At 37.4% G+C, this 72,089-nt stretch overlaps 1 protein-coding gene across 1 annotated transcript; it reads right to left on the reverse strand.

Moving 5' to 3' along the window:
- Positions 1-23,007: 23,007 nt before the first annotated feature.
- LOC110379595 (uncharacterized) lies at positions 23,008-52,489 on the reverse strand. Its single transcript, XM_064039250.1, has 7 exons — positions 51,778-52,489; positions 29,193-29,571; positions 27,326-27,498; positions 26,647-27,230; positions 24,952-26,485; positions 24,730-24,841; positions 23,008-24,400 (listed from the first exon to the last, which is right to left on the reverse strand). The coding sequence occupies exons 1-7, from the start codon at positions 52,487-52,489 to the stop codon at positions 24,274-24,276; spliced, it is 3,621 nt and encodes a 1,206-aa protein (XP_063895320.1). The 3' UTR covers positions 23,008-24,273.
- Between the last annotated feature and the right edge of the window lie 19,600 nt (positions 52,490-72,089).

Raw genomic sequence — 72,089 nt, forward strand, 5'->3', positions numbered from 1 at the left:
TTAACAAGCAATTTGAAATCACCGTAAATTAAGTTATGCCATAAAAGTGTAATAATTTGCCGTTTTGTCTATAATATCCAATTACCAGCTGAAACAATGATGTGTGAAAATGATATGGGTTTGTTTTTCACTCGATTGCAATTAAAATTAATTTAGTAGGGTTGTGCCGTGAGTTAATTTATAGCGGGACCTTTCTGTGAACTTGTTACACTGTTAGTAAGTATGTAATGCAACTTTTAAAAAGTAGACAATACTAAAATAAATAGGTTAGTAACTATTTAAGTTCACAAACAATAGATGTTCAGTGAATAGGTAAGAGTGATTGTTGTAGTTCTGAGTATAGAAAATACCAGGCCCAAGTAGTTGACTAGACCAAAAGCAAACACAGTCGTTTGCCTTGCAGCTACATAACATAACACTTGCTAAGTACCCAAACTACAAAAGACAAAACCCAAGCAACTTGCATACGCAATGTAGAACCGAAGTAACCGCCGCACCACCGCCGGCACTAAAAATGAATTTTAATGGTCACTTAGAGCGGGATAATGAAGACAGCTCGCCCGATCGCCCGCGGCCGACTCTCCCCCGACATTCTATGTTTGAAGTTATTTCACGAAGGGACGTTTTTAAGGTAGTTCGGAGGCCGCCTGAGTAAACGTCGTCCCTGTCACTGATATGTGACGCTGTTATTCTTCGCTCCTTTGTTTTATAGAACAAGTTTATTGAGGTATTTGTGTTTCATGCATAATAAGTGCGAAGGCGGGACGTGACGGCCGGGAGCTGTGAGACCGCATCTACTCCAAGGGTATCATTGCAAATATACGAGAAATGTCTAAATTGCGAGATAAGGGACGCGAAGGCAACACTCACGTCGATGCTTTATGAAGCTCCATGTTTATAAAGGGCAAATTAACAATGAACAATACAATTCTTCCTTTCTTTTCCTTATTAATACAGCACAGGACTTAAAATAAATAGAAAAAACAGAGAATTCGAGTATGTATTCCGTAAATGGTAGTGAAAAGATTTTTATTTATAAACATCTAAAACAAAGTCAACATCTGTAAGCACGTTACATCAAAACAGCCTTTTTGCAAGTGATTCCACGAAACAATCTGTAAGGAGATTTGAACAAACATAATGCTATCAATCTTTTATAAGTTCCCAATACTCAATCTGTATGTTATATGTGGTGAAAGGAATGTTATGTTGTACTTTTTTAATTTAATTAATTATCGTTCTTATTTACTTTGGTAAACTAAGTAGTCTTTTCACGGTTGTATTTTCGAATCTTGCCCTGGGAATACCAAGTGTAACTATCAACTGTCATAACATAAGATAACCGAACAAAAACTAGAAACAGCGTGACGTGGCGTCACGTCAAGCACTCAGCTCTGTCGATAACAAGAGTTGGATGATAAATTCGCGTGAACTGTCGCGGCGTGACACGCGACCCGCGTCACTCCATTGTGTCATATTGACGCGCATTCACGTCGCCACTGAAGGGTTACGCTATTTCTGGATGTTCGATTTTTGGGGATCGTGTGCTATGATTTTTAAGCGACCGCGATGAAAGGCGACGCAGATGTTACGTGCACACATTTTAGGTTCAACTTTTAATAGAATTCTTGCGTTTAAATCACAGATCGGCCCTTTCGTGACAAAACTCTGAAGTAAATATGTAAATATTAAATATGTGTTAGAAATATTTAAGCAACATTGTCCTCCATTTGAACTCTGTGTGTTTTTCACGCCCCTTCTAGAAATATTTTTATTTGTGGTACATAGTTTTAAAACTGAATAAAAATAACCACTATTCTTCGTTGTAACTTCGTCTGAAAATGGAACAATACTTGCTTTTGAGTAATGACATTTCTTAATGTTAGTTTTACGAAATAATTTATGCGGGCCATTTGGGTGATAAATCAGAGAGGTCGTGTCTCATGTTCTGTAAGTTGTTGCTTATATCTACTAATCTTTTCATAAATAAACAGTTTTCGTTTTATAAATCTACATAATGAAATTCTTGTAAATTCAATGAAATCTATACTAACATGAATGAAACGTAGTGGTACGAACTGTAAATAGCCGTCTACAGTTTAGAGCGAAACGTTTTACAGAGAAACTTTGCGTACATTAAAATTCAAGAAGTACCAGGAGAGTAGCAGAAAGCAGAGCGTCGAGAGAAATAAAAGTGATTGGAGCGTCGGGCGCACAGGTGGCCGCGATTTGAATTTTTAACGGCGACCGCCAGCCGCCATTACCGCGCCCCACCAGCCACCGCTAAATACTTCAAACTCTAATTGAATAAACGTGTCGTGAATTCAGTATAATCGCCGAACGCCACCGATGAGACGGACGACGCTTCGTAATCCGATTGTCCGAGTTTTAAATTTATTTAGATTGGCGAAAGGATTTCCGAATATCCGAACCCCCACCACCCGTCGTCTAACAAGGCCCTTGTTTCACCAACTTTGCTTGAATATCAAAATATCAAATAACTCTTCCCCGTTACGTCTGTGTAATTACTTCGGTGTATTTTATATTAGCTACAGCGACAGAGAAATTAACATTTTAATAATTCACTTGTTACGGTTTGTTCATAATTTAGATTGGGATTCGCTTTCAGATTTCTGCATTGTGAGAAACTCGATTAGAAGCGACTGAGACAATTATCCTGATTTACTTATGTTTGTTTATTTAGCGTATTTTTAAATAAGTTTTAGAAGTCGACAAAACTAAATACTCATCGGTATCAACCACAAGTTGAAACATCAACTGAACTACAATCCACTAGCATAGGAACAAGCTAAATCTACAAAGCGCTACAAAAGTTACTTAATTATATCCATCGTGAGTGAGACGTTTCCTCGAGCGGCTCCATTTTTCAAAACTTATCTCTGTGGTTCCCGGCGCGTCTCGTCATCCGCAAAGCGACTAGATCTACATAATTGCAAAGATACGGCTCCACATCGTTCGTCCGATGTCGGTATTTGTATTCAAATCTGTGACCAAACCGCTGTTAACCGCGCGAACGGCGGCGGTCTCCCGTGCCCCGCCATTACCGTAATCTCGAAGACTGAGTTAATGGTACACCCCTCCCCCCCCCCGCCTCGACGCGACCCGACAGCGTCCCGCATTCGTCCTCGCTGATGTAAGACGACAATTTTAATGAGACACCTACCATGACTGTCGTACACTTTAGGAATGCTACCGTACTTACGAGATATGTATCTCCAAACTAAATCACCCTACATACTTGTACTACTTACCTTAATTCTGTTTTCTTAAACAAATCGCCTACGGTTCAGTCTTGTTATTTACAAAAGTTTCTTTCTATATATTTGTTTACGGCTTTTTGTAATACCTATAACAAAATACATTATTCATCAAAGAAACATCTTTATGTAAAAATGTCAAATGAAAGTCAATCAGATTTATTCTTTAAAAACAATATTAGAAAAACAGACAGAGGATTCAAGCCTTGAAATATTAAACACACGCGTAGGCGGCTTCAGAGATATAAGAAAACGTTCGCAACACATTTTCTTGTGTGTTGAAAATATTTGGTGAAATAAAGCTGTGTATTTGAATATCTGGTGGCCGGAGTGCGGCGTGTGGAGGTCTGTGCGAGTGGTCGATCGTTAAGCCGGTGCCGTAATGCTTGTTCGATAAAACGACGGCGCGCTGCAAAGCGATGAAATGCTGGCGACGTCAAAAGGACCCGCCGCTGCACTGATAGCTAAGCTTTTACGCTGAATTACTGAAATTTTCTTTATAGATGCTAGAATATTTGGTGCAGTCATCTAATTTTAAAGCAAATATTCTCTCTTCTTTGAGACGGGTATCTACATCGTTGCTGAATTTATTTGTAAACGATATAATATTTTGTTCTTTCTGCATGATGTAATATCTCTGCCTGTACGTTTTTTACAGTTAAACAATAAATCTGAAAAGGGTACAATTTCTGTTCAAACTGTTCAAAGTACCCACTGAGAAAATGAAAATGGCGGATAAAATAAAACTTAAATACAAAGTAGAAGGGAGAAATATAATAAAAATTCAACTGGCTAAAAGTGATTTGGGGTGAATCCGCTCGGCATCTGGCAATAAAATTAACTCCCGATATAATATCATTTGCTTAGAGGAAACAAAATAAAAGAAAGGAACTCATCGGCGCGCAAAGAGGGCGCGCTAGGTCTCACGGACCGCGCCCGAGGCACGAGCGGTAGCGGGCGCCGGGAGCGGTTCATTGATATAAATGCATAGATTTTAATCACTTTTGACCTTCGTCCATGAACTATCGGAAGTTTTCAAAGGTAACCTTAATACAAACCTTCTACTTGATACATAACACCTCATAAAGTGACGCAACCACTTGTAATACATGCTTTTTGCATTGTTCTGTGCCCGCTTATTGTTTTTATTTGACACCACTCGATAAAGCCGAAACACAAGGCAAGGGTGAAATAACGAGCTTACAGCTAAACAAAGGGAGGAGCGGGTTTTTTGCGGACACTCCGTCCCTCCCCCCGACCCCCTCACCCCCGCCCTGGCCCCTCTCAGACGCTGGGCAGATGCTTAGCGTGCCTCACTCGTCTTACAGACTTTATTGACGATTAATTATAAGCAGAGCCGCTGTATGTGTCTATACTGTACGTAAGTTTTTAATTGGTCTGATGCTGGGTTGCTTTTATTTTATTTATAGATAGATGTGTAATAAAAATGTTGGTGCGAAATAACTCCATTTTGCTGTTGCTCGGTAAGTGAGTTTATATGGTGCTTTGCTCATAAACCATTCCAAAAAGTAATATTGTGAAGATATTGCTAAACGTTGACATTGTAATTTAATTTAGCTTTCCACGAAAGTATTTATTGAAGCAAAGACTTTTGCAAAAATATGACAATGAAATTCCAATGCAGGGGATGTCTTTAAGATAAAATTCTTTAAACAATATTCTCAGCGTCCTCTACAACGTTGTTCTATGTATTTCAAAGCGAACACTGAATTTGTTGTGTATTATCATCACACTGTACCTACATACAATAAATAAACATTAAGTTTTGATTCGTTTGAAAATTAACAAATTCTAAATTTTTAACATTTTATCAGCTACTAGATTTTGGCTGCAACTTCCTCCAACCCTGCGTAAAAAGTAACTTTTTTTTCCATTCTAGAATTCTAGAATGGAAAAAAGAGAGAGTTCTAGAGTTCTAGAATCAGTTCAGCAGTTTTTGCGTGGAAGCCTTATAAATTAACACACTCACTTTTGCATTTACAATAATTAGTAAAGATAAATAACATAGTGTACATTCTATTTATATTTTATTTTCAAGCTCGTTTTGCAATCAGGCTTCTACTCAGCAGTATGTAATGCACTTATAAGGTCTAAGCTCACTAATGCTGCACCAGTACAATAGGGTATGAGCTCACTAATGCTGCACTCGTTGTAACAGAGCTAACGAAGTTTACGTTACGAATAACGAGAGCAAGAACGAGGTTAGTGTGCAATCGGAACAAACAGTTGGTCATAATACTCCTATGTACTGGACACAAAGTAAAAAGGTTGCTAAGAACAACTACTTATATAAATACAAGACAGAGAAGACCTGCTTATTTTGTTCAAGCTCCAGCCCTTGGTTTCACCGGTGTCCTGGGGGAACAATTTTCCTAATAAAAGTATCCTTTGTTTTAAATTGGACTCTGATCTTTACCAAACAGCTCGTTTCTTTTAGCCGTTAAAGTGTGATTGAGGAGCAAACTACCCAAAATCCAAATATCTAAACCTACAAATTTTTGTTTTACGTATGTATGGATTTTTCTTTGACTTTTGTGGTCGTAAATAACATACCTACATAGTTATATGCAATAATAGTAGTTGATAGTTCTTCTGTGCAGTTAAATCTAGTGTGAGTTGACTTATTCAGTTATTTGACACGAGGCCGCACGACGATAGTTAATTAACCCTCTACTAACTAGAGGAAGCGCGCCGCGGGTACACGGCGCCCAAAAGCGAGGATATTGTTCAAGAATTTGTGCCTCGCTTTCTTTTTTTCATACAAAAGGCAGGATAAACTGAAATTTAAAAACGAGTTGCTTTTTATTCCACAGTTAATTAGCACGCTTTGGTTGAAATGTTTTAGTTAACGTTATTTAAGTACATTATTATATATTCAATGTGCTAGAGCTTACGCATGATTTTAGATCTAGGTGGAGTCTATTACCTAATTATAGATACAAAAATTAGTGTTTTATTCCACGCTAAAGATACTATCAAATTTTCTAACACCATAAAATATGAACTTTTCAATCTCATCCAATTGATTCTTACAACTATGGATATTCTAAATCCGCGTCGCCTATCACCATGAGCATACACCCCAAGTTCGCGATCAGTCCGTGCAGAAGTCACGGCGTCTGTTTGTGTTCAGCAGTTCAAACGTAGACCCACTTCCAGCTTCCGAGCATGTATGTCGACCGGCTGGAGTTCTGTAATTAATATACTTTCTGATATGCCTCGTATGACTTAATAAAGCATTTGGTTTCTGAGAAATCTGCTTCAGAAAATAAGCGTTCTTAAGTAGGGTTTCCTTATGATATCTAAAATCAAAACAGATGAGGTTTTTGTATTAGTTAAATAAAGTTTTTATAATAATACTTGATCAAAAAAATCATAATGATAACTTTACAATTACAACCACCATCTTCTTCTTATCGATTGAGCTGCAGGTTTAATCACCTAACAAGCCCTAGTGTCAAAGTTTTATCGACCATCAATATCCATTAACGAGGACGAACCTAAAATGAATTTTGACAGATTTTCAAAGTGAACTGTGACACTGGAGTCCACCGCCTCTTCACGGAGCTAATTATCGCTGAATTACAGCAGGCTGCGAGTTAATTGTCTCGTTTACTTACATAATTGTCTTGTGTAAGCCTTGTCTTTGAAGTCAAAATCCTGAAAATTAGGATAAGCCGACTTCAAGCTTTGAACACGCTTAGCTACAGATCATTATGTTACTATGCGACTGCAAAGCTGATTATGATGTTAATAATATAAGCGATAGTTTATGTCTTATACACAGATAATACTGAATAAAAACAGGAATCGTAAAATCAACAAATATCATAATCGTCACAAGAAAAATCAGTTGAGTCAGATGAAACAACATAATACCATACAAAAATATCTAGTCACCGCTAAGGTCTTAACTTTCACTCGACATAACGTCCAATGAATAAAACATACAAACTGACGCGAGCTGAAAGATACCCTCAGGTAAGTTAGTGACGCGCCGTCGTTCTCAATAGCCGCGAGGTCTATAAAGAAGGTCTTATGTCCTCGTTAACGTACATAAGCTAGACCCATATACGTAACGGTGACGCTAGACTTCATTGAAAAGATTTTGGTCCTGTAGTAGGAATAGTGGTCAAGGTAAATGAGAACTTTGTTCATCGATAATTGATAAAAGTCAATTTCAAGGAATTTCGTTACTGCGAGTATCAAGAAAGGTTTCATCGACAACATTGCAAGCATTGAAAGCAATATTCCAGACTCTTATCAATCACTCTGAGGGCATCAATATACCATTTCGGAAAAAGATCAGAATATCAAATTGCACAGACAATTTGTAGATTCTCGATAAATCTCAAAAGTTAGGCAACACTCGCAATCTTCGGAAGGGATCCCTATCCTAAGAAGTCGTTTCCCCTTCCATGGTGGGTGAATTGCAGTTGATCACCGTCCCCTGTCACGTCGGCCGCCATAAAGTCAGGAGGCTCGGCAGTAACGACACTATAACTGAGGTCGTTGATGGCGAGCGCGGGTGAAGTGCTCATAGCTCACATCTGCCACCCATCGCCATCTTCACTCTTACCGACTGAATCGTTCAACCTCTATAGGTGCCTCGAACCTCTGACCCGTGAATATAAACGCTATAGCCATTGTGATGATGTAACACCTAATTTATACAGTGCCGTCCCATTTGACTCACTCCAGACGATAATAAAATGCTAAGCTAATTCGACGCCTAATGTCAAGGTTAATGAGTTTAAACAGATGGAGATGATCTCGTATTTTAATGCATAGCTAATGATTCAAACCATTATTTGTTTTTGTGTCCTACTTTATTTTCAGCAACATTAGTTTTACCTATTCTTCTTCTTAGTAGACTTATGAAAATATTTATATACCTAAAACCATCAAACATATTTTTATAGACTATAAACGAGTAAATAAATAACTGCTATAAAGGGTACATCAGTCACAATTTAAACCCCATCAACAACTGGACCATAAACACTGCGATCTCAGTAACACGTCAGATATATCGCCGTCCAAGTTATCGTCATAATAATACATTTCTATGAGAGTGCAATAACATAAAGCGGAGTAAGTCGCCCCACTCGACTCCCGCTACGAAAACAATCAGCGGCGAGTGTGTAAATCACGCGACACATTAAGTTTACACGCGCCGGGAGATCGCGCCAATCCCATTCAAATGGAACCCCACACTCAATAGTTTTCACTCTAATGCTATTTCGAGGATATAAAAAAAGCGTGTAAGATCTTCATGATTCGTGTAGGTGTTTGGAATCCTGCCAAATCCTCGAGATAAACAGCCTGAACAAGCGAACACTCAAAGGAAATGTTTTGTTCGGTGAGACCGCCCGTCTCCACACCGGCTCGCTCTTAATTCGATTATAAATAGTTTTTGACCTTGTTGCTAAAGTTGGATCCAATATATTTGCCGTAACTAAGTTACGTGAACTGTTTTCACGAAGTTTCATTCAAATTTATTTAGTGTCAAACGGAATTATTGTTAAATTGCTCAGGCATGGCGTGCGAACACTTCATCGCAGAGAGAATTCCTACTTTACGAAATTCATTTTGTGTACAGAAATTGAATTGCAATTTCCCGTGTATTTGTTGAATCTATTTTATATTCTATCGCTCCACAAAGAGTTTGTGGGAGTTTATTCTGAAGCGTGTGAGCCTTTGTAACTGTAATGTGATCAAGTTGAATTATCTTTACGAATATATTATCTAAAAGAGCATCAAGATCTCAAACTAAATTATTATTAAATATGTAGTTAATGTATTTTTACATACATTTTTATCAAGAACGTACCAGAAAATCTTTTAAACTACATGGTGTTATATTTAAAAAAGCCTGTTTTAAATATAAATATTTCATGAAAATAATAATCAATCTCGGCAATCCTGACCTATCCCAACGTAAACACTTAAAGCTGAACCCTAACACTTTTAAGAGTTGACACTGATACCCTCAGATTTATGAGTGGAGTTCCCTCCTGCAGTACTGCGCCCTCTCGAGAGGGCCCCTAACGATGTTAAGGAAATCGTCAGTTACACAGACTCCGCCATTGATACCAACAGCGTCTACACTATAATAAAGTTAGCAGTTTTATGTGAATTATGAATTGTCGTGATTATACTTAGCAACTTCTCACAAACATTCCACCGAGAGTTCGCGTTTATGTTGACGACATAATCATATTACAAACTAGTAATAGTTTGTGGATTGCTTGTATGATTATATTTAGTACTCGAATCAATACTCAATCGCTTTTGCAGAACCTATTAATGTCAAATATTTCACGTAAATATATTTCAGTTGTGTTACGAACACAATTTTGCGGTTAATAGCTATGTCAGACGTCATCGACACAGACAGAGGTTATTATCAAATGCTTTTAGATTTTGATTAATTTAGAGATTAGCCAGTACCTACACATGTGTACAATTTAAGGCTAAATGAAGTTGGGCAAATGTTGTTATGAGAGGCGGCGCCGCGGGGCACAGTGTAGGCCGGTGCGGGCGCTACATGTCGCCCAATTAACTGGGGTCGGCTTTTTGTTAATTACCGCCGTTTGTTGTGTGAAAGCCGATGGGATGTTCAAGATATTATAATTAAGGATAAGATGGTAAGATTGTGGGGATTTTGTAAAGATCTTTTCATATTTTCCAGTTGCTAGAACATTAACAGTAATTCGTATTTATTTCTCGAAAATCTCTCGGAGGTTTCTATAACCTCGGCACGTTTAATCCCAAACTAAGCTTGGTACAACGAAATATATACTGTGGTTTTAATTTTTTATTCGTCGTTTACCTGGATCTAAGCCGCGGGAACGCGCGTAATGCCGCCGCGGTAATCACTTGATCTTTACCGCGCGGATGGCTAAAAACTGTATTATGCTGTTTAAGTACTTTGGATCAACATTTTTTTGTATCTAATATTTATGAGACAAAAAGTAATGAGACAATTCTTATTCTGTCAAAACAATTATTTAAGGAAATGTAAACCAAAGCATCCATCAATGATCTGAATTACCTTAATATAAGGAATACTGGGCTTTCAGCTTATTTATTGCCGTCAAGTGTATGCCTTTATTATATTTAAATCTTAGCAGAGACATAAAATAACATGTAATGTTCTGTTATTCCACGTTTCTCGTAATATTGTTGCTAAATAAATTGCGTCTGCTGAAAGCTGAGCTATTAATATTTCGTATTCAGAATTGTATATTTACTACAATTTAATGTTAGCATTCTCTCTACAAGTAAACCGTTTGCTTAGTCATAATAACATCTTGTCTACTGTACTATAATGAGTATACAACAAATAATAAAGAAGAGTTCGTGGCTAAGTCAAAGAAACAAGTGAACGCCTAGTCTTATATCTTTGGCAACTGTAACGGGTAGTCAGAAACTAGAAAGTCTGAAACCAGTCTTATTAAGAGCCTTACTAACATTAAAAATAAAAATGTCTAAGAGAAAAAAATAATGATATACGCTTGATAAGCATTGCGTGACAAGAAAAACTAGCTAGGTTTAATCCTAGAACAACAAAGAATATCGCAATAGACGTCATTTCCCACGACCTAAATAAAAAAAAAATCCAAGATTATCTGTTTTACCCGAACAGCTAACATTATCTTCATTAAAATAACTTCAAAAGCCTTGGAGTCTGCAGTGGCTTTGTATGAGCCGTGCTCGGTAATCAACGACGTCATATTAATTAAGAGAATTCTACCTCCGAGCAATGCTGTCGACCTGGTACATTGAAACGGAATTTCTTACTGCTTTTCGTTACAGAAATTATAATATAATTGATAGTATATATCTATAAGCCATACCTTTTACTTGAAACAAAGATAGTTGACATACTTTTCATGCTAATTGTATTTTTATTAATTCACTATTTATCATAATTTCAATCAATAAATGGCAAAACATCCTTCTCTAAATCGGGCACAAATATTTATAAAAGTCCCTTAGCTATTTCATCAAGATAATTTATTTGATTCGCATTCGGACGCGATCTAACTCAGCGTCTCTAATCAGGATGCAGGTCTCGTACTAATGCCCCTTAGGATTACTGCAGCCCTGGTACAATACACCGAGATAACTTTATTATTGACATTGATTGCACTGCCAACATTACGTGCTGTTTACTATAAGAAAAGGTAAAGGAAGATACGTTGCATTAGTCTTAATTATTAATTACCTACCTACTTTTGAAATATCTTGACGTGCTATACTGTAGTTGCCCTAGAATTCATAAAAACTTAATAAAATTAACTTAAATCTAAAATAAATTCAATCAAACATAGCCAAGAAAATCTCTTAACAAATATCTGACCTACAGCTCTGAGCATTACCGCCTGACCCCAACTAACCCGTTCAACAATAGTAATAAACAACAATAAAAATTAACAACAAGAATAAAATCTCACAAATTAAAACATTTCAAGTAACAAAGTGCTGCAGGGAACAATAAAAAGCGAGCCGCATTAACAGTAGAGAAAACAATTGAAAGCTAAAAAACGGTCGAGTGCGTGGCTGGAGCGCTGCCAGCAAGCGCTCAGCGGTTTTAAGAAACATACCCCAGTATTGAGAATAAATGCTCCTTTGTATGTATCGCAGGAAAGCGCTTTACAGCTACAGCTACGCGTGTACCGTTTTAAATCGTGAGCTAGATTTGTTTATTGCGTTTTCTTAGAACTTTCACGTTGTTGTTTTTAAAGTGAGCACGCCAATTTTCAGTGAGCCTTAGCCAGGACTGCCGTATTTTATTGGGTTTCCAGACTACCATAATGTTTTTGTTCCAAGAACAAGAAAGTAACATTAATCAGGCACTTTTATCTACACTCTAGACACCGTCATGTTACCAATGACTATCTTAATGCGAATGAAACCCATTCTAGCTCCAATACTAGGCCGTATTACGTTTTGTAAACAATTTGAACAAGTTTATGTACTATTAAAATAATTGAATGAACTCTACAACCCATTGCTTTCATATGACTCGGCGCTGCGTTGCACAGAATCAGTGCGATGTAGTAAAATGCAGTATTTAGCGCGGTGCATTCCGACTTAACCGTCGTGATCTAATTGCAGCCGCTCGCCGCCCTAATGAAACGGTGTAATATTAAAATCGAGCTCCACTCAGCTAAATGTAAGCACAAATTACGACTTCCCCAGGGCTAGCTATCCATTGTTCAATATCGAAATATTATGGAATATGGACTCTGTAATTTATTGTAGGCTAAATGGAATGGGAGATGAATATTCTGAAGTTATTCATTTTCGTTTCACACTACTCTGGAAAAGTGAAATAAAACAATTTTTTTCGCACCGACCGCTTTGTATCTTAACAGCAATGCAATATAAAATACAATGCATAATGTTATGTGGTGGATTACAACTTAATATGACACAATGTATAATTTTGATGGCTACCATAAAGAATAGTAAAGATTAATATTTCTTCTTCAAGTTGTAAAACATTCATCATGATTAGAATAGAATAATTCACAAAGCGCTAGTAGAGATGTTATGAGTCGCGACCCTAGTTCCCGCGTCCCACATTCCCGTGACGTCACGCTCGCCGCTGAGTGCCGCTGAATATTTTATAAGAACGCCTTACATGAACATTTTACAGCGCGTTTAAAAACATTTGTATTTCAAATCGGCGCTGGCTTTTATTTAAAAAGATTTATGTTCGCGTTTTGCATAACAAAGACGTCGGTGGGTATTCACTTAATACAAGGTAAGATTTTACTATCAGAATATAAGTCTACATCTTGAAAAGTGTACTATTTTTAGAATAACCTTTTCAAACATGAGTAATTACAATAGGTGTTTTATCAGACAGCCCAAAATGAATTAGTGTACCTAAGCCCAATTATCGACGCGCCGTAAACTAGTTAGTGAGAAACTAGACGGAGCTACGTATTGGAAGAAAAAACTAACAAGGAACATTACCAGGTCCAATTACTGGGCAGATTCTTTTCCAACAATAGTGGCAGCCGCAAGCAGTACTCGCTATACCTATACCGAATCACCTATTGAAACACTCCCTTTGTAACACACTAAGACTAGGGCAGCCGCACAATACGCGCCGAGAATCGATAAAAACTCCGACTTCTCGATACCGATTGTTAGACGTGACGGCCAGAAAATACTTTTTTTTATATATTTTTTCCCGTTATGTATGCAAACTGCGCGTATTTTGTGTGCTTTATATACGAACCCGTGTCAGTTTGAACGGCTTTTCGCATCGCTTGTGAAAAATCGATGAATGTTTGAAGATAATGTGCTTATATTTAAGGAAATCGTAATTTAGCCAAGTCCCAAACATTGTTTGTTTCCAATTTCCTCAAAGTTCAGTTGGTAAGTACTTTAAAGACATTTCGATGTAAGCAGCGAGACAAAGGTAAATAATAAAACGTCGTCAGTTGACACGTAACTGTAGGCAGGTAGCACATCTCGCTAAGTGTGTCGGGCGCGCACATTCGCGCAATCTGTCAGCTGAATACTTTATGTCAACGGATATGGCGCGCGCCAGCACCGCGCTCCGGCGAGCTCTTACACACACACGACACAACTCCAACAAATTTGTAAATCCGCACAACGAGGGTATTACTATCAGGTAAGAACATTCTGTAGATAACAAGCTATGGGATTCAGACCGCAATCATTTGCCATCGTTTGAAAAGTCGAAAATGTTCACCCGCGACCTTTGGATTCACGGTCCGCCGGTGTAACCAAGATTATGTAAATTTTTGGTTCTCTCCGCTATTGTAGACCCTAATCTTAGTCCCCGAGGGCGGGGGTGCGAGGGCAACCCTCCCGCCGGAGGGAGAGCGTTCAATAGTAATTCTATAAATCAATCGGTTCGAACAATTTTTGTTTTGTTTGCGACACTGTTGGTCTGTCGAGTTTCGTGAGGTTATGAGTTATCGTTCTCAATACAGGTGTAGTTTAGACAGTTCTGAAATATCGTACGACCTAAAACCTTCACGAAAGAAGTATTCTATCCATAAATCGTATAAGAATTAAATAAAGGACGTTATAACAATGGGTCTTTGTTTTAATTTACAATTAGCTAGCTGCACGGTGCTTCGCTGTTATGAAATGGGAATTACGAGTATAATGAAGTCATGTTTAGCAATAATTAGCACAGCGTTATTTCTGCGCGGATTGTATCGCCGCTCTCCGCAACTCGTTTAACAAGCTCATACGCTTCATAATGATGCATTAAACCCGCCTAACCCTCCTAAAGCATGCATGTTGCGTTTATTGATTTTTTACTCAAAATTCAGATTCGTTTGCCGAACTAGAGTGGTGAGAAAAGTTATCGCTTTGTGAATTCTAACGGCTCAAATAAAATGTCGAATTGTACTTGAAAATGGGGAGTTCGCTTTAAAGGCGTTTCAACCCGTCGTACACGGGGTGCTGAAACTATACAATACTCTGCAATTTGATGTGTTTAATAAATGCGTGTAATCTTACAGTTTTATGTCAATTTGACGGCTGATCTTTATCGGTATGATTTCAATAATTATATCTGTCGTAGTAGTTTGCATTATCTCCCAGAAAAAATTGCTATAACTACGTCTAAAAAATAAACACTTTAATCTAGGAAAATATCGTCCAGAGTAATGACATTACGTACAAAAACTGCTTCATCTAAACAAAACAACAAAGCGACGGCTTTTATGATTTGTCAGATAGTTAATTCCATCATTTTTATGTTCGGGTACAGAATACGAGCCGGTGTTACGGAAATTTCATCAAGATTTCGCCAAGTTAACTCAATAGGTACCCTTGCGGAGGTCAATTCTGTAATGGGATTAAACGTTGACCCACATTCGCTCTTAATAAGGGACCTAGAGTTGAGTAACACGATTTTTAGGGACGAGCCTGCTCAGAATGTGGAAATTTTGCCAAAATCTATGGTAAATTAATTTGTATTCACTGTCCATTAAATTATTATAGCTACGTCCCTTTTTATATTTAAGTAATATAAAAAACAAGTGTAGATTACGTGATTAGTCTACCACCGACTCGACCCACTGTTCACTATTGTAATAGAAACAAAATTTAAATTTATTCACCTACTGCCAAATTTTGACAATTAACTTAAAAAGCATCTCAAGCATCAAAGGCAACCCCACACGTGTTTGAGGATCCAATTCTTCCAAAGACTACCAATTGTCTCATTTCCATTTGTGAATAATTTCGGTCGGACGGTCCCCTCTGATAGACCCTCTCACATGGCCACCCCAGTGAGCGAGCGAGTCGACACGCGCCGTCCCTTACTGCGAGTTACACAAATCTTCGAGTAGTTAGTGCGGAGTAGTGCCGACTCGACCCACTTACGCCAAACTTATTGTCACACAACTTTTATGCGGGATTTGAATTTGTTGTACTTTATCGCTGCCTTCGCTTTACTTGTGCTTCGATAACAGCCTCACTGATCCTATGTCGTTTATTATTTTGTTAACTTTTACGTAATTGTTAAATCTTTCTGAGTCTTCTTTAGTTTGTTGTTGTTCAGCTTTAAGTCTTGAATAAGTTGAATCATAGGCGAATACTCGATTATATTCTTATTACCACATTAGTTATTAAGTAATTATAACATACACAGTAATAAGTAAATAATTAGAACATCAGTTTATACTGATGTCCTATTGTCAGCTTCCAAACTACACAAAAAAGTAACAGGTACCGCTCAAGGTGGAAAGGCAATTATGATTTCTTTCTATAATATTCAAGGCTTTCTTTCGATGTTTAGCTTCAATAAACGATAAAAGAGTCTGGCTGTACCCACTGAACAAAAGGTAAAATAATTACATAGGTTTGTCAGAAATAATAACCCGACAAGCTATTTCTGAGAACAACTTAAGCCAAACGCTGTGAAATATTTCGTAAATGAGTGTTAATTTAGAATTCCTTAGAGACAGTTGATCAGTTGGCTGTAGTCGCTAATTCTATAATTGGCAGGCCGAAGTCCCGCCGGGCTAGTCAGCACTTTTAATATCCCACTTAATTTGTTCGGCGAATCTAAAATCTAATTGGGCTACCGTAATTGGGGATTTTTTTGTGGAAATTTTAATTATCTACAGATAGTAATTTTTCCGAGGGGTACATTTGTTTTCTTTTGTTATCATAATACTGGTGTTATTAAGGTCTATTTTCTTATAATCTGAGTAGCTGCTTGGATTTACAAAGTGTTTTTATAGAACGTGATTGTTTAAAAGTGTAAATAAGAGAGAATAAGTAGAAGCCGTCCAATCTCTAGTCTAATCGATAACCTCAAACTACTTAACTTGTATTAACCTCTGAAGTAATATAGTTTTAATTATTTCTTGCTTAAAGCAAATCCGCAATGAATAGCAAGCTCTCGCGCCCGGAGGTCTCGCAGAGGGCGGCGACTGTCCCTGATTTATGTGAGCTCTAGCCCACTTCTTACACAGTTTTTATACCACTATCCTATAACTCCACTGCTGTAAATATGAGACGTTACTGGAACTGTCCTAAGAAACTGAGTTCTATATAGGATGTAGAATTAATATCTGGGCTTCTGCCGATGCGGCTAGCGATAGTAACAGAAGTCATTTACTATGTTTGTGATCCTGGCAGGGTTGCCATGCTATGTGGGGAGTGGATTAGAATTCATGCGACATACTAACATCCATAAGCATGGAATCTTTAGCACTTTCTGTTCCAGAGTTGCGGCTGAACTTACAATTACTTATCATAAAAAATCCCGTAGACCCAGTCTGACTTTGATATCACTTTCTTAAAATAGCTTTTTCGTTCCAGTAACGACCAAAATTATATTGCTTCCCAGTTTTGACTCTTCCATGGGCCTCAAAATCTTTGTCCCCCCTAAGTAAGTATTCATCCTGAATTATGAGCGTATTCTGGTGCCATTATGTTCATAAACGGCACATTGAGTCTGACTCAGCTCTGTTTGTCTCGGGACTCTTGTACCTCAACCCTCCTTGTTTTTCCGACTGCCCTGAACTATGGGAAACTGATAGAATAATTCACTTGTTAATGTTACTAATACATTATTATGTGATAAGTTGTAGTTTATTATCAGTCAAAACAAGAAATCTATACTGCCTGCCTGCGACTATGTACGGTAGACCGCACGTCAGTGGTAACTGTCATGCACCTTAACTCAATAGTAATAAGTACGATTTTCCTATAAAACTGTTACCACTGACCTGAAGTTGACTGTACTGTGCAATTATAGGTTCAGGTCTCCTGTCAGATTTAGCAAAATGGTCGTATTGAAAGACTGACGATAAAATTATGTTCTAATTGCCTACAATAACGATTATTATATGTAGTTAAAATTTTCAAAAAGTAAATACAAAACCTAAGCCAAATAGCCAATGGTCTTAAGCCAAAAGGTCTTAAGGTTCACAGGTATGCAAAACAATAAACGTCAGAAATAGCTTGGTTTGTCGGGACGATGATCCGAGCATTAGTCAGCGCGTCAACACAATAGCCGCTGTTTACACTTAACTCGCTAAACTATTCCACGGGGCAGATTTCTAACCGCTGTCGTCTGTCCGGAGTGTCCGGGTCACCGACTGTCCGGGCTGTCCGGACTCGGAATTATATCAGAGACGACGTCAAATTGATTGCTTTTAGTGGCAACTGCTCGCATATTTCATCTAAACGCTTTGTTAGTGCCAAGTTACAATAATAATTATAATAAGCAAGCTAATTAATTGTCACAGTCTAAGACCAAAAGATATGGAAAATAGAATAAAAAGAAAAAAGTCGGGTAACGACTACTAATTAGTGTAATTACCGCCATGTTGCTTTTTAATTTCTGCAGACGTAGAGATCGTAAGATGCTTCAGAAATATCTATGTCGCTGCGCATTGACATGCTTTATTTATTAGTTTAATTACAGAGTGTTTCAGTTCTCATTACTTCAGCAAAATCATTTAACGCAAAAAATAGGGCTCTCGAACAAAATTGCGTACTTCACAAAACGGTGACCAGTGAAACGCAAACCGGTTTCTTACCGACTGAACTAAGACGTTCATTTATAACTAGCAAAAAACCGCACGGTATTTACACAAGGCTTTCGGTAAAAATTCAACCCTTTATAGCCCATTTAAATGAAAGGCAATTAAAAGTTTTTCACTTCTCTCCTCGGAACCCTTTGACGCGATCGACTTTTATTCTATGTATTTGCCGTCGGTAGAATTTTTACGAGTTCACTTTGGGTTCAATTATACTGACCTGATTAATGATAGCTCGGTAACCTGGCGTTGTTTCCACTGTTTATTCTGGGGGAAATATCTTCGCTGGAATGGTGTTTCGGGAAAAGTGTGTTTTCCTTGATACATATAAGTAACTAGGATAGAGAACTACGTGGAAGAATAATGGTAGTCGTTTGTAAAGTGCTTTTTAGCGATCACAATTATTCATTGTTAAATGAAAACATAGCCTTCTTTGGCTCAGATGTACTTCTCACTTCTGGGTACTGTTAATATTGTCTTTTACTAAATACATGTCATATTTACATTGTCACGACTGTTGGGCTGTGTTAATGTTTTCCAAGTAATTTTAGTAGTCAGAAGTAAAATTATAATAATTAAATCAATCTTATGATCAATCGACCCGAGCGACTGTTACTTAGGTACAACCTCTTACAAATTTCAAGGAATTAAATCTAAAATTACAATACAATATCGCTAATCGTTTAACTACAATCCGATCCAGCTATTTTAAACCACTCCAAGTCCGCAGCCGATTAAACAAATGACCAATTAGTTGCACCTGGCCGCTAATCCCCACTTAACTGTGATTTAGTTAACAAATCGCGGAACTATTCAGTGAATGGTACCGACAGGCCCCGGGAACAGATCTCCCATTACCCATTGATAACGCGATCTGAGAACACACTGTTATATAAATAACTTGTCTTTGTTCTAGTTCTCAGTTGTTGTACTTTGTTGCGGAATGTTTGTTTTATTGCCTGTTTAGACGAATAGTTCGGGTTTTGTTTTGGTAATTGACGCGGTTTAGGATTTCTGGATCTATTTTAGTAGATGATTGTAGGAAAAAGAACGAGTTGTATTGTGCTGTGCGAATTAATATTGTGTCATTTACCGTGTCTCGTTACATCTCGTAAAATAAAGATCTAAATGTCAAAAATATACACATTAAAAAAGGTAAACCACTATTTGAACCTTTGATGAGGTGCCACAGTATCCAATCTAGCTAGAATTAGGTCAGTGACGTGTTTGCGTCATTGAGTGGGCTCCGACGACACCGTGTAAACTGCGCCGCGCCGCAGCACAAATTTGTCAGGCCCGCCTTTCCCGTGCTCAGTCCCGGGCCGGCCCGGGATCCTGGTGATGAACTGTGTTCACTCCCACCACTACTTGCGGTAATCACTTACGTAGTGGACGCTAACCTGCGGCCGGAGGTCTTTGTACCTTTTGTGCCACTTTGTACAAATTAATTTAAAGGCCAAAGTTAATACTGCGAGCTAAGTGAAAGTAGGTTGACGAAATTATGTTGAAGATTAAAACTATTTCGATGATAGTCGTTTTAAAACTATCTGAAAAAAATTAAACATGATAAGGATAACTTAACCTTTGCGCTACGGGCCACTCTGGTACATCACTACGCCAGTCGTTGAATTTGCATACACCACAGCGGCGACACGAATTTCCCAGCGTATTTTCAGTGACATTTAACTAGTAAGCCTATTAAGCTCTGCGCAAATGCAGCTAATCTCGCGTTTCATTCGCCGCCAATCACTTCGAAACGCACCAGCAGTGGACTTCACCGGTACACGGGACTGTCCCGCCTCTCCCGTGCTCGCCCGGGATCACTCGTGTTTGCCCATCCCTAATTCACTTACTGTTGTTTCATTTACTGCGGTTGATGCTCAGAGCAAATATACAAATACCCCATTATTTGTAATTGTAATTGTTTTTGAAATCCAGGAATATCTAATTTGAGAGTTCGTTTTGTTGTGGAAAAGGAAAATGTCATTGGCCTGTTTCAAAAGCTTTGCAAGTCGGTAATTTGGCAATCGAAAACATGTAAGTATCGTAATCAAATTGAATCTATTATTTGTATGTTTAGTTTATTTAGGATTATGTAAATAGGATACATTTATATCTACTTAACGGCGTATATTCAAATTCAGTCATAATCCAAACGAGCAGTCTAGACAGTAGCTGCATGAAGGCGTAAGTGAAATTTATGTCATTTTTCTACAAAAATGTGCGTATTAAAGTCACATCAGTCAAATAAAGTCGTTGTAGCGTGTTTTACATCGGACGTTTTATGGACTGTTGTAATTTGAGTTTAACTGCTGCGAGTTCATCGTCATAAAGCCACAATGTGTGCGATTACAGGTAATAAAGCACGGTGTATAATTACGTGAGGAGTTACCCCTGTTTACATGATCGTTGTAGTCGGAATGGGGTCATATTGCTGACGCGGCGTTTACGAGCAAATTATATCGTGTGATACACGCGCCTGATGCGAGGGGCTGCTGATATCGTAATGTGCCTCATATGTGGTCGATACAGGTACGACTAATTAGAAAACTGACAAGAATACATTAGTTGTTGTACTTTAAATAATATAAGTAAAATTAAGCAGCGAATATCTAAACGTTGTAATGCAAATGATACCAAAGCGTAGTACCCAACAAACTGAAAGTTTTAACTAGTATTCGCAAAAACAAACACTTGAGAATGCAAAAATAACATATTTATCATCTGGTTTTGTTTGGCAACCTGCGCATTGTTGTGGAGCGCGGCCGAGCACAATAAAGCCATGTATTGTAATGTTAATGCTATGCAAATACGACGCGCCGACGAAATTATTAAAAAAAATAATACGTCCAAAAACGTTCCCGGGAAAAGTTCGCGCGCAATTTATAACCGCTTTTTTGACGAAAAATTTTTCAACTACCCGCAGAGAGAGTTCATTTCGTCCTGGAACGATGTTACCCGACCTCTTATTGATGGAATTTGATATTGTTTTTTTCTGGAATTTTTGTTTCTGCTCTTTTCTGGATAGCGAGAGTTTGTCGCAGGCATTTTAATAGAGCTTGATGAGATCATTCTCATTAATTCATTTAATTTGGAATTTATTGGAGCCATGAAAAAGTACAACTTGACATAGTTGTTACATAAGTTTCGCCTAAATTATATGGTGTTATAAAACTGTAATAACAACTCAACAAGGAGCCATAGACAGCAGTATTCGGACGTCCTTATTTGACATAAAGATTTTATTTGTAAAATGAGCACAAGCTTGTGTATTTCCTGGCAGCGCAATATTCGCATTGATGTCTTTGTTCATTCCGCACTTAAGAGTTTATTTATCTCATTGTTTCCACTTTACGGCTCATGTATTGTGCGCTTATTCTTTAATATGATATTTTCTTTGATGTTCAACATCTAAACAATAATACTATTTACGTTTCGCCTATAAAATGTTTTACTTTTATGCGATTTATTTGTGAGAGTTATGATACTTGTGGTAGTTAAAGAAATTAATAATGTTTAATGCGACATTTAATGTCGTTATTTCTCCACGTTCTGTTGAAGAGTGGTGTACAATTATTATGTTTGTGATCCATTCATTCCGTTTACTTAATACCTTGGAACAGATTACACTGAGACTTTTACATGACGATCATAAAACAATCACGTTGTAAACGTTAGTAGGAAAGTTTAAACAACCTCATAACACTTTTACTGTTATACTTACTTGTACTTATACTCACATATAATGTAAGTAAACCACCACAAAAGACCTGTGTTAAGGTGTAAGATGTAGTTTGCTAACAGGGCATCTGCACGCCGTCGACTCGTCCTTACGTAACGCGCAGTCTGCATCAGATTGCCACGTCATGTGCATTTGCGCAACAGGGGTTCCCAAACTATTGCACCTTGTAGCTCTCTAACTAAATACTTACACAATTAAAACTACGGTCAAGTAAAATAACAGTAAAATACCATTTCCAGATACTTTTACGTAGACGAGTCAGCATGGCAGAAAAAAAGGTTGAAGCTCTTTTTAATTCTCGTTCAATAAGAAAGGGTCAGATAGTTCACGGTTTTAGAAAAGTCGTGTGTGGTTATTTCATAGCAAGTACGGTAATGACGCCAATAGTACATAGTTCAACAACGCTAATTCAAAATTTAAACAGTAGCTGTCCTCATGAGACCCTATCAAATAATTTGTGTCATCGTGCTTCTTCCCAAGGTTTGAGCACCTCTGCACTAATATATGTTACTAGTGCGCTCGCTGCATACACGAGCGATAGTCGCCCGTGTGCAACCCGCCTTATACCAGGTAACAACAATACTCGTGTAGGTACAATCAGTGTAAGTATGTATGTATGTTAATTCTTTTGGCTGAGAAGACGTTTCTTTAGTTTTATTTTGAGCCAATTTGGAAAAATGAATATTGTATTGCTGGTAAATTATGGGCAGATTGCATTTTCTGTTGATGTTATCTTAACCTCAATTTTGTTCAGTTCAATAAGAATATACATAGCTACAACACATGGTTGATTGTTATTGTTGTGCATGGTTGAAAGTTGTTTTTCTAGTTTATGTAGATTTATTTTGTGTGTTGGTTTCGTTCCAACTACAAAAAGGAGTGCACAATGAAAACTCAGAAGTACAAATTACTATAATGTTTATTCATATGTATAAGGTATACATTTAGATCGAGGATGATATACAGCCTGGTATGTGGGTAGTATATGAGCTAGCGAAAATACTACAGATATATAGATATATCGTAAACATGCCTTCCGCGGTATTGCACGCATTCCCACCACAACTGCTCGACATGTGATTGGACAAAATAAAATAATTTTTTAAAGATATTTTCCAACAAAAGATTTTTAAGATAAACATTTTCATGCCAAGTAAAATCCGTAATATCATATTTTGTTCACGTTTGATAGTCCAATCACACAGCAAGCGTACATAAAAAGCTCGTTTGATGGCCACATAACCTTAACACGACCCTTACAATAGAACAAGTCACATCTTAACCGACGATAACACTACTCTCTGGGAACTTTATACTTATTGCTGCAACAAATCGTATTATAGGATTATATCAAATTTACAAGGAGATGTTTGTCTGTATTGTGATATGTCAGATGACTACGCTCGTAGCAAATGTGCTACGAGTCCGACTACGATATTCGTAGCGAGCTACGAAAGCGTAGCGCGTAGTCGGTGTTACCTGATATGGTTGCATCGGAACGGTCGATTAAATGGTTTTGCTGCGGTTAACGTTGCAACTTTTTTGGGTTTCAGGGAAAATGCTCGTTGATTTTCTAAAGCTTGTGTTGACTGAATAATCAGTCTGCACAGTTTGGAAATTGGTTCGAAAACAGAATAGTTTTTTCTTCTGACATATTACAATACGAAGAAATCTATGTTCAGTAAAACTTCGTATAAAATGCGCATTATGAACTAGTAACTATAATTTGTTTAAAAATTAATCGTTGTTTAATAAAAATTATCCAAAATTTTTACAGCTTTACATTTACGCTAAACGTAAACACTTATTTTACAATAAATATTACATTTTCGGATGATGACTAGATTAGATTTCGTTTTTAAGTAAATTAAGTGATAATTTAAACATTCAGTCTTATATGCGTAGATAAATAATAGTTAGGGGTAACAAAAGGGTATAACTTGAGCACTGTCGTAAAGTATTACTAAAGTAGGTAACAAATGGCTAAGTAACATTATGAAAACAGTTCGCTATATCGTGGTGACTAGAAACAGTATGACTAAAGCCTTGGATACATCATGGCTCAACTTTCATATTTCTTAAAAAGTAAAAATATAAAAGCTGAGACATGGTACTGAAGTCAAGACCCAAATAAACAATATAAAGTGTGGTTCTGAATGGTGGTGGTCTATGGTATGTTGGTGTAGTTGGCGAGGTCCTTGCCGTTCTTGTACATCGACGTGATGATGGGGTCCAGGTTGTGGTACTCCTTGCCGGAGCGCGGCCGGAGCGTGTTGGTGGGCTGACGGCTTAGTCTATAACAAAAGTTATGTTGTTAGTGTGTGATTTTGTGTTTTTTTTTTGTATTGAATTACATAATAAATTAATGTAAAGTAAACAAGTTTTCGTAATATAGTAACTTTCGTAGAAGGTTATATTTTACAGCCGATAACGAAAATATTAATTTAAATCGATCTTGTAAAGCTCACCCTTCACAAGATCAGTATAAATGAATGAAAGAATTAAAAAGCTTTCATAATAAAATACACTCAGAGAGAAGTAATAATCGTGAATTAACTTTCTTTATTTTGGGTTGTAAATAAAATGCATTTACAATGAAAAAAGATACGTTAGTAATACTTACCTCATTCCCGTGTTAGTGTCTGAGGAGGAGTGCGATGACGTCATAGAGAGCGTCTCGATGTAGTCTGACATGTCCGACGTGCCGCTCGACGTGCTGTGCGTGTCCATTACACCTGCGAACAATGCGCACGTCACCATATCGAATAACGCTCTCTCTAACACTTCAATACATATCCTACTATTGTTCCAGTTCCAATGAATAAGGACAAAAGTCCAAACGTACCTTTAAATTGCTTAGGAGGCAAAACTGGCACTTCAGCCTCAGCGGATGAAGACTTCGCCGGCACTGCAGTCTTGTGCAACTGCATCGACATATCTCTTAATGGATCTGAAGACTTTGACTTCCTCGGCAATGATGAGTGCACACAGCCAGACAGATTTCCTCGCATCCTCTTGTGAACCATGTAGTGGTACCGTGAATGTCCTGACGTTAAAGGCATTTCAAACTCATTGAAGTCCGGGCCGCCATGCTTCATGGAACAACTTGACACTCCTGAATCATTTGAACTGGAAGAATCTCTGTTTCCACCAGATTTGCAAGGAACGCTTGACGACCGTTTGATTTGTGCGTTATCCATCAGTTTATTCCTTAAATGTGGTATTTCTTTAGAGCAACTCTCTTCTGATGTCTTATTCTCAGATCCTGATGACTTGCAGCAGTCGTAGCATTCTGCTTCGTTTTCACACGGTGATGAAGTTCTTCTGTTCTCAATGGCCAGGTTTCTTAAAGTTTCTAGTGAAGAAGATGTAGCATGACTTCCTATGCTGCTGTCAAATTCTTTCAAGTCTTCAAGTAGTCTCGCGGAGTCCACGGAACTCGATCGTTTCTGCATAGCCTCTTTGTTATTGTTGGCCGCTCCAAACACTGAAATTCTATTTTCGTTCCCAGTTAGTGTAGGTATGCTTAGTGATTTCTCGATCTCTATCCTATGTTTATGCATAGGGTGTTTTAAGCTCTGTGACCAATTTGGATTTGGTGACATCGGCGTGTATCCTGGGTTAGGCCCTAACGTTTTACTGCAGAACTCATGTTTTATTTCATTCGTAGGTTCCATTAGTAAATATTCATCATTTCGATTCTTCTTCGTATCTTGTTTGTTCAAAGCAGTTTGTGAGTGTCCACATTTAGTACAAAGTTTAGTTTTCTTTGGCAGCGAGTTTACTGCTAAGTCTATGTTGGCGCTTAGTGCGTCTAACTCATTCTGTGTAACTCCTGCTCTCTTCAATAAGTCTTTAGCGTTTTCGTAATATTCTAAAGATAAAGCAAACTCTAAATTTTCGTAGTTGGCGTAGGGTCCTTCGAATTTTTCCTCCTCTTTAGGTTCTATGTTTTGATAGTTTGTAAATTGTGTTTCAACAGGATATTCATTTGTGTTGTCTTTGTCGGCACTTACTGCACTTTGTCTATTGGTTTTTCTCGTAACGTCTATAGTAGCATATAAAGCCATTTCTTCGGATTTTTGATGCGTGAGAACTTCTGTGCTAATCTGTTCGCCAGTTGTCCTTTTACAATACGGAAGACTGATTAAATTATTTGCCCAGTTTGTGACCTTTTGGCAAGGACATTCTACAGGTTGTACATTTTCTTCACATTCTACAATGACTGCTTTCTTTTTGGAGGCAAACTTTAGTATGCAACCACAGTTTTTCTTTAGAACTAAGGAACCTGGGGCTGAACTGTTTGTAACTTTGAAGAGGTCATCTGCTAGCGCTTGTTTTATCCTTTTTGGTGTGTCATAATGTTCAGAGGGATCAATCTGAAACAAAAGTTTATTTGAAATTAAACATGTGTTGTCTTTCACACAAGGAATGGTCTAACCCACGTTCATATTTTTTAATAAATATTTTTTTTTTTTATCCTGACATCTGATTTAAACAAGAAATTATGTAAAGTGCCGTGCTAGCCCATAATACTTACTTCAGTGTGCGTAGTTTTAGGAACATCATAATTTTCATAGGGTCCTACTTTAGGATTGTTTGTAGTGTGGTTATCATTCAGACTACAAGAACAGGCTTGTACCGGCAGTGGTGCTGGCGGCTTCTTCTGGTCCAGACGTGCTGGCTTAGGTGGCCTCTCAGGTGCCTTATCTTGACACTGACATGCTTCTAAACTCTTCTTAATTGCCCTTGGCGTTAAATACTCTGTACTGTTTGAGGAATTATCGGAACTGCTCTCAGGAACTGCCTCCATCGTCCACGCCGGGTTGAATGTAGTGCCAGGCGTGAGCGCCACTGTTGATGAGCGAGATATCGCACCGAGTTTGGTGAGGCAGTTATTACAACGTTCTAATGTAACGTGATCGGCTCCTGTCCAAGGTGGCCTGGCAACAATTTCTGGGTCGTAATCGTAAAGTCGCCTTTCGTCTGAAGGCCAGCAGGGTGAAACTCCTCCACAATCTTCTCCAAAGAAATTTTCTTCATACAGAGCACTGGCGTTATCTGGTAGCGACTGTTCCGTGGAGTTGAAGTCTGATAGACGAGTGCTGGGCCGCGTTTTAGTCCCTGGTAAGAAAAAAATTATATACATCAAAATTATATAAATCTAAAGGTTCAGGTAATTCAATCTACATAATTAGCATTAAGGTGAAATATAATACCTGTATTCTTACGGGAAGCGGCTGGTGTCCTTTGCAGTGTGCTCTGAGCGGCCATGTCAAAGGCATCAGTAATATCCTGCGCCTGGTCGGTGATCAGCATGTGCAGACCCTCTCCCTTGCCGCAATGGGATCCGCCTTCGAAGCAGAACCGCCCCTCCACCACTCCGTAACGCCTGCATGAATAAATAACACTTTAATGAAAGCAAATTACATGTTCTACTCAAGCTACAAACTTAAAACTACTGAGAACTTCCTTAAAAGCTAACGAGTAGCTAGTTAATAACTACAGTAAGAAACTTTGGCTCCGAGTCAAGCCAATCTTACAAATAGTTCTTTAACCTTTATGACTTTGTAGAACACGTTTTATTTATTTACAACATTTCTGCTTTTAGCTGAGCATATTTGTCGACTAAAGTCCTGTTTATTGGCTGCAATGTTACGGAGCGGAGTAGCGATTAACTATATAATACGATTCCCAACTTTCGACATTTAGCTCATGAAAATTAAATTAGCCGTCCGTGATCTACAAGCTTATAAAGGGTCACCACACATTTTACAAAATTCAGAAAATATTATCTACTTTCAGCAACTTTATACGAATTGTCGGAGAGCTTTATGGCATAACTGCTCCGCGGTCTCTTTCTAGCATGCGGGATAAGATATAGATGTCTCGTTTTCACTTGGACAAAGTGCAGATTTGGTCGCGGGTGCAGTGTGTCGCAAAGTGCAGTTAAGCAACTCATGTGCAGTTGTGGACTAACATACTGTCTTTGCTCGGGAACCAATGGACATTTAGATTATGAATTGGTTTCATACATTTGCAAGATTATTATTTCACTGCTTGAAGATATTAATATTGTTTTTCATCCGTATAATAGTGGCTGTGAATGTGAATGATCTCAGCAATTTACATTTTAAATCTTCACGAACGATGCTAAGCAGGTATTTTCACAACAAAAATAAACCCCTTCTGAATCTCTCAAAATATTTTTAACGATTAAGCTTAAAATATCATTCCCCTCCGTAAGCGTTCTTGATACATCATTTCCTTCTAAAAATGTTGGTCGACGAGCGAATTTCCGCAGGTTGTCGTCGGTAGCCCTAGTTCGCGCATCAGTCCACAAGATGGCGGCCGGACGCGGCGGCCATTAGCGTCTGTAGCGTCCGCGCGCCGCCCGAGCGCATCAACTCGTCACGAGCATTTATCTGCTATATATCGTCCTAGATGGCCTGCTATAACGACGTTAAGCTATACGATTCAGCTAATATTAAAGCATAGTTTTGATCCCTTTAGGTAGATTACGTAAATAAAAATTTGGAAAGTCTTAATTATGCAGGATTTTGTTGTAATAATTTGATCATCATAATGGTTTCAACTGTTTCAACATATAGCTTGGCTTGGCCTCGCCTGTCCTCGCCTATTCTCCTGGGACGCCAGGCAGACGCAACATAAAACCTCCTTTACTGTCACGATTATATCTTCCGATGTTGTTTTACCGTTCACTTTATTACTTTATTTTATTCGGGTTAACTGTCAATTTATGGGACTTCATACAGCTCTATTGTTTTCGCATTCTACTCATATTGAGTTTAAGGACCGCACTAAACTAGGATCCATGAATTCGCTAAACTTTGAGAAATTCATTTCACGTGTCATAAGTTTTCATATTTAGGTCAAAGTGTTCTAGGAGACCGTTAAACAAGACTATTCATATAACTCCAAGTACGACTAGACTGACGTAGTTGACGAGCACTAGCTCTTTTATTAGTTCTTCTGATTGTTTTTTTTAATTGCATCGTCTGCTGTAAACCAGAACGGTGACGCATTTTAATTTATACGGTAACATTAAAGACTTAACGGGCTCACCTCAAATGTGCGAGCTCCCATAATCCCAGTAAACGAGGTGGCACTCCACTTGTCAGCGCAAACCTTCTTCCTTGTAGGTGCATCCTGGCTGGACCGGCCGGCAGCTTCTTGGAGCCGCCACTGCCGATCATCACCAGGAACTCCTTGGAAGAGCCGAGCTGTCCCCCCACCTTCACCTGCCAGGCTATTAGCCTTTCTCTTGTCTCGAAGGCTAACACCACTGTCACATCTTGACAGATGATGGCAATAGTATTTGACTCTTTGTCCAGAGTGAACCCTGACTCAAAGCCTAGGAAGTGCTGCAGCGAGAGCGAAGCCTTCGTCTGGCCCTTCTTATAGCGGTCCTTAGGGTCTCGGTACAGTTGCAGATGCAGGCAATCTGTAACAAAAGGGATGAGGTTAATTTAAGGGAAGATTATTCTTATATACTTTATATGATATAGAATCAAGTAACATGTTTTATTAAGGTTTTTTCTATTTTCATACGATACCAGCAACAGTTTATTGTATCGGTATTGTCGTCTAGTGAGGGCCGTAATAAAAACGAGTAACTACGTCAGGCTAGTTAGTTAAGCTTCAATTACGCGATAGTTCTGGTGAGTACGGAACTCTGCCCCGGGCAAGAAGTGCAGCCAGGCGCGATGCAGTCACACTTTTGTCTCATAATAGCGTTAACGGGTTTTACAACGTAATTTTGTGTTTTGTAAATTTTCCTTCACGTTTGAAGAGAACATTTTCGAAAAGTTTTTGATAAAATTAACTTCGTTGACATGAAATTTTGGAAGCGTTTAAAATCTTTATGTCCATATTATCCATTTTGGACTTCTATCATTCTGAATTGGGTCAAACAAACACTTTTATTGGTTCTAATAAAGTTTATTAGAACATAACCATCACGGTAACGAAGTTCTAAGGTCATCGCGTATCTGGAGTTAAAGACCCTTATTAATATAATGGTGGTTGTCGATCGCACTACATTTAGTTCCGAGGCGGAACAATTAGCTGGAGTTTGTGCAAATTGCTGCGCTGATTGCTGGTTTCGAACACTATTGAAACTTTCGAAGTTAAGTAATCGTTTCAAAGAAAATTACGTAGATATTATTTTTTACGACTATTGATGTTTTTGGAACGCTACTCTCCCTCGAGTCTGTAGTCTTTCTTTTTTTATGAAATATTATGTATCTCAAAAGACCCGGAGCTCGTAAACTAACAAACTACAAGATACACATTTTATCAGTCCTTGGTTTCAGTAAATCTGACTATCGACACGTTGTTTAGAGGCCTTCAGGACCATTATTTACCGTCAGTTTGTGAAAAAAACACAGGTTTACTTTTACGTTAGATTTGTGATACATGATAAATTGTGTAGAAATTCCGTACATATTTTATGACTTCAGATAACTTCATATTCCCTAAAGTGATAGGTAGAAGTAACATATTTCTCCAACCCCGTATATAATGGAAGCAGATTCAGTGCTTTTAAAAGAGGATTCATTACGTCTCCTAAAATAGATTATGAAAATACCTTTCTTTATATTTGATGACCTATGCTCTTGCATGATTCCTAGGTCATTACACTTATTACGTTATGCAATGTTTGAAAGTATAATTACCCAAATCAGTTCACCGAGGCGGTTTGTGTAATAAAATCCCCATTCGATAAGTAAAGTGCTTTTTGTGATTGTTCCGTGGTATTTGAACGAAATTCGGTACTCCAACTGTTATTAAAAATGACACTTTATGAGTATAAAAATAGCGGAAACCATAACGTTTTTATTGTGGAGATATAAACCGATGTTACGGTCAGCAATAAAAACTCCATTGAATTACTTTTGAATGCAAAATGATTTATCGTGATGAATAGTAATGAGAAGCTCTTTATTTGTTTATTTTACTGTACACTACATTCGTAATAACAGTTGTATATTATTCATAATTTTACATAAATCTTTTATATTCTAAGCAGGTTCCATAAATCGAGAAATTGCTTCATGTATTGTAACATTAAGAAATATTCAATTTCATCAAAATATCAAACCCAATAAATAAACATTTACAAAGGTTAGAAACATAACTTATTACTTACACATAATATTTATTATTGTAGCTATGTTTACATAAAAAGATTGATCACTAATAAGTAATAGCAAGTACAGAAGATATTCGTAGCTCATACTTCAACTTGTAGATAATACATTACGTTAGGAAAAGCGATGAATCTATCGCAGCCATTTGATATACGATCTAGTACTAATGTTACTTACTGGTAATATCTCTAAAGTATCAAGTGTTTACGTCATCTTGTATATACATAAGTATAATGTTTTATGTTACTCGACGGCTGACATATTAATTTTATTTGTCATTTGGGTAAGTACTGGAAATCTTTTTTGGTATCTTCTTTGTTACAGATTATATAAATAGTGATGGAGTTTTACTATTTATAGGTATACGTGTCAAACTAAACTAATGAGATGTTCATGATATTTTCTGCTATCAATCACAGTTTTCACGTGGTTTCTTAACTTAAATAAAGTCAAAGAATGGTAGGTGAGTATTTAAAAGTTAAAATTTATTACGACACAAATAGATTTGAGAAATTCATCTCATCACTAAAATCTATTTGTAAGCTGGGTGTATTTTAATTTAACTCATTTGTACTGCGATGGAGTAAATAAACAATTTAAACGAAATCTCTTTGACATTTGTAGAAGTTCGAGTGCCAGTAATACGACACGTTTCAGATGAATATTAAAACATACTTTATAGGATGACATACTTTTTGGATCCGCTCTAATAACGGCGGATATTACATTTTGCTAGAACATTCATTCGGATGATAAATATGGAAAACTTGTGGAAACCTAGGGTTGGGTAGATGATGCCTTTTATAGCGCTTTTAGTGTAAGTATCAGTATTGAAATGGAGACTAAAATATCATACTTATTTATATAAATGTGATTTCGAAGTTTTCATGTACATAAGTGTATTTTTGTAAATCTTATTAGAAAGTAAAGTTTCAAATTGAAAATGTTTTAGCGAGAGCAAAGTATTTCTTTGATAAACTGGCGATATACTGGAGCCTTTTTTAAGTAGGTGAACAAATCAGTTTAAGTACGTGATGTGTGGTTCATATATAACTAATTTAATGTCATTAAAGTGCTCACAAACATACATGGGGAACGTTACCGGCTAAGGTCCGGGATTCAATTGACTTGTTAGTTATTTGACCTCTTGTTTTAATTAAAATTCACAACTATGAATGTCACATTTGACGTATATCGTAGCGACAAAAATATAAATCGAATTTTTTCGCACCTACTAATTACCCAGTTATTTCTAGAGTGACTTCTTCAAGACGACTTCTGTATGCACTATTCCTAACAGCTGGCGAGTGCATTTGAACTGAGGAAGGCGTCGATAGCCCGCAGATGGTAATTAATGGAACTCGTTCCGCGCCTCAACTCCAGCTCAAATACTTTCAATTGGTTTACTCAGACTTTTTGCCTGAAATTTTCATTTTAATTACATGCCTCAGATTTTAATTAGACTCCCAGTTAGTTAGGTAAGTATTGAGAATATAGTATTAGCATGAAGATAATCGGTGTTGCTGAAATTACATACAGAAGGGACCACAATCTTTGTCCTATTATCTTAATGAAGTGAATACGATTAACGTTTTTTACGGCAATTAAGTGGCTTATATTTACTCCAATAAGCACTTCGGACCAGGACAGAAGTGGCGTTTAGCATAAATAGGCCCTTCTTTACGGTGATAATTGTTAATACATGTACATATTAATCAGCAATTACTTGCAGATTATTATTTTGTTTACAAAAAGTATTAATACAATACGCATCCTTAACTTCATTGTAATTGTTCACAGAATAAATTATACAAATAGGCTAGTTTCCTAAAAAATAATAATTAGTCCGTCTTGTAGATTGTCCAAAATTAAGCGATACGTATTTTTTCTTTTTTAAATTGGATCAGAACTTGTTAAGATATAGCGTGTTAAAGTTGAGTGTGACGTCACAAGTTGCTACAATTTTCAGGACACTGTGACGTAAAAGGCCCCCACTCCTAATTTTTGAAGTGTATTATCTTTGTCATTTTATGTTTAATTAAAAAAAGAAAAAATACGTATCCAATATTTTTTGATTATCTAAAAAGCGGACTAAATATTATTTCATTATTTCGACCCTGGACACTACCCTATTGAGCTGCTATAACAGTTTGTATATCATACAATTTAAACCAAAATATTGGCAAATTATTTAATTCCCAAATGTGTTTGTCATACAACATTAACAAATGTAACTTAATTTCTAACGCAAACACTTAAATCATTGCTCGTACAATCCCATACAAATGTGTACAAAACATTACTAAACATTGACGTTCAACACTGTGTAATTAAAAGCAAATTGATGTGTGTTTGTGTGGGTGGCTTGTGTTTGTGTGGGTGCGTATTCGTGACACGTCCCCGCTAATCTATTTACCGATTCAGCCAAATAATTAGGAAATCCTTCGTGTTCCAAGTATACTGAGTTAGGAGCTTACCTTTGTGTATAAGCGAGAGATAGGTACGTGTAGGTGTTATTGAGATAAAAATACTCAATGACAGAAACAAATAAAGAAATTCTAAATGTCATTCCATCTTTTGTATTCCATGTCAGTTGTCAGTTTTACCGGCTTTTAATTTGAACCTTTCACAAAAACTTGTGTTTAAGTTCAAAAGATTTCCGGGAACAAACAGCGACATTCAGGTGTAGGAATCTGACTGGTGACGTCATCACATCGAGTGGAGAACAAAGCGGGCGCAATGACGCGGCAAATTGAACAGTGACGTCACACGTGCGTTAATTGTGCGATTTATTGCAGTATCGGTATCGCTCGAGTCGCCAGTTATTTGTCCACTGAAATCGAGCAGTTGATGCGACAGGCTTTATTATCGTCCTCGTTATCAGATGAAATTAACTCTTTGAAGATTCCAAAGGACCACGTTTTTCACGTAAACTAAATGGCGATGAATACAGTTTAAGTAATTAGTTGGCACAAGTTTAGCACAAGGCTAATCAACCCCTATTCGCAGTGTTAATTAGAACAAACAATTACTAAGTTAAACAAAATAGCGGAACTGTATCAATGTAAAGTCTATCTTGCGCTGAAATACCGAAGTAATCCATTGACGAATTCCAAACTTGTTTCCATTACGGAACAGCCTCGCTTTTTCCTCGGAGACCGGCGGCACCCGTGAGTCGGCTTTGTCAAACTTTGAGAATACATTAGCTTTGCCGAGCGACAGCCCTGATAAATTCGACTCGACGTCCTTACTCTCCCGACCGCGGGATCCCCGCTGCCATCTCGGAACAACCCAACCATTGCCGCTTAAAACCGCTGATCTTCTAAACTCTGCTCACAAAACCAGCTATGTATAAGAAATTAGGTTTTTCTTCGTAACCCTTTCAAACGGAAATTGGTGAGTGTAATTCGAGTTTTCGTTGCTTTGACACCGAACTCCGAAAGGGACTGTCTCCCTGTAATTGTGGATCGGGAGTTAAATTAAATCGCTCAAAGAAACGGTCTAGTTGGCAGGTACGCGGACGTTACACGGGGCTTCGTGAAAAATTCACTAGTTTGAAGTTTATTTTTATTTTTTCATGTTGTTTTTAGAAATCGATAGCTGTTGCTGACGAGGTTGACCTTTTATTTTGTACTAAATATTTTTACTTTATTTGCGTAGGGTAAAGTTAATATTGTCTTTCATGAAAATATTTTCTTGGTATTCTTCTCAATAAAATTCAGATTCAATAGAAATTGTGTCCACGCTATATTCTGAAGTAACTAATAAGAGAGAGTAATGTATTTTCTAGAAGTTCTTCGAAAGATAAGTTTTGCAAACAGCGCAGGATATTCCGTCGCGCGTCAAGTCACAAAGTCGCATAGTCGCGCGACCGTGCGACGCGACATAACTAATTGTCGGCATTCCGGTTGTTTTCATTAATTACCGCGACGGACACGGCCGCCGGTTTTATGAACAATATCAATTTATAATATTTGTTTGTTAAAACGATTCACCTGTTATTCTTTTCTATCAAATAATTTAATTATTTGGTTCAATTTTAATATTTACTACATTGGATACGCTCTTCATTTTTTATTAAAAAAAACGGATATTTAAAAAGAGTGAAACGTTAAAAAGTGCTGTTGAAAATCACAGTATTACTAGCTTCACTTTATATTTAAAACTCTACAATTAAAATCGGCAAAAAATAACAAATCCCTTAATTATTATTGAAAACATACCATCAGTCCATTTCCAGGCAGCAATTATGATAAAAGCAAACGCTTAGCAGTTGGCAAACACGTGCTGCAGGCGCGGCCGCGGTACAAACCGATGCTGTTTGCCCGCCGAACGTCAAACAGATCGCACTGCGATTAGCAATACGTATTGTTTCGAGTTCAGCTGCACATTATTCATTGCCTTATTTTAATTTAGTGTGTGTTCTGTTTGGACAGCCGGATACAAATGCACTCTAATATGCCTAAATGTGAACGCACCTAACGACAAACATGACAGCATATTCGATGATCGAACAAAATGCCAAAGGTCAACTCTCTAAAAGCAAAAAGGTCAACTATTTTATCGCACGATCTTGTTACCGAGACTGTTAAAGAAAAGTAGTTTGCATAAAATGAAACACCTGAACAACCCTTCTCTCTGGGGCAAAAAACCGTAATTTATCTCACGGAAAAAACGTCAAAATCAGCTCACAATGGACCCATTTTGTCGCCAACGCAACATTATCTAACGCTAGCATTGTCCCTATTTGTCACAAAGTGAAGCGACACATTAAAGGTGCTTTCACACCCTTTTCGCGGGTAATATCTTGTGACAAAAATGATGTATATTCTTTAAAGCGAGCCATCGATCAATCGTTGCCGGTAATGAACAAATACAACGAGGCGATCAATCAATCAGCGCCAACAATGCGACCAATCGCGTGTCTAGTCTGTATAATGTGCCAACAGCGCAGAGGTGTCGCCTCAACCCTTGCACAGATTTAACGTCAAACTTCTCGTTTAGACGTGAAAACTTGTGATGTTTTCTTAAACTAAAACCATTATGAAGATGTCGTTCATAGTAGATTAGTTAGCGGTTTTCGTTCAAGTTTTTTACGAGCAAGTCGGTCACTTTTTGCGTGTGGCCATCAGTCACACTTAACTGGACCCTCCCTTAAAACGAGCAAATTGATGGCTTATTTTGACCAAAGCCCACACATTCCAGGAGGTATGTAAACAAATATTTTATGGCTTACTTATTCAAATTCGATTTGCAAGCAAGTGTAGTGTCGTGCTGTTAAACTGTATGATATACATAGTTGTAACATGGGCGCGCTGGGCGAGCGCCAAGCTCTGATAAACAACATCCTAACACACGGCCCGACGAATAAATACATTGTGTCGCTACATTTTACCTCTATACAGGATTTTTGAGGATACAGTTATCTGTGAATGGATTACAGATTGATTCTGTGACTGTTATTGGTTTCGAATTGTTGTTTTTGTGAGTTTTGTAGGTATGAAACTCTGTACTGTGAAACTATGTCGTTGCCGTTTTTAACAAGTACCTATGCTAAAAATTAATACCTACAAGTATGCTTAAACATAAACTCTCCATCATTTTACCTTCTTAAATTCCTTACGAAAACCGTCTCGCCTTGGCCGAAATTTGATTATTATTACCACCTCCAGCACGCAAATATCATAATATCTATCGTGTAACCTCCCCCGACCTCCGCTCCCATAAGCGATTGGAGCGATCGGAGCGATCCCGTAATCGGATCCGCGCAGCTTCGATATTATTTGGCTAAGATAAACTACGCGATATGCCTCTAATCCTATTACAATAATGACTCTCACCCCGTTTGTTGTCTCCTCTTTGATTACAGATTATTCACGATCTTTTACCGGGTAATTGTAATGTTTTAGGTCGGCGTGTGAATTTTGTATTGTAGTTGTGCTTTTGATGACTTGATTAGAAAAGTAATGTTTTGTACGGCGGTAAAACAAGAAAGGCGTTCTGAAATGGGCCTTCTAAAATTACAAATTAAGTATGTGTTACTTAAAAGACACCCACATATTTTTCTTCGATTCCAAATGAAGTCTTTTAAAAGGATTCTCATTGTCAAAAACTGCTCACAAACTAGTTCCAAAAATAGGGCTTAAACCTTCCAAAATTACCTGTTTTTTTCCGGCGCAGTGCCAAGATCCGTTTGGAATAAAGGAAGGGAACGTGCACTCATTAGCAGACGTCCGACGACTGCGCCGCCGTACAACTGTGGTATTACACGAACTAGATGAGTGCCGCACTGACGTCCCCGGGGGAAATCACGCTTTTTACCTCTAATGTTTATTAGTGTAGTGCTTCTTGTGGTTAGGAAGCTAGATATTTCTGAGTTTGCATGGAAACTGTCGTACCTGGCGTAGCGATATTTTTGAATTTTACATTAGGATTTTTTACCTACATAAGTATATGTGTGAGTGTTTTATATTCAATCATGTAAATAGGTCACCCGTTTCAGTTGAAATTCTAATTCCAGTAAAGCTGACCTTTTACAAGTAGCTAGAAGACAATCATTCCAAGCTCATTTAATGCTGTTGTAATATTCAATGAACAAAATAGTGTGAAATTGAATCTTATACTCACACAAATGGTTTGGAAAAGTAATTACAGATCAGAAATACATTTAGTTCGCAGTAGTCATCTGGCAGTTTTGCTCGGGCCATTAAATAAAGCAGCGTATCGACACGATGACGTACATAACTGGGGCCGATAACGATTTCCTCTCTTTGTCAGATAATGAAGTTAGTTCCGCGACGGATCAGCAGGATTAGTTATAGTTGGGGTCTTTTAATGTGACCCTTTGTGCCTTTGATGTAGGCCGAATAGTTCTCTAATGTCAATTAATATTAGTATTCGCGTTCGGCTTGTTGGACAGTTTTAGCTTTGATCCTCGTATGCTGAAATGTTAAAGTGTTTTTATTGCAGCGTTAATGGACGTGAATGTTTTATTTTGTTACTATTTCAATATTCTAATAGTTGGCTCAGTACAACGATAAACTAAACGCTTTACATTGCAGTATGGTACAGTATTTTTTATTCGACAATCATCGAAAGAAATCTTGTGCCTCAAAATGCATTTGCAGTGGAACTCAATTTCCCGGGCGCGTGATCGTCACACGGTGCTCAAAGGCGCCAAATGTCAGTTGATCGCAATCCGTGCACAATTAATAGTATGGTAATACTCGTAATACGTGTCGATCGATTACACTGGCGGACATAATCCTGTGTGCACCGGTAAACGGTCGATTGTCGGCCGACAGACCTGTGACAGCTCGTTAACACGTAATTGCGAGACAATAATCGACAGAACTAATATGTGGAATTAGCTCGGATCTACCTGATTGTGCACTGCATTGTGTAGATTACACGTGTACGTGGACTTGATTGACCTACTATAACATTTAGTGACGTGTTCAAGCTAATGACTGTGTTACAATCTGTGGACTATCGTTAAACAGCTATTACATAAAGTGTCTCAATCGTAGCTTGATGAATATCAATGAGTATATTATATATATGTACAATTTAAATGAGTAGCTTTTAAATAATTTCCAGACGCAGTAATTACATTTCCATGCATATTTCACAAAGAAATTAAGTAAATTATTCATCTTCACGAGATAACAAATCCAGCAATCCGATTATAAAAATAAGATCAAAAGAAAATTAATGTCTTACAAAATATCGCGCGTAATTCACCTGAAAAGCGACGAGCCGTAAAAGAGTAGCACAACACGAAAATTAATGAAATAAAAGCTACGGAGAAAAATGTAAATTTGCTTTAACGAAGCGACATTTATTTTTATTTGGTCTGTACCCGTTTTGTTTGACCGCAAGTGTACGTTTGACAACATTATTGCCACAATATTTTGTTGCAAATTGAACGTTATTCTATTAGCAGTAAAGGTGATATTAGTGGTGGATGTAAATCTGTTTGTAGTTTCCATTGAAATGCGACAGGGTCGTCTTCAGGTTGTTTTTGCGTATTTGTGCAGTGTCTGTCTGGGTGCTTGTAAATTGATAGCATTGCTAGTACTACGTCCACAAGCCGAATACTTCGAAACAATGTTAAGTTCTTTAAGATGCAAGATACTGAGAGGCTACATTTGTTGTGAAACCACTGTAGTCGTCCATTTGTGATGGCTTATGTTTGTGGTTCGATCTTTAAGTCGTTTTATAAGATTTTGCCTTCATGATATTTAACGTTTTTTTCTTTCCAAAGAGGTTTTAATATTGATTTCGCAGCCGAAATTGACAAAAATGTATGTAATCATAAAACTGGGCTAATTTCTTTACAATTTACGTCAAAGTCGTTGTTACATTCGACGAAGTATTTTACTCAAGAAACAAAGCCAACTTTTCTTAATTTTTTATTCTTCAATTTCAAAGTTAGCTTAACAATACCACTGAAAGTACAAACTAAGTTTAAGAGTTAATAATCCATCGCCTTCGGGTTAAACTGACCTTAATTTAGAATATTTTACAATTAAAACACGCCGAGTCTACAATATTTTTTGTTGAATTAATTTAAAAAGTTTTGCAACAGCAGCCTCTGTTTATTTACAAAAAATTGACAAGTTGACACTGAGAAGTTACAGTAATGGCTCGTAAATATTCATGAGGAGAGTTCACCGGGAGTCGAGTTACTGGCGCGAGTGCCACTTATCTACTGCCTAACTTAATTGGGAGCACAGTTTTCATTTCAACCTTGATACTCCAAGTTTTGTTTGAGGGTAAACAAATATAGGCAAGTCCATAGAATAACCATCACTTGAAACCATTTCGAACAGTCAGTTGAATTTTGTATTAAAATTAGGAATGTACGCACCTGTACTTGAGTATCCCAAACTTTATTCTAATTTTAAAAGTATTTAACATAAATTCGAAGTACAATTCGGAATTGTGTAGGTAGATAATCTTCCCATTCTTATACAGAAAAAAATCCCCATCGAAAAACAGAGGAGAGCAAATTAAAAAAGAAATATTGTATGGAAAAAGTTTGTTCTTCCCCATAAGAAGCGGGAAACAATTCACTAAGTCCACGCCATCTGTCGAGCTTACATGAAAGTAAAATTAAATTTCGAACACATTTCTTCCGTATTAAAATTAAGTAATGTAACTTTTATGGCTCTCTCCCTCTCCACGTAAGTCCAAATTAATATAACAGCAGTCTATTACTGTAGTAATTGGACGTGTTAATGTCTCGATCAGCTGTCATCATCGGTAACAATGACTGACCCATTTAATTTGCTCGATAGTGTATTACATCAAACTACCTATTAGGAATAGTAACAGGGTGTAGCCTAAATTATAAAATACCCCAAAATGTATAGCTGCACCCTTATAGATTGCAATTTCATTACATTTACCCTACTATTCATATTTTTCTGTAGCTGCAATGTGTAAAACGCATTACTAATAATCCCTTGGTCCCCTCCCGATGTGACGTATTACTTAGTAGCGAGGGTGAGCACAATACCCGGGGTGAGACACGCGACCTTTAGATCAACTAACATACTGCTGCACGGAGATAACTCTATTCCGTAGGTAATAATAATAATGGAATTGGTGGAAATTGCATACGTTTCCAAAGTCGACTCCCTTCTAAAGTATTTTTTTTTTGTGTCAGTTGCGATATTTCAATACGACAGGACACTTTTAACATAAAATAGCGAAAGGTATTAAAGATAATAATTTATTACTTGACAAAAATAAAATCAAAGATTCACAGAGAACTTTATGATTATCTACTAATGGACTGGTAATGGCTAGTGATGACGGACCGATCTAATGGATTTATGTAGATAGACGAAAATATTCACTAACTGAGCGAGTAGGTATTAATGGAGTTTATGGGTCATTGATGCTGAATGAGGGTAATGGGTCACTGTCACTAGACGCTCGATAACTTTTGAGAATTATTTCTCTCTCTTTTGAAATCTGTGTTTCTATGTATCTCTATTTGTTAGGGTTAACTAAGACTAAGCTAAACTAAGATATAACAAACATTGCAGTATTTTGACTGTTACTTAGAAATATAAAACATAAAATAATCTAGTCTCACCAGAGTGCACTAAAACTGGCACATTGGTGAGGGCTGGTCGTGGCCTAGTTCGGCGCGAGTTCATTAATTTGCACCTGCCTGTAATTGCGGCCGCTCAGTGGCACGGCTGCCTACACTGTAGTACCAGCTGCACGTAATGATATGTTCCCGAAATGTTTTCTAGAATGTGTGTCTGTACGTCGGTACGCGTAATATGGCAACCGCGGTTTTTAACTCGTGGAAATGTTAAAAGAGCCATGATAGACACCGGCATGGTGAAATGGCTGATAAAGTGTATGTTTTTTTTACGTTTTTTGTCAATGTATTCCGCCTTAGCACTCATACTTTTAACCATAAGTTTGAAAATAAACTAAGCAACGCTTAAAACTTATTTTCAAGAACGCTTCGTTCTAATTATGGTATTTATATTTCAATCCATACATTAATAAATAAACAACACCAGCTTACCACGTATCCCCTGCACAACAATCAACCTCCCATAATAACACGAAGATATGTTGCCTAAAGTACCGACCCGCCCTGAGTGACATGATCGGCACTTTTAGTACCAGGTACTCCTCATTACAGGGGCACATTGACCGACGCGACCCTGGCCACTTGGTACAAAGGTTTTTGTGTTCCAGGAGGGTTAAATAGTTGCATTGTAAGGGTAGAGCTGGTTTATTAATGTTATTGTTACCAAAAATTATACAAAGAGGAGATAATGAAATGCTGTTGTTGTTTTGTTTAGTTTTTGATGAAGGTTCTTCAAAATACGGGTAACACAAAAGCTTCGTACTTTTGTGGGTGTGCGACTCGTTACCCGTGAAACGTCAAGTCCCTCTTTGTACACACTACTCACCAAAAGTATGTAAATATTCTCGCATTTAAATAATGATAGTTAGAAATTTTCTAAAGACAAGATTCTCCAATGAACGGATACTAAATACTTATGGCATATTTTGTTTGTCACCTTAAAGGCACTAGTGCATTTTAAACCTACTTGATACAGTGCAACCAGGTCTTCAACAAAAACACAAATTGCCATCTTATTCGGAAGTGAAGTTCGCAAGTACCGTCAAGCCCGAACACTGGTTAATAACAGCATCTGCGATGTACCTCCATTAGGGCGCCCCCATTCCGTCGGTTCGTCTGTCTGTTACGTGCAATCTAATTGGAAGCACTAGGAACCGTTTGCTTTACCTGATTACATCTCATTTGATTGTTGTTGCAAAGATGTATCTAGGAAAAGGTGCTAATAGTTGGCACTTTTTTTTATTCTCGTGTGATTACACGATGCCCAAATAATGGATAGCTCTGTGAAAGTTATAATAGATTTTTAATTTGAAGTAGATTTACGACATAAGCTGTCCACTAGTGTCCATTTCATATTCGATATATCAAATCATAGTGTAAAACCTAGATGAAAACACCATCATATCGTGGGCATCGTGCAGACAGAATACTCGATCTGACATCTCAGGATCATCCAGATTCTGTGGCTGCTAGTGTATTCTGTCGACGAAGTGCACTCACGTCACTTCACTCGCACCACGTTCTATCAAACTACTAGTTCGTGAAACCACTCGATTGATATCGTCCAAGTTTTCACACAGAATTTACTACAGACATCCAATAAAAGGAAAGATAATATTATTTTACTCCGCATATTATGTTGAGGCAAAAATCACTTTAGATAAAATTAACTTTCAGCCTAACTAACTGGATAAAATAAAGCGTTGACAGTTTAGGGACTCGACAACAAACCGTACCTGTGTACGATTTATATATTATTAAATAGCCACGAAAACTAATTACCCAACATAATTTACGAGGCAAAACTCGTCCTGTCATGTTGTAACTGGACGTTTAAGGGCCGTCTATTACGGCTATTACGGAGCCTCTCCCAAAGGAGTAAAGCTCCAGATCGCCTCCGGCCCGGATCCGGGCGGATTAAGCCGGATTGGAGCGGATCGCGCCGGTCTCGGGCCGGACCGGTTCGCCGTAAATCTGTCGCTCCACGTTTATTACACGGATTTTATTAAGATCTTCTTTGCGTTGCTCCAACGTTTATTATTAGATAAAATATTATTTATAATAATAATATTGGAGCATGTTTCGGTTTTTTCGACGGTAAAAAGGGTTTGGTTAAATATAGTGGTCGTATTACAGGGTTATTAATAGCAAGTGGGGTTCTTTACTATCTTCTCAAAATGATTAGTTAGATAAACAAATGAAACTATCTTTTATAAGTACTAAGCTCTGATGCAGACCGAACTTTACGATCATTTAATGTGACACGACTGGAACACATCATTATTTGTTGAGATAGTAGATAAAGCAAAGACAGTCGGTTTAAAAGTAAGCGAGAATAGAATAAAATGTCTAATTTTCTCAATATCGTCGCGCATTGAAGTATAAATATTGGTATCGAGTTTGAAGTACCCCCATCGCCATCAAAACCTCCATAAAATGAGCTATAAAAAATAATCTATAAAAGAGTTCATTAAAATTTAACGGTCCAGCCCTCAAGAATACTAATCGCCCGCAGGATATATTCTTACACTAATTAATTTATTCTGTAATAACAAAAAAATGTTTATGAAAACTTTGGAAAATTAAAACTGAAAAACGTTAGAGAAATAATTTTCACGAGCGCTTGCGTAAGGTGAAAGGAGATAGCTCCACTACGATGGATCATCGCGGCTTCGGAGATCCTCACGAATAGAAAAACCTTTGAAATTATTCTTAGCTAATCACAAACATGAAGCAAAACAATGTATTAGTATCATTATCAAAGAAATACTAAAAATTTAAGTTTGAACATGTCATTACGTTGTTAGATCAGGGCAAGGCAGATTAAGATAAAACCAGAGTCTGCCCTTTGGGGACTTAGGATTTACAGCGAAATGCCTACTTTTAAGTCTGTCTATGTTTGTGTAGAAGATTGATTGAATCTTTTGCTCTAGGCTATTTGTTACTATTTCTAATACCTACAGGGAATGTTTGAAAGGTTCTAGACTGGCAATGCAATTACGAAGAAATTATTTTCAATCAAGTTCTTCAGTTCAGACAGGTAACGATCTTGTTTGTTTTCAAGTCGATGATCCGAAACGCGCTTCAATAAATATCAAAGAAGCAATTATTCAGTCGAAATAGAGAAATAGGGCGTCCCATTAGTCGGTCCAGATGTTGAGAATGGTCCCAAATCTAGGTTTACGAGTGAGCCTGATTTCAGTACTTAATGGGTTTTATTGTGAGGCCTAAAACGTTTCTGTTTAAGCAGCCCCTTTGTGAAAGTTTAATTTTCTAGAGCTTTTATTTCTTGGGAAGCAGTAGATTAAACTTCAGGCTTAGAGATCTTTGTGAAAAGTTTATCATTACTTGAGTGAGAAAATGAAAAACAAACACTATTATTGTTTTAACATTTAAGTTACTGAAGGTTGTCCTCAGTTTTTTAAACGGTTTTATTTAGCTCAACCTGTTTGTTTTATTCTTTCTTGGGTCAAATTTAGTAATTCAAATTTAAGTATCTTCCTGTTGTCAGATTGATCTGAAATTTGGTACACACCTTGAATTCCGATGACAATACAATATAGTAATATCAAAAACATTGTAAATCCAAGATGGCCGCCGGTACAAAATGGCGGATTACATATTTTTTCCACAACCCCCTCAATATGGGTATCAAATGAAAGGGCTAGTCAAGTAGAATACTGTCAGCAACCCCAGCGGGGCCCAACAAGGCCAAGGCCTGCCTGGGCTGGGGGATTGTTCGAAAGAGTTACCGTGGTCTTGGTATATAAAAGGCCTACGACGAAACACAACGGTTTTTTAGTCAGTAAGAGTTTGGCACTCCCTCACCGCTGCTGACCCATATATAGAATGAGGAATATTCGGTATTTTCATTAAATACTAAAAACTAGAAAATAAAAAATCGGTAAAAAAACTTTTAAGTTAAACGGTTTTATCTTATGTGCACTGAAAACTAGAAAATAAAAAAAATACTGTTACTTACCTTAAACCTACGTAGGTGGTCCCGGTCATATTAGACTAAAATAAAAACGTGGGGCCCTCTGAAAGCATATCTTTATACTTTGGTAGATCGTGAGCTCGGCGTTCGCTGGTGAAGCCGCTACGGCTGATTATTGATTGTCAAAATCTACCGTTACGATTATAGTATAGTCGTTGCAATCCACACCTATTATACCTCTAGAAGAAAGTATTACAGCAATAGTTAGGTAATAGGCCCCACGTTTTTATTTTAGTCTAATATGACCGGGACCACCTACGTAGGTTTAAGGTAAGTAACAGTATTTTTTTTATTTTCTAGTTTTCAGTGCACATAAGATAAAACCGTTTAACTTAAAAGTTTTTTTACCGATTTTTTGATCTTTGAATAATATTTGAAAACTTTAATTTTGAAATAGACTTTGTCACTATAAAACAATTTTAGGTGACAACCTTGTTTATCCATTTACCTAGTTTGTATGTTGTTACATTCGCGGCGTACTTTACTCAAAGTCTCTTTTTATGGAAATGGCATAAAAATGACGATTGCCACTCCTTTCCTCCATACGGAACCTCGTTAAACCTCGGCGGCGCACTTCACAACATTTTTTTACCGAAGGGTGGGAGCGAGGGAGGTTCCACGATAAATCGCGGCGATCCTCAACAAACAATGTTTTTGAACGTTATTAATGGCCTCACCCAGGGGATGCTACTATCATCTGCTGTCATTCTTTCTTTTGACGCTACACAAATAATTTGCCAAGTTTTTTTCGAGAGCTCTCCTTACGATATAATTACTGGAGTCTCCGTTGTCAGTTCATTCCGCGGATTATTTGTTTTGTTTGAGATATTTCCAGAGAGGGTAACGGTATGGGGGTAATTGGGGTAAGTACCGGCTGCGCAGTCATTTGTTTTTTAAATAAATTATTTCGAGTGATAATGATTAGCTTTGTAGATAACTAATTATACTAGGCACATGTACCCATAACAGGTATTATACTAGTATTGTCCGAAGATATGCCCCTTTCTTAGTTCAAAATAAGAAACCATTTCCATTCAAGGACTGGAATATAACGAGTTTCTAGCACCTCAAACTCTTAAACATTAACTTTCATTTTACCATACTAAGAAACATTAAGAAAAAAACTTTATCGTACAATACTGCTATAAATTACCTACGTGTGTAATATTCCAAGAAAAATGATAAGTGTTCCCATTACAGTCTAGTGCTTGGAAATAAAGAAAAAAACTTTTATCGTGAGGCGCCAGGGTACCTGTATTCCTTCCCTACTTCGCAGATATATCACCAGCTTCGAACAACAAAGGAATACACGTGACAAATTATGTGTAATGTCATAAAAATGGCGGCAAGAGGCGCCACCTGTCGGCCGTCGGTGAAATACGAGCGAAACGTGTTGATCTTACGCTGAACGTTGTCGAGTGTCGGCCATTTGCCAAAATAACCGACATTTTCAGATATAAAGCTTACGCTCAATTGGTTGGTGGTAAAAATGTTTATTGGTAACAAAGTCTTAGGTTATGAGAACCTCGCTTCATAAATATTACAATCGGCCTTGGCTGTTGACGCGGATATTTAATAAAATGTCCTGCGAAATCGGGGTAGTCCGGCAGATTTCTGTTTAATCATGCAGAGGAATTGAGATTAGATTCAGAACAATAAATGAAATTTTAGATGACAATCACAACATCGCTGGAAACTTAATGGCACAAACAGCTTAGACTGACAAGCATTATGCCTAATTTGGGGTCCTGAAAGCTATAAAAAAGAAAATGAAACTGGCAGTGATTCATTAAGCGCGTTTTAGGAATGGGCCTACGATAGCTCCCTTGGGAAGCATTCTGCGTCCATTTAGTCTTGATGATACAGCGCGACTACTTAATATTAAAGAATGCTATTTTTCAAACGGCTAATTGGCTGTTTGTGACTCTCGGTATATCACTGATTGCAGGGAATGTAATAACCGTGATCTCCTAAAAGATGAAAATATTCACTTGCTTAGATTATGTCAATAAGAGGCTTAAGCTTAATCTATGTAAATCCTTCGGTGAACATGACTGAATTAGATGCGATCCACTACAAAACTACTCAACAGTTTGCAGATCAAGTTAAAGCTGTTTTCACGTTCGACCATTTCAGATTGAATCCTTTGACTAGAAAACCTTGAAATCCGATTCGTTCAAGTCCTTTTCTAAGAATACTCAGTAGGTCTTACAATAACAAACGCATTACAAAAATAACGGCGCTGACAATGGTGAGTATTTACGGTTAGCTCGTCAAAGGGCCGCGAAGGGCGGGACGTAAATATCTTGTAAACAACGCTATCCAATATGGGGTGTAGGATCGGTGTGATGAAAAAGAATTCAGGACAGTCTTTTGATTATTATGTACTTCCTTTTCAGATCAGTATTCAGTCGCTATTCCTGTGTATGATATAATTTCTCAATATGTTGTTATTGGTTTGTAGGATTATATTTTTTACTTGGTTTCAGAAAAAAATTGCGAGATCCTGCAAATTGCCAATTTGTAAACTAAACAAATTGTGGGATTAGACTTTACGTTCAGTTCGAATGGCACGCCATTTTAGGTACGACCAAAAGCTAGTACTAGAGCTGTGATGTATATTCTGGTAATTTATAAAAATCTAGAGCAGGAATATCCCGCAAGTAATGGCTGGCTTATGGCCACAGTAGAGGAAGGCACGGTTTTCTTAAGTGGCGCTCAGCTGTGCCGGTTGAGGTGCGGCCATTCGCAATAAAATGTTCCTCTTTAGACACAGCCGTGGATTTGTTGTTATGTGCGAAATAACTACCATGTATTTATGCCATAGCTGTTTTATTGCACCATAACAATTATTACTCTGGAGCCATGCTTATAGGAATGGGGTCACGCTTTTCAACAAAATTATCTAACGTAAAGAGGCAGTCGATCAAATAACCGGTCCGTCCATAATCGATGAGCTCTTAATTCAAAACAAATACACATCTAATTTGTATTATCCTCGCGTCAGTTCGAATAGTTAGTGCCCAGTGACGCGTGCTGAGTATCTACCCCGAGCGTCTGTGTGTCTGTATGTTTATGTATATGTAGTGCCTTTTCTGTACGGCTGTAGGGTAGACCCTCTTCATTGTTTCAATTAGTTTAAGCCGTTTGATGACTATCTATGGTATGAATTGGTTGAATTTGTTTGGCAATTTCAGCGTACATGTTAACAAAGTTCAATAATACTTGTTTTTATATGCTACATACTTTAAGTTTTTTTTTTTTGATAGTTAATAAAATTGAAATGGAATTATTTCTATGGAGCGATAAATATTGCATTTCTTAGTGATGTTTATTGTTGCTTATTGGTGAATACGGTAGCCGTATGTTAAGACTAATGATAATCAATTAATCAGAACTCTAAGCAGTATGAAGGTTTTCCTATACCTACTGAAAATATACGCATATGCTTGGAATACTCAGTAGTTAATGATGCGTACATTGCAGAGCCGTGTGTCTGTTACTCTACATTCCTGTGTATCTACATGAAGTGTGTATGTATGTTTGTTTGTCAGGGTGTGCGATCAAGTGCACTAATCTGTCTTCATTGTCTGCATTTGTGTTTGATTTGCTAAAGAGCGGTCCGCTCTGTAGAATTTACAAAGCCAATTCATCGGTTGTTTTGTTTCAATATGTTACCTACATTTATAATGTTAATTTCATTATCTGCGTTTATGTTAAGCGGCTATCCATACAACGTGCGTAATTACAGCGTTAACTTCGTTTTAATTTTATTTGTAATGACCACTTGGTAGAACATTCGGATAACGCGTAAAGCGGAAAAAAGTAAATTAAAAAGATACCTCGTTCGCCGCCCGGCCGACAATGAAAGGGCTCGCTGCCCGCCCTATTATTTTATCTACATTTTACCCTCATTTTTCAGTAGAACATAAAACAGATGGTTTAAGTTATAAGTAAGTTTGGACCTTTGCATTTACTTGAAGAATTTTGACAAATGAATGTCTTTATGATAATGTCGCCCGCAATATTTACATTTTCAATAAAAACCTGAATCTTCTTCATAGAGTTCACTACTGTTATGTAGTGATATCCGTATCTACAATGATACGTGGTTAAGGGAATAATGGTGACCGCAATTCACCTTGAACTTTCAATAGCAATTCATCGTTTATGTAAATGAAAGGCGCGCCTGACCACTCACCGCGTATTACCGCTCGCTCCGACCGCTCGCGCCGACCGCTCGCTGCGCTCGTCGCGTAGATTACACAAAACCTCACAGTTCGGACCTCATTTGCTGGTAATTGATGGTCGCTAATCTGATTCCTCCATAATTTATATGAGACCGGAGTGCCATATCGGCAAGCGCGCATTTTGAAATATGTTAAAAAAGTGTTGGTATTAACGTGTCAGCTTTAATAATTACGATTAAGATAATTAATTACTGTGAAGCCAGAACGGCGTGTAATTTTAACATGGCTACCAATCTCGACAATCCCTTTTTAAGTGTGGAATAATATCAACCGCGTCAGTGAAAATGTATTGGTCCGCCGATATATTTATCAATACAACCTCAATTCAATTTGGTAGTTCAATCAGTCTCATACAACTACATTATTATTGAAAATGTTTTTAATACACTTATCATTTGTATCTTAATTTTATGTATGAATTGCTTAAATATTAATAATACATGAGTCTATATTTATGTTAATGGGTATTGGGCATAAAGTTATATTTTGTTACCAAATAAAGAGTACATAAAGTGCTAATACAGAGCTGAAAAAAAAACACAAAGACTGCCCGACGTTAAAATCTTTTTATGTATATTGTATACGTATTTTTTTCTGTAATTTAAGAAATACACAACACCTGCCACCAAGATGTTTAGTTTTATGTGATTAGAATATCAGCTGGATTATGTTCCCATAAAACCGACACACATTACCGATAGATGGGTAAATAAGTATTCACCACAAAACCCTCACTCCCGAGCAACAAGTCTTCGCAACTCCTTCACACACGTCACACAGGGACAATGTCTTACGAATTAATATTCTTCAGCTGTCCCGCCCGGATCCGCCTTATCTAGATGGATTAATTAATTTTAAGAACAGCCTCTTAGTTCTCCATCCTCCGAGCTTATCTCCAAAGGGTTCATAAAACTGTGAGGAATTGTGGGAGACGCTTATTATGTGGGACACTTTGTTTTGCAGGATAATTTTATGTTGGAAAATAATTCTTTCTATTTACAGAATATTTGTTAGCGTGTATTGACTTCTAAAATTGAATGAGTAGGTACATATTTTAAAACATATAGTGTACTCCTTGTAATAGTCTAAATTTCAAAGCAAGTCTTAGAAACTTCTCAGAATGGCAGTAAAATCATTTGCAGACCATCATAATCTTATTCCTTGTAAGTTAAATCTGGGACAAACATTTGACACACTGCATTTTGACAGGATAATAACTTGAAGATATTCTAGTCTGTGTAAATTCCAAGTATTAAACTCTATCCGTATAACTTTGGTCCCGCAACTCATATTCCGCGAACTATTCAGAGCATAACTATTTATTAAGAAAACGCTATTACTGTGAGTTTCTCGGGAGAGTTTCGCTCGAGATGCTCCAAACTTTACGAATCTTTTATTTCTTCGCTTTTGTTTTAACTGTGACTTTATTATTGGAAGGATGTTTGTTTGTTAATTAAAAATATCTTCGGTTGTTTTTATTTACATTCTTCGTCTCTCTCGGTTTGAACCCGCCTTGTTTTAGGATTGTGGATAAATAACCTGTGACCCGGGGAGAATCTCTGAAACTTTTAACGTCATTGCATAGCTCATGAACATAATAATCTTCCATGCCGATTTCGGCAACGGCGACCACTTCGACCCTAATGGCGTGCGTGTGCTCTCATGTGGCTGGAGTATCCAATTTTGTGCGTGAAAGTCCGCGCACACTGCGGACATGTCAGGGTACCAGCCACAAAGTTGTAGTTGATAGCTACAGGTGGTCGAGCTTTCAACTCGTCTCGTTTGGCATCCAACTCAGAAAGTCGGCGTGCTTCAAAGTCAAAGACTTTGGCTTTAACGCGGCTTCTCCAGTCTCTGCGGTTGGATGCCAGATTCTCCCACTGAGACGGGTCAATGGAACAGCTTTTCATGTGACGCTTCAGCACATCCTTGTATCGCAGCAGCTGTCCGCCACGTTTCCGCTTGCCCTCCTGCAACTCGGAGTAGAGGATGCGCTTGGCCACTCTAGTATCCGGCATGCGCAGTACATGCCCGCACCAACGAAGCTGTCTCCTCATGAGGTATGCTTCAATGCCACCTACATTGGCTTTCCTCAACACTTCTGTGTTACGCACACGATCAAACCAACGGATATTTAATATTTTGCGCAGACATTTGAGGTGGAAGCGGTCTAGTTGCTTGATGTGGCGTCGGTACGGTGTCCATGTTTCCGCTGAGTAGAGTATACAAGGCAACACAACTGCCATATACACAGAAACCTTTGTGGATATCTTTAGGTCATGGGAGCTGAAGACCTTCTTGTCGAATTTGCCGAAAGCAGCGGCTGCAGCACCAATTCTGCTATTGATTTCGGCGTCAAGGTCGCACTTTGATGTTATAATGCTCCCCAAATATCGAAATTTATCGACCTGCTTCAGGACATCTTCACCAAGCATAATGGTCAGTTCTTGACGTCCGTGATTGTCTGAAGACATTACTTCTGTCTTTTTGATGCTGATTTTTAGACCAAATGTACAGCACTGCTTGTGAAGGTTCGTGACTAGCTGTTGCAGGACTTCAGGGGATTCAGCCACGAAACAGAGGTCATCTGCATACATAATGTCCTGTATATGTGCATAGGACACCTTTGTGGTCGCCTTGAGTCTATTCAGGTTGAAAAGTTTGCCGTCAGTCCAATAACGAATACGAACTCCTTCAGGAGAAGAATTCAATACTTCCCTGACTACAACTGCGAAATATAATGCAAACAATGTGGGAGCCAGGACACAACCTTGCTTCACTCCACAGGTGACGGAGAAGAAGCTCGATTGGTCATCTTCAACCGCTACACAACATTGCATGTCATCGTGCAGGAGTCGCAGGAGTCTTATGAACTTCTCTGTACACCCCAACTTTCTCAGTACCTTCCAGAGGGCCTCGCGAGGACGCAGTCAAAGGCTTTTCCAGATCAATAAAGCAGAGATACAAGTGCTGTCCCTGCTCTCTACTTTTTTCCTGGAGTTGACGGACTGCGAATATTGCCTCACAAGTTCCTCTGTCTGGTCTGAAACCAAATTGGGTTTCCGGCAGAATCTTTTCAGAGAGGTTCCTGAGGCGGTTTAGAGGTACTCTGGCGAAGACTTTTCCAGAGACAGAGAGCAGTGAAATACCGCGGTAAGAACCACATTCCGACCGGTCGCCTTTATTCTTATAGAGAGCCCTGACGCGTGATAACTTAAAAGTTTCAGGAACTTGTTCTTTCTCCCACATAAGCACAAACATTTCCCAGACGCGCGAATGCAGTTCCTCGCCGCCGTACTTCAGAAGCTCACCTGGTATAAGGTCTAGGCCAACCGCACGCTGATTTTGCTGTTGTTTGATGGCACAAAGCACCTCATGTTTAGACAAGGCATCATCCAATTCTTCTGCTATTTGAAGTTGAGGCAAACTGTCTATGTAGTGTAGATCGGCTGTTCGATCTACATTAAGTAGATTATTGAAGTGTTCTGCCCAACGATCTAACACTTCATTTTTGCTTTTCAGCAGACTTTTACCATCCAGCGACTTCAGTGGTACCTTTATGAAGTTGGTGGTACCCAGGAGATTGCGAATTTCGCTATAGAAATCACCGAGCTGATTACTATCAGCAAGCGACTGGATGTATTGAGCCTTGTCTTGCCACCATTTATCTTTAGTGTGTCTCGTGAGTTTACGTAACTCACGGTCACTCTCTCTTATAAGTGCGCTGTTATTACTGCGCTTGAGAAGTTCTCGGTGTTTGGCAATAGCTTTAGAAAGAACTTCGTCGTTCTCATCAAACCAGTCTTGCTTGCGTTTATTTTTTAGCCCTATGGTGTTAATGGCTACGTCAAGAATGGACGACGATAAAGCGTTCCAGTCTGCATCAATATCACCGGTATTTTGATGAGAGAACATACCCTTCGTGCTTAAGTACTTTGGGGTCATTAGTACACTCACTCATGTAATTATGTAATCAGATTTTACATTAAAACCTTTTTGCCTTTTTTACCTAACAGATAAAATATAATGAACGAGTATTACCCACCAGTGGTAGGTAGGCAAGTGTACTTACAGCCATAATTACCATATTGTATTTAAAATGATCGCCATGATCGGTATAAAGTAATGACATTAATAATAAATTAATTAACGAGTTTGAAGCTGATTAAGTGCTGATACTTCATCATAACTACAGTGATACAGGCAAATTAATCGACTGCCGTGCGCCGTAATAATGACCAACGTTCGCCATACGTCAGTGTCCATTGATCGATTACTGGGTGTATTCATTGCTTTATTGTATACTGGAGAAGTAATGGAAGATTAAGTGCGCGATATATTCTTACTGACTAAGAAAATATATGCGTGTCAAAGTCAAAGTCAAAATCATTTATTAAAATAGGCTAATACGATTAGCACTTTTTAACGTCAAAATTTTACATGAATGACAGCACCCCCAAAACGCCCCCCTTTCACCATTGTTTCACCTTGTCTTATCGATTAGTATTCGAATCATCCATTTATCAATGCCTGCAACCTGGGCTTTACTGCCTGGGCCTGTAATACGTGACCCTAAACATAAATGGCGTAACGTGGGTTGTATATTTACACCTGTGCCTAACCTTTTGAGCCAAATAAGTAATCCTAGATTTTTCCTTCAGGTATTTCTCGACAGCAGTTCATCGAATCATCGGACTTAAACATAGCTAGTAAAATGTGGGCACATACAAAATATACAATACTCATACCCTTTGGGAATTCCTCGTGATGTTATGTAAAAACAAAAGTTACTTGACTCCTACATACACGTACAAAATAAACAATCGTTCTTATAACAGCTATGATGGCTTCTCCTGGGTATTCCCCTGTCGGTGATTCGCTCACGAAAGGTAAAAATACTCGAATAAATAACCCTGTATTGATGTCGGATTTATTCGATATTCCGCTATTCGATGCTCGACTCAATATCGAGAAATGATGGTAATATGTTGTGTCTTAGTTCCGTATATTTGTGCTTTTGACGTGAACTAAGTGAGTTTCGTGTTTGTTTTTAAAGGGTGTTGAAAAGGTATTTTTATGCACTAAATCTGTATGCAAATGTATACTGACAAACTGTTTTATTGGTATGCGACTAGAAACTAAAAAGACAAGTTAAGTTACCAAGTCAAGCAGATGCTACAAAGATTTCAAATGGTTTAATTGATCCCAAGTTGAAAACGTGCCTTTTTAAGTGGAAACTTGATAATAATTTCGTTATTTCCTCCACAAATCCATATTGGAACCACTCTAAACAAACAACAAACAAAATAGCTTTCAATGGGCGCACACTCCACAATGAAAACAAAATTGCTCCCGATACAATTGTTCCAGATTTTTTGTACCATTCCGAAAAAATAACAGTCACTGAAAAGTTCTGTGCAATAAAGCCCTAGTGAAATCAATTTTAATATCGGCTCGCAATTTCTGTTCAGATGGAAATGGGCTATTCATTTGGTGTACGTCGTTAGCCGTGCGAATTGAACTAGTTAGGTAGTGGTGGGCCAAGTCGCGAACGTTTACGATTCGATCGTAAATCGCACGCGGTTACGGTTATTTGTGCCGACTCGAGAATATGCGTTGTGGGCTGTAGTGGTGCGACTCGGGTTATGACAACACATTTGTCGGTTAGCAGTAAAAGTGTTAGTGCTGGGATTGTCAATATCGAGTCTAGAACGACGGAGGTGCTAAATCCTTGTTTATGACTCCTAGAAAAAAAGTTGTCCTCTGTCGAGGTACCTATTAAGATAACGAGAATAAAATAAAGATGAGCCAGCATAATTTAAATAAAAGGCAAAAGTAAATAATTTTATTATTATTAAAGCATTTTTTCTTTTCATGTTGTATTCCAACGAATGGGCCCCATGCTTATAAATGGGCATAAATTATGTCCGTTCATTAGATACACGGAAAAACGACTCTTTGACCCTGGCATGTAATTGCCGGTTGAATAAATGCCAGAGCTGAGTACGTGCGCTTTCCATTGCTCAAGTGTTGCCATACTCAGTGGTTGGAAAGATACCTTTTAAGAGATTTTCTACTTGAAACTGTAATTATAACATTTTGTTCTAAAGACTTATCATTTGCCATTGAATACAAGCGCTATTCAAAAGTGTTATGTCAAAATTATACAGTTAAAGTATTATGAAAGCTCTCGCATAATTAAAAAGTGCGTAAAATATTTATATGGCTATTAAAACAAAAGTAATGCCCACACATTGTCCATTTTATGTCAACCGTAATAAAGCGGTATACCAAAAAATAATAAGAATTACAATTTTAAAATGTTGACCGTAAATCTACCAGAACAGTAGAGAATGCTGAAAAATGGCAACCCCAGGATCCCTCGTTTCTCCTATTATTGTTTGATGTTCAAATGCGCTGTTCATTCAAAGGGTTTTATTTATTAATTGCACTCGCTTTGAGAGCGTGCTACATTTTCACGTGTGGGTCGAATTCGCTTTTAGTGGATGTTTTCGTTTGAAGCAAACGTGTAGTCTTGAAGAAATGTACCAGAAAAATACATAAGGTATACAATATAGGAAGTAACATATTTATAAAAATGAAGAACTGAATCTGTCCAATTTTTAATTTTTGTTAAGTATAAGTTTTTATTGAAGGTAAAACATAGCAAGTAAAAAAGTAACTGAAAAAAGGTTAGCTCGTCGTTAGGTAACTCTCTATCTCAGCACAAAGTCTAAGTTAGTCCATAATTAAATCATTAGCAAGAAGTTAGTCGCGGAGCTCAATTTTACTTCTTAGAATAAAGCTGCCGCCTTTGCCTAGCTTAAAATGTAGACTGACTTGACAAAGTATCTTTGACGGGGAGCTTACAAAAATAAATATCTCTATTAATTTCAGAGGACCTTCATTTGCAAATACCTCCTTTTTTTAAATACAATTGATGTTTATTGAACGTTAACTGATATAAAGTATTTGGGAATATTAAATCATGGTATCGCGTGAATATGAAACGTTAAACCGTGCTGTCCCGATATCGCGAGCAGCACTCACGTTGTGACTACAATGACGGTATCATTACACTGGCTTACTGTGAACACCAGCGGATTGTCGACCTGACGGTGATAAGCGATTTATTGAGAATTCATTTGTAGACAGGATTCATAGCATATGTATGTATATGTAAAATCAGGCATCATCCCTCTTCATGCGCAGCACTGCTCAACATAATTTAAAAGCTCCGTCAAAACAGTCACGATCACGACGTTACGTAAGAAGTTGTGTATCTTCAATCATTAACCTAAAAGCCGATGTTTCGCTTCTTATAAATCACCCCTTACAAGATAAATGCAAATGGATTAGCTTGTCATTTTCCTGGAAACGTTTCACGAGACTGACGTACGAACCTAATGCAGCGATATTTGAATGTCTTTGCTTCCCTCTAAAATCACTTTTATCTTCATAATCTAAAATCTTAGCTCCGGAAAGTGCTCCGAGTAAAAAAGTCGATTCTGTGAGTCACATTTGTCATAGCTGTCACTGCGGGAGATTAATGTGGCTCAGTGTGGCTATGTTAAGTTAGTTTTTAACCCCCGACGCAAAAACGACGGGGTGTTATAAGTTTGACGTGTCTGTGTGTGTGTGTGTGTGTGTGTGTGTGTGTGTGTGTGTGTGTGTATGTGGCATCGTAGCTCCCAAACGGATGATCCGATTGAAATGCGGTTTTTTTTGTTTAAAAGGTATGTCAGTCGGGAGTGTTCTTAGCTATGTTTGGTGGAAATCGGTTCAGGTCTTCAAGGTCATCAGCTCGTTTGCTAGATGTGATAGGAATGTTACACGCTCAGTTTACTTGCAAGTATATGTGGGATCTGAAATTTGAAACACTAATGTCTTTTGGAACCACTGAGCTGGTCTGCTGTTAGGGCACGAAGGTAGGAGACGTAACCCTGAACTGCCTTTTAGTAAACCCATCGAGTTTGGGCTCGTTGAATTTGTCTTGACGAGTTCTCTTCATGTTTCTAATTGACGAGAACCTGATGCTGGAAATGGGATGTGGCGGATGAAACCCTGAACTGCCGGAATGAAACGGATAAACCGATTTATATTTTTGCTGAAAATCTAGAATGTCCAAAGGTTAATTATCTTTATTGTTTCTCAATCTGTGCAATTCTCCCAGAGCCAGTTTGTCATGAGGATTGTTAAACAGCTTCCTTTGGCCGAGATCGCATATAGCGACCCCATCTTAAGATAAAATAAATTAAATGAAAGAAGGAAAAATTAAGGAGCTCCTTTAAAAAGCATGAAATAAAATTAAATTATAAATTTAAAAAAACCCCCGACCCAAAAAAAGTACGCAATAATTATGACAAAAGGTTAAAAACGCTAAACCCTATAAAAAGCAAAAAATAACTTTTAACACTACGTAAACTAAATTTTGACGTGTCGGGGGACCGCTTTTTACCTTCATAAATACTTACATAAATCAAATGATACCTACCTAATTACAACATTCGTTTAAAAAAAAAAACACGTATCTAAAGTAATGAATTAGAGCGGTCCCCCGACACGACAAAATTTAGTTTACGTAGTGTTAAAAGTTATTTTTTGCTTTTTATAGGGTTTAGCGTTTTTAACCTTTTGTCATAATTATTGCGTACTTTTTTTGGGTCGGGGGTTTTTTTAAATTTATAATTTAATTTTATAATATTTATACTCTGGTATTCATGAATTCTGAGGAGTATCATCAATTTTAGGTTGCTGACCTGCTTGTACAATGGACGTTGGCTTTGGCTTTTAGGTGTTGTATTAATTAGTGCAAAGTTGTCAGTAGAGAACAATTTGTCAGGATGTTTGTGTATGGGTCGCTGAACTTGTGCTCCACTTGTGTGGCGGGAACTGGCGCAGCGGTGCACTGTGCTTCCGTAATGTGATACGCTAAAGTTTAATATTATGTTTGTCTCAACCGCGCCTTGCGATTTCATCATACATTCGTGAGAGGAACTATTATGGTAGTTTAGGTTAGACTAAGTTTTAATGAATAAATTAAATACCATATCAAATTTAACAGCATTTTAAGTTCGTGTAACAACATTTAGGACTATACATTGCCTATGTATCACGAGCATATCGCACCCGATTCCAATAAATCTTGACCCCTCTAAAATCAAAGGCGTATAATGCAAGTTTATCTAAAACACGGGTGCTGTGGGCTCGGTGCAGCGCGAGGCGCAGTCAGCTGCACGCTTGCACACAACGAGAACAAACCTGCGCTGTACCGCTGTGATTAATAAGCGTGCGGCCTACGAGCCAGCGGGGCCCAAGTTGTGGGAGAAGGCGGGTACACTTTTTGTAGCTTCGTAATATTTTCATTGAACACTAGATGCTCTCAATTTAACAGCCTTTTCACAATGAAGGATTTTCCTGGTCTAAAAACCGAGCGACATCGCCCGAACGTATGGGATGTGGTGTCGAGAGTGTACATGCAACATTGCCAACCGTTATACGAGCCAAGCGGTATCGCTCGGAAAATACGCCAGGCGTAAAAATGCTGTTAAAGTGAAAAATAATCGTAATAATTTATTTTAGATTTTGTCGTTTTCTAAATAATATGGAAGACAGATACATAGGTACATGATCACTAGAAAATACATTACAAATGAGCTCAATAGGTATAATGGCTTATCAGGACGTTAATCCTGTAAACATAATGGAATACGATCTGAAACTAAATTAATCCATTATCAGACTATCATCAACTTGTTAACTAAAACGTGGTATCGACCTTGTTTATTAATTAACAAACAAAATGAATTATATTTCGTCCGCACGTAGTTCATCAGCTGAAAACTTCGCTTGATTGTTTATTCATGGATTTAAAAGTTAGACTTTGAAGAAACATTTCGCAAGCCACAAGTTTTTCACCACAAGTCTGACTTGTTTCAAGTCTAATTTATTTTGAAGATGTTCTTACGAAACTTAAAATTATTTTGCTCCATCTTTTTCCATTAAGTAATTAAGCAAGGGTTAATTACGTAGTAGGTTTTAAGTACCTATCTGAAAACTAAACTCTGACATTGATATACTACTACACTTAAGTATTAACTAAAAAAACGCTTAACGATAATAGCCAGCCTACTTGGTCATCCACCCTCTTCCCGCTCATGGCGTACACCGTTGGCCGTGGGAATACGTCCGTCGACACGAGATTTATCCCATCAGGTGGAGCGGCCCACTAATTACACAACCCTCACGCACCGCACACATCTTCAAACAAATCATGACCAATCGCAGTTTTCGCTGTAATTCCACACAAATTATACCTGTGTTCCTATCACCCAGAATATTACTGAATGATGAAATCAACAAATAACAATAAACTAACAATATTTGTTAATCAAATAAGTGTCTGTCTGATTGGCTGTTTGGCGTAATTGATTGATTGATGGGCAAATATCAAATCAGTCATGTGTGACGAATTATGTTATTACACATTATGTACATACCTACAACCGCTAAAAAAAGATACGTGTTGATACGCCCGATAATGTTACGGGTTTCACCTTTGTCCCGTGGGAATTACTCCACTCACCCGAATTAAAATTATAGCCTACTTCGATACACGAACTTTTAAAACTGAAATAATTAAGTAAGTACCCAGTGTATTTAATACCAGCTACACTTGATTTTTTCGCGTTCAAGCAAAGAAACTTCTTAAGCTAAGTATCAATCTAGTTTACCAACTAACTAAAGATACCTAGACGAAGTTTGTAGCACTCGCACAAGTCGACAAGTGACAGCTAGCAGGTCTAGTTACTGTATCCCTCCGAGAGAGTGTTCCTCGTAATCAGTGTGCCGGAGCCGACACCGTTCCCAAAGGCACTCTGATTCGAGAACTGTTTTATTTTGATGTTTCGTTGAATCAAAGGCAGGCGGAATTTCAGGAGCCACTGTTTGTAGGGCGTTGAACTTCGTTTTATGTCATCATAAACGGTCGCCAAAATTCTAACCGTGATTTAAAAACTTTTACAGTCCACGTGATTTTTGAAAACACCTAAGAAGGTATAGGAGAAGATGCACATTATGAATCTAAGAAATAATACAACAGATAGACAAAACTGTAAATAAAAGCAATGCCAATCTCAGCGAAAAAATAGAATTAAAGTGTCACAAACTGTATCGTTAAAATCGGAATAAAGCAAAACAATGTGCTGTGCAATCTGTAAAGCTAGTGTTATTTAAATGTTGGACGTACATTCGGGATTAACACATCCATCAACATTACACGGGATCAAATAAAAATATATTGACAGCGACATTACAACGGCGACGTGAATGTGACCAACAATGTTTTATTTTAACCATTGTGATGAAAGAGTGTGACTAGGTAAATATACGAATTTTTTGTTGGTAGGATCTGGAGTTAATCCTAAATCACTTATGGATAAAATTATAAGCATAGAAATTATATGATACTAAAGTTATCTGAAGCATCGAATTTTTAAGATCCCAGATGTAGCTTTAAGCAGTACAGTGCGCACATACTCGAATATTTACTCAGCACACACAACATGTCTAAAACACGCCAACACAAATTCACCACCCAATTTCGAGGGCCCAAAATTAACACTGTCATTAGAAATTACCTCGGCGACTTTACTAGGAAAACAAGACGCCAGTCTAACTATAGTGGTGTAAATTAACGCTTGCCTGGCTTGCAGTCAGTTGCCAACAGGCTACAGTCTAAAGATATACAGCTAGTTCTGTTCCATGCATATTTTACTGCGGAAGGTAAATTCTCAGAGGTAAGGTACGGAATTAAAATTTTGCTGTTGCCGTTTTAGGGTTGGGTTTTGGGCGTTGCATGCTATGGAGTAAATCCTCACATCCATATCTATCATAAATAGGTATATTAATGTTTTTAATTAATGAATAATTAAACTCAACAGTTTTTATATCAAATAAAACTTTGTACAGGTTCTTAAAACCATCTGGTACACGATTGTAATATTCTTAAACCAACAAGTTCAGTCGGTGAAAAGAATCAATTTTATGAAAATCAATTGTTGAGGAACATCGCACACAAATTAGACGTCCAAATAAGAATCGAAAAGCACAAAGAAATAATTTTCCTTTTATCATTCACCTCCCTATTTCTATAATAACACATCAAAATTCCATTCTTTTTCCATTGAGTCGATCGAATGGGAATAAAGCCGCATTCCCAATCACAGCGGCGATGGGAAAGTCGACAACTTCCTTATTTCCCAATATCCCTTTAACTAAACGGCTTTTAATCCCGGGAATCAGTATTCTAAACCTAACTTCGTGTTGGGGCGCGGCCATATTGAAATGCAAATTTTTTCCAAATATTTAAATGGAATATAGGGTGGTCGTCGAGTATAAATCGGTGCGACACATTTTATTAATCCTATGATGTATTTATAGGTTCAAAGGATTTTTTATGAATTGCTATTTGAATATCTAATGCAGCCTTTTTGGGAATGGCAGTTGAGATTGGTTAAAAAATAAAATAAGTTAATAATTTTATTAGGTTGTACACTTTTTTAAGAGTTAATTTTATAAAGTTTTTGCTGTTACATCTTCATATTAAATTATACATAGCTTACCTATTTGAAGTCTTTTTATAAACATATTATTATTTCTAAGTCGAATAGCACGTTTGCAATAAGATTGCACACCTCAAGTCTCCCATTAGCTCACACGGAATGAACATCACACTCTCCAAGTAAATCACTTAACTATTACAGAGTATAACTAGTCTACATAATATCCAAATCCCTTTGCACATCTCAATGCATAATCGCACTCAATTTCCTTCCTCAGCGGAGGGCGTAATGAACCAAATGAAGCTTTATTAAATTGATATCCGCGCTAACTACCCGCTCTATAACTTGCACTTCACTATGAAGAACAGCTCGATTGCACCGTCAAACGTTGACACATCAAATAATATTAATCAATGGTTAATTCGTCGTTTAGACAAATTGATTTTCAAGCAACAAGCCTAAAAATAGCACTTATAAAAGCTTTTACAGACCAACTCATTTTTTTTTATTTATACATCGCACTTTATTTTATTCCGAATTCGTAAAAGTCTATTCAATTTTTAATAAAATCATTTGACCGTTTTCATCAAAACAAATTGTTATTCTTTCTAAACCCATTTCACTTTTTAATATTTCAGAAGTTGATCGTTATAACACAATCGTGCTTTGTGTTTGTGATTGCTAAAAATAGAACGGCGAACGTTCTCTCCACTTTCTACGAGACTTTTAAAGGTCTTTTTGAATCACAGCTTTATATTATTATCTGAATCTATTTCTCAATATATATGAAGAAGTCATAAACACTTTATGAATTACTTACCAAGCAATTATTGCACTAAAATAAAATTCATTGGTTACAATATTGTCTGTAGAAAATAATAATTGATTTAAAAAAATTGAAAAAACTTATTCACTAAAGATAATATCCTTTACAACTGGCAGCAATTCCAATTAACCTAGAATTTCTGAACGCTCTGATAAACGTCAGTTAAGAGACGGTGTCACCGGCCGCCAGTGGACAGACTGTAGCGCCACTAATTACCACAGTCAGCAGAACAAAGGACTGTCGCCTATAGCCGCTATGTTTTATATCACTTTGACGAAGTCGCCTACACTAGTATGTAGTAAAAGTCTATAGTGTTACTGTAAATATTATCGTTAAACATATTTTGATGAAGTTTTGAAAGTCTAACTATTAATAGGTCAAAATGACGTGGGATTTAAAAATGGCTTATTCAAGAATTATCACTGCTAGTTATTTTAGGAAATAATTTCTCTTCAGAAAAGGTTTGTATGGTTAAAGTACAGATAAACAAAATGTCGTTTCATGTTACATGATATGGTGCAAAAGTTTCAATATCAACCACCTGCTTACAGGCTTTCACTCTCACGTCAAAACAAAAGGTGTTCGTAATCCCGCACCCTGTATACAAGTATATACAGGGCGGTGTATTACGTGTACTTGTCGCAATCCGGATCCAATCTCAATTCGATTGTCTCCAAACACAATGCGGCCGGATTAAACTAGGCGCTTGCTTTATTTTTAGATGTTGCTCTTCTTGTATTGTGTTGGGAAAACCAGGTGCGGGAATATTGCTGTGAAATTAATGTTAAAGCTCATGCAATAACTGCACAAAATTAGATCTCGAATTTTGTCATAAGGAAATCCTTACGTTTATTATAGGAACAAGTAGGTAGGGTGTACACGGGGCGAGAAAGTGAATACTAACAACATGACACAAAGGTATTTAAATTCCAAAATATTACAATGTTTGAAAATCAAATAAAGCCCGGGATTCTAATACGTACGTGCATCCTCAAAAACGCTTACACCCAAAATTAGCCCCTATAATAATTACAAAACAGATCTCATGATCGATACAATCAGTTTTAAGCCTGATCTTCAAAATATAACACTTCAACATTTCCCAGTACATCACTTTATACGAATCTTTTTCGTGTCATTTCTGCAACTGGATGGCAATCGATCGCGATGGCAATACATATGGTAATACCCGGCGTCGCTTACAAGGCATTTGTTACGTAGATCGATGATATTCCGCCAGCTATCTCTTTGAGGATCAGACTCTTCCTTTGTGGGCGAGCCTTTGTGGGAGGAATTTTTGGTGTAATGCATTCAGAATGCGACTGTACGATGTTAAGTTAAAAATGAACTTGCGCTATTTCCTTCGGGGACTGTAAAAAGGTATTCTAAAATGGTATAACGTTGCGTGTTGGTGATATTTGCTCAGCGACTTGTGTATCTTAGGCAGGGGTATTGTGAGTAGAATTGCGTTTTGAATAATGGTCAAAAATGCTGCCAACCTTACAGTTAACCAAATGATTGTTTCATGAACAAAATGACATTCAATTAAACAAAATCTTTCTTGTACAGCTTATTATTTAAGAGACATGGGAGCTTCATTGTGTCGCAAGCATCCAATATGTCTCCCTAATTGAACGACGTGCAGGAGCGATGTGTTAACTTTATCCCCCCACTTTGCTCGGCTGTCGATTAATCCTGTAAGTCAGGATCTTACAATTTGCTGTTAGCTGAGAATTACAAAACATGGATTCACTTGACTGAGCATTAACTGAGAGCAAGAGATATGTGCTTAATTAATTGAAGAAAGAAGGATTGACTATGCAAGCAACATAATGTAAACGTTACTCGATATTGAACCGCTATGAAAGCTTTCAATGGTTGTGCGTTCGAGCTATAAAATATACGTAAAATAAAAGCAAAAAAACGAATACATTAAAACCAGTTACGTAAACAAAAACAGAATATCTCGTATCTGTAGCAAATGGCCCAGTCAACTTGCGAGTACATCTACACAAAAATATACTGAAGCTCGTAGGCAACATTGTTACATTTCCATAGCGTCGTAAAATGACCCGAAGCCCAAAAAAATATTCCACCATCCGATGAAAAATCTCCTGTAATCAGCCCTTTTAAAGCAGATCGATACGCCCATTATTTGGAGGGTTTAGTGTCAATCAAAAACAGACTTAGCCATACACACGTCGGTAAAGTACCGACGGATAAGAATCCCGGGATAAAGGCGGCCCTAACGAGTTCCCGCGTTACAAAGGCGGGGTTCCAACGTCTCGATTACTCGGTTATTCGTCTCGATTCTGACAATCGAGTCATTGTTCGCTTATCGATTGTCCGTCAAAGAAGGCCTTTGTAGGATTTGAGCGAAATATCGCTCGGTTTGTTTTCTGTGTTTAATGTAATTGTGTGGAAATTAATTGTTTATCCAAGTCAAGCTTTATACATTTTTGATTGTTTAATGCAAACACACTTGATTCAATTGTATCCATGGAACCTCAAACGAGTTTGTTTGTATAGAGACTAAGCCAGGGACAACTGTCGCGGGATAAAAGCTATCATAACGTAAACGTTTAAGTGGAAGCTCATAGGCTGACATAGATTCCGATACAATACTAACGTCTTCTATGTACGTAACGCAGCTTATACCTACGTATAACATAGGAAGGTATGCAGGCTATGTAGTAGCCCAGAGAGCTACATACATAGATGTACATAAGCGGTATTTGAATTTCTAAACATGTTCGGCAGATTCAATGGAACCGAATTCGGGAGAAATACAACCGTGACATACAAAGAATCAGGGAATCCAACACTTTTGAGAGTATTCTCCTTCTCATGGCGTAATTTGAATAAAACATTCAACTAATTACATTTTTAGAACCGTGCCGTTAACATTAAAAAGGTCGAAAAAAGTTTGGTCTCCTCGAAGTTCCCAAATTGATTTTGCTTCATTGCTGGGAGCTGGTTCGTTTAACATCTTTTTAATTAAATCAAAGGGCAACTAATCGTGGCCTTCTGTCCTCCCAGTTTTATCTTTTCATCTTTTGAATATTAAAAAATTTTCATTTCATAAACGGGCGTGTCTATTGTAGAGTATCGTATTGTGCCTACTTATTGTAAATGTGTATCGTATTGATCATTATGTTTTTATATCGTGAAAATATTGGGTTTTGGATAATATTTCATGTCATAGAATGGTTAATGTAGGCGATTCCCTAGAGCCGGCGGTTCTTATCTACAGAATAAAAGCCTTCAAAATGCCTGTGTGATGAAGGTAACCAAATATATTTGGGTTCTCCCTACTTTAATATTATATTTAAAACAAATTAATTTTAAAGTAATAGAGATTTATTTTAATCAATTTTATTTACAAAGTCCATGATTTAATCCTCATCCTCAGAGTATTTAATGTGTAAGTTTAATATAAACCGTCACTCATAAACCGATTGTACGAGTTAGTATAAAGAGGAAAATATTATACCTATGTTTATTAAGTGAACACAAATTCGCTAGACCGAAAAAACCGTTCGAATGAAAAAATAACTACCGAATTCGTTATGTGGTTCCGTACGTTAGTTCAATTCGTAATAGAGAATTGCTCAATAAACTGCAGGCATGCTAGAGAGTTATGTAGATTACTTTAGTTAGATTATACACTCAGATATTATCTATGAGGAATTTTAGGTAAATCTGAAAAGTTAAGGTGAGAATCATTCCAATTTCATGTTTTCATCAAACGTTTTGATGCTGTGAAATCTACTCTGAAAATTAAAATAAATCTCTTCAACATTTTTTATAAGTTCCATTGGATATAAATGAGAAAAATAACAACTAAGCAAACATTTATATCCCTCAAACTATATAATTATCTACTCCACACGACTACATATTAACCTACATAATCTAGCAAGGCCCCAACTTACAGAACCCCAAACATAGGTACCTCGGCATAACAGGCCAGGCCGCGGGCCACAAAAGGGCCAGGCCACATTAAAAAGGTCCCTGCGAATATTATGCCAACCCTTGCCGGATTATTAAATATTCTCTTGCAAGAACTCTCCAGTATGTTTAATATTACTTTTTTTCGGCATTCGATAGTACTGTGGTATGGCGTTTATGTATGTATGTTTGTGTGAGTTATGGTTTTGTTGATCATTGCTTGAAGAGTAGGTAGTTTGTTAGGACTGATAAACATACATAATATTGAGTAGAATAATCCACGTGTGGTTTGTTAGAAGAAAAAATAAGTAGACGTTGGTAATGACATATATTTTTGCACAATTGCCCACATTCATCAAAAAACATTAATTCTATTTCAAGATATTCGGCTTATAACGCCCTCATCACCCGCAATCTTTTACACACAAATGTTGTACAATACGTACAGAAAATTCGGCCAATTCGCCCGGCCGGCCGGTTCAGAAATTTAGGCAGTATAAAAGCTCACAGACTAGTATAATGATTGAAGAGAAAAACCTGCGAACGTGAGCCACATTCACGCCCTACATGCGACTGGGGTGACCACTTATTAACAATATTCAAAAACATATTTTTACAATATTGAAAAAAATATAGAAAAAACTAATTCAGTTCCAGAACACGCAATTTCGATTTATTTCACAAACGAATATAAAATATGGCGAACATAGGGAATATTAAAACTCTTTTGTAACCCGACAACAGATAAAATGGTTAGAACATTTTGCATAAATGTTTGAAGTATCGATTATACCATTTTGCATGTAAAATATTTTTGACGTGACGTCACGTGTAGGCCGTAGTCTGTATATTGATTGACATTCAATTACAATATATCGATGGCACGCCAGACATATCATCTAGACAGCACGTCCATTATTCCCAATGTATATCTCTAGTTCAATAGGGTTTTGATCGGCCAAATATTTTCTAGCTCAATTTTTATGAAGAGAAGTATTCTAATTCAACAACCTAGCCTTATTTTTTTATATTTTCGACTATCAACTAGAAAGTCAGACAAATTATCAATCCAACGATAGTTTCTTTTTTTTACAATTACTTACTCAAAATCATTTATCTTGGCTAGTTATACCTACTCGTAGTAAAAAACTAAAAAAATCCTTAGATAATATCAGTGTCGTATTTCCCTTCTAGTAACTCAATTTACCTCGAATCTCCGACAAAATATCAAGCTAATAAGCGCTACACTAAATGACCTCTACAAAATAAAAAGCCTTATTTGTCTTACACAGGCACGCCTGTGTTCTTCTAACTAAATAACATTGTCAATTTAAAACATAGTCCTGCGCTAAACCTGGTTACCCTAACGAGGCCACGGGAAAATAGCAGCAATTCCAGCGGTTTAGTAGCAAACGTTATCGCGCAGGTATTTCTCACGGAAAACTGGTAAAAAGACACAAATGCTATAATATAACGTTCTAGCTATGACGAACGGCCATTTTGAAAATGAGTTCGTTAGGCATATTGTTGCGTAAAGCAGGATTTTCGAGTAAAAACAGAAATTTTATTTTATTCCCAATTTGGTGTTTCATTTTCTTTAATCAAGTTTTTTTTACTGAGCCGTTTTTTTTTGTTTTAAAGTAGGTAGTTTATTTCCATTTTCTTGATTATTGAAGCGCTGAATTAACATACGTAGTTGACTGCCTCGTTATTATCTGCTTGTAAGATATTTAGGTTAATAAGTACAAAGGCAGCGTCTAGATAATTATGTTCATAAGACGTATTAGGTATGTGAGCTTAATAGGTCTTTCCGAGAAATCGCTCAAATTCATATAAATTTTAACAGAATATAACATTACCTACGCTTATTTCCCCGAGGGATTAAGTTCTACTATATCGTGTAAATATGATGGAAAACCAAACAGCTTTCTTCTTTTTTACTAGTATTTAATTTAGGACCACGAGGTGAGAATTACGTTGGTTGTGCCCGTTAGACCAGGCGCAGTTATAAAATGTACTTTTTTGTAACGTTGGTTTTGTTGCCAAGTTATTCCAACTGCCTAGTAACATATAAGGTTTACTTTGCTCACCTCAATATAAAGCCACAAACAACGTGTATGAGGAAGTATCGGAGCCTCAATTGCCCGCATATCAGCGGACTCAACAGCGCACAAAATCGTAACAACGTACAAAAAATGGCGTCGCACTAAAATCATAGATAGTATGAAAACACGCTCTGCACTATCCATATATTTTATTCAGTAGCGTCAGCGTAAAAGCCTACGCCGACTAAATTCGCCGGCGAAATATTTTTGTTTTTCGCAGTGTCCGCGTCGGTAGGCGCATGTTGTCTCCCTACTAGTTGGAACCGGATTTCACTAGTTTTGTTTTGCCGAGGTTTTTTTGTTTAGATTTTTTTGGACGTGTCGTAATTTCAGGTTTCGAGGGCGTGTAATATTCCGACGTATTGTGTATTTTATTACTTCGTGTAACTTTTGAATGCTCAATCAAGCGAGATTGAAAATTCTTGTCCCCATATGAGTTAGTTTTATATCGTAAGAATGCAATAGCATGTCGTATATTTTTAAATTCCGCAATGTAGATCACTGTCGGCCAACATACTCGTACAAGAGAGTATAACAAAGGATATTAAAGCGAGTCCAGCTAAAAATTTTATGTTGAATTTCAAGAACGCAAATATTGGTTGTTCGCTTGAAACTTTCCATTGTTGGAATTCTGAGAACAACGACATTGCGAGGCAATGTTTTAGTTTTTTACGATTTTCAGGGAAGTTATTGCTTTATAAAAATACTCGTTATCAAGTTACCTGTTTTTAAAAAATACAGTAAGTATCTATTCTATTAATACCTATGTAATGAAAACCGTACAGTAACCATGATACATCGTACTAAGTACACAAAGTCAAGTCTTGTTAAACTTACCTATATGCCGATTTCAACCTGTTACAACGAACCGCTCGGCTCAACATTTTAGCTTACACGTATTCTACAAACTTGCTTACAAAATACACCTTAACTTTATACTTACAAAGTTCAAAATCACCTGCTTCGATAATGAAGAGCTTACACCTCAACATTACAATGAAACAAAAATCAACCTTAGCTGTGCAAAAATAGAGTCTAGTTTTGTTCAGCTAGTTATTAATAGGGTGTTTCGAGTAAATCCTCGTTGGAAAAGGTTGAAGGTTGCAGAGTTTTGAATAAGCAGAATTAAATATTAGACTTGAGTATTCTTGAGAATGTTGTTGTAAAGTCCAGTTTAATGTTTAATGTTGTTAGCGTTGATGTATCTAACTGCGATCAGTGATTATGTTGATCATCCTGAAACGTTGGAGTTTCCCCGAATTTTAATAACATTAAATTCTGATGTTATTTTCTTAAGTGGGTACAAACAGTATTTTTTTATTTTATTCTTTGAACAGAATTACGCTTTTGGTACTTTTTATGTACTACAAATGAAAATCGTAAAAAACTACAGATAATGACATTAGTACAATTACATAAAGGAGCTATTATAAGTATGTAACTCCAAATACAGTAGCCTATCACCTCACTTTACGAGTAAACACCCATTTTCCCAAACATAAGTGCAAGCACAGAAAATAGCTCCCAAACTTGTAAATACAGCTTTCTGAAACCTTTACAAAACGTTTAAGTAGTTTCAACTGTACAAACAAACAAATAAATTTTATCAGTTTGCTTGGATAAACTTGAGCCAGTTCATAATGCTGAGGTAATCCAAGTTATATGGGCTGTCAAACATGATAAACTTGGCATTTTTGCCTCCAGCCTAGCCTTAAGTTAGGCTATCAAACTTACCCGTACCTACACGAGACACAGGCTCTAGCTTCACTACGATTTTGCCTCGCTGACATCTAAATCTACCTCGAAAACCTTAGGCATATGTTTGTGTAAACGATTTGCAACTTTATAGTGGGTAGATAGGGTTGGATTTTCGGCGAGGTGAAGTTGTGTGCGCTGCTGCGAGCACAGGTAAGGGGTGTGGTGCAAGTGAAGTGCAGTACTCATCGCTATTTAATACAATAATATCTATTTTGTTTATTAATATCTGATAAGACTAGAAAAAATTGTGTATCTTAATAGTCTCTCGTAAGTGCATTATTAAACAAATAAGCCATAATCTTGATTATTATAACATATCTTGCCTGCTTATGTATGTATATGTTACAGCCAAAGTAATAAGTCCGCATATTATACATATTATCTAGCTATTATTTATAATATCTACTCAATTTGGATAAAGTGATAATTGACACAGAATTAATCACATTAACTAGCAATTTTATATAATATCTCCATAGACTTAGATAATGTAATAAAACAAGTAGGAAAAGATTATTATTTCATGTGAAGTAACTAAAGTGCCTGGTTTTTAGTTTTACGTAAAAAAAAATGTGTAGATCACAAAATTAAATGTATTCAGACACTTCACGAAAGTAAACCATTACCAAACTTATTGACGGCTTAGAACTATGTGACTGCCTCGTTGGTCTAGCTGCCGCAAGTGCGGCTGCTGAGCACGAGGTCTCGGGTTCGATTCCCGAGTCGGGCCGAAATCGCTTTGTGGGTTTTAGAAGACTTTCACAAAGCAGCCCGGAGCCTGGAAGCTGGTGATTGATACACCCGTGCATCGGAGAGCACGTAAATGTCGGTCCTGCGCCTGATCTCTCTCCGGTCGTGTCGGATTACCGTCCCATCGGGCTATGAGAGTTAAGGAATAGTGAGTGCACCTGTGTCTGCGCAAATGCTCGTGCACTATAATATGTCCTGCGTAGTTGGCTAATCTCCTTACACGAGAACAGCCGCCGTAGCCGATAATCGGTTAGGAGGACATCATCATCATCAGAACTATGTTGCTAAACGTGAACTACCTACATGTAAACACAGCTAAATCGCTCCCCACTTATGACTCGCGCCACTCGAAGTTAAAGCCAGCGCTAAATTGTCAGACGCAGCTCGCAGACTGTCAGATTAGCTGACGGACATCTCACACTTCTTGCGGAGCTGCATCGAGCGTCATCACGAGAAGGTGCAACACTTTGTTATGTACGGTACAATG

This window comes from Helicoverpa armigera, chromosome 18, assembly GCF_030705265.1.
Source record: "Helicoverpa armigera isolate CAAS_96S chromosome 18, ASM3070526v1, whole genome shotgun sequence".
NCBI classification, from domain to species: domain Eukaryota; kingdom Metazoa; phylum Arthropoda; class Insecta; order Lepidoptera; family Noctuidae; genus Helicoverpa; species Helicoverpa armigera.

Coding starts and splice junctions, on each gene's coding strand:
- LOC110379595 (XM_064039250.1), bottom strand. CDS start 52,489: ATGCAATGTTGTGTAGCGGTTGAAGATGACCAATCGAGCTTCTTCTCC. Junction 27,231..27,325: donor CGCTTCCCGTAAGAATACAG/GTATTATATTTC, acceptor TTTTCTTACCAG/GGACTAAAACGCGGCCCAGC. Junction 24,401..24,729: donor GACACTAACACGGGAATGAG/GTAAGTATTACT, acceptor CTTTTGTTATAG/ACTAAGCCGTCAGCCCACCA.